Source organism: Dysidea avara, chromosome 11, assembly GCF_963678975.1.
Source record: "Dysidea avara chromosome 11, odDysAvar1.4, whole genome shotgun sequence".
Classification (NCBI taxonomy): Eukaryota; Metazoa; Porifera; class Demospongiae; order Dictyoceratida; family Dysideidae; genus Dysidea; species Dysidea avara.
Genome location: NC_089282.1, coordinates 20,041,360 through 20,111,297, shown reverse-complemented (window position 1 = coordinate 20,111,297; position 69,938 = coordinate 20,041,360). Strand labels below are relative to the sequence as shown.

At 37.9% G+C, this 69,938-nt stretch overlaps 4 protein-coding genes and 2 long non-coding RNA genes across 6 annotated transcripts; 4 read left to right on the top strand and 2 right to left on the bottom strand.

The window, feature by feature from the left end:
• Positions 1-13,472: 13,472 nt before the first annotated feature.
• LOC136239014 (uncharacterized) lies at positions 13,473-14,269 on the top strand. Its single transcript, XR_010693315.1, has 3 exons — positions 13,473-13,507; positions 13,563-13,727; positions 13,783-14,269. It is a non-coding gene; the product is annotated as an uncharacterized lncRNA (long non-coding RNA).
• A 5,250-nt stretch (positions 14,270-19,519) lies between these two features.
• Positions 19,520-36,485, bottom strand: LOC136237761 (multiple epidermal growth factor-like domains protein 6). Its single transcript, XM_066027977.1, has 21 exons — positions 36,380-36,485; positions 34,442-35,728; positions 33,951-34,136; positions 33,201-33,389; positions 32,068-32,253; positions 30,846-31,040; positions 30,443-30,628; positions 29,948-30,136; positions 29,641-29,826; positions 28,338-28,523; positions 26,228-26,413; positions 25,655-25,837; positions 24,339-24,527; positions 24,032-24,217; positions 23,457-23,639; positions 22,647-22,835; positions 22,345-22,527; positions 21,427-21,615; positions 20,541-20,723; positions 20,027-20,158; positions 19,520-19,921 (listed from the first exon to the last, which is right to left on the bottom strand). Exons 1-21 carry the CDS (start codon positions 36,483-36,485, stop codon positions 19,788-19,790), a joined length of 4,833 nt encoding a protein of 1,610 aa, XP_065884049.1. The 3' UTR covers positions 19,520-19,787.
• Positions 36,486-42,051: 5,566 nt separating this feature from the next.
• On the top strand, positions 42,052-44,011 carry LOC136238700 (N-acetylglucosamine-6-sulfatase-like). The gene has a single exon (XM_066029260.1). The coding sequence runs from the start codon at positions 42,108-42,110 to the stop codon at positions 43,860-43,862; it is 1,755 nt and encodes a 584-aa protein (XP_065885332.1). The 5' UTR covers positions 42,052-42,107; the 3' UTR covers positions 43,863-44,011.
• A 97-nt stretch (positions 44,012-44,108) lies between these two features.
• LOC136238699 (N-acetylglucosamine-6-sulfatase-like) lies at positions 44,109-46,034 on the bottom strand. The gene has a single exon (XM_066029259.1). It carries the CDS (start codon positions 46,004-46,006, stop codon positions 44,222-44,224), a length of 1,785 nt encoding a protein of 594 aa, XP_065885331.1. The 5' UTR covers positions 46,007-46,034; the 3' UTR covers positions 44,109-44,221.
• Positions 46,035-51,773: 5,739 nt separating this feature from the next.
• Positions 51,774-52,379, top strand: LOC136239181 (uncharacterized). The gene is made up of 3 exons (XM_066029912.1): positions 51,774-51,921; positions 51,967-52,218; positions 52,272-52,379. The coding sequence occupies exons 1-3, from the start codon at positions 51,774-51,776 to the stop codon at positions 52,334-52,336; spliced, it is 465 nt and encodes a 154-aa protein (XP_065885984.1). The 3' UTR covers positions 52,337-52,379.
• Positions 52,380-62,052: 9,673 nt separating this feature from the next.
• On the top strand, positions 62,053-62,666 carry LOC136238255 (uncharacterized). The gene is made up of 4 exons (XR_010692866.1): positions 62,053-62,157; positions 62,210-62,291; positions 62,412-62,473; positions 62,523-62,666. It is a non-coding gene; the product is annotated as an uncharacterized lncRNA (long non-coding RNA).
• Positions 62,667-69,938: the final 7,272 nt, after the last annotated feature.

Sequence of the window (69,938 nt, the reverse complement as noted above, 5' to 3'; positions counted from 1 at the left end):
ATAATATTATTACCCATAAAATAAAGTAACTGTAATAATATTATATATTATATTACTTTGTGTCCACAGCCTTAAGCTGTTACGTGTGAAACTACCACCTTATCACGTGACATGATTACATTGTTGGGCAATGTGCAAATCTTGGTTATAAGTAAGAAGCTGGTGAATAAGCTTCATTCAGTAGGCTTCATTGCTTCGTTGTGGCTAGGTGTTACTTAGTGGATTACTAACGAGATTAGTAACTTTGTTACTTGTAGTAATATTATTACATAATATTAGATTCGTTACAGTAACTATATTACTTAGGTAATGCGTTACATTTGTAAGTAAAGTAACTTGAGCTGTTTTTATAGCGTACTTCATTATAATTACTTAGTTACCATAAAAGTAATAATATTACTTAACGCGTTACATAAGTAACGCATTACTCCCAACACTGCTTACAAGGTCTGTTTTCTTACACTATTGATGTCACAGGCCATGTCAGGTGAAACCCTCACAGACTCTATATGACAAATTAGGGCAAAAGGTCTATGAAGTATGGTGGAACTGTGATTGGATGGTAAGTTTGATACTTTGCTAAGGATACATTTACAATAGATGGTAATGATGATACAAATTTAGAATGGATTCTTTCAAGTATACAAACAAATACACTGGGCACTAGAAGGAGACCAGACTATATCACAATAATCAAAAATTGGTAAAACAAATGCTTGGTATAATAATTTAAGCACCTTAGGAGAAACAGGCTTCAATCGATTAATTAAGTGCATAAAGTTATCTTCTAACACTTTTTTAGAAAGTAATTCACATGAGTATCCCAAGTAAGGTGCTGATCAAAGTAAACTCCCAAATATTTTGTAGTACAAACCTGTTTCAAAGCAGCACCATCCAAAACTAAGTTCAGACACTTTGCACTTATCCTCTGATGAAACCCAAACAGCATACACAATGATTTAACAATATTGAGCTTTAATTCGTTAAGCACTAGCCAAATGGAAACATTCCAAATATCACTTTGAAGGGTCTGCTCCACTGTTAAAAGGTTACTGTGACTAAAATGTAGTTCAGTGTCATCAGCAAACATATTGATAGCAGATAGCAATATAACATGAGGTAAGTCATTAACATAGATTGAAAATAACAAAAGTCCCAGGATAGAGCCCTGAGGCACTCCAACTTTGATATAGCCCCTTGATGACAACGAGCCATGAAAGGTTACTTGCTGAGTTTTATTACGCAAAAAAAGTTGCTAACCAGGAAAGAGCATTATCACAGCAAGGTAATTTTTGTAATAAAATGCCCTGATTAATGCAGTCAAAATTTTTAGCTAAGTCTAAAATACAGTACCAACATACGTACTTACCACTATATATCGATAAAGAATCTGTAGTATGTAAAAGAACATCCTAGGTGGAGTATCCATGATGAAAACCTGACTGTTTTTCAGAAAACAAATTGTACTTACAAAAATGAGCAACAATCTGATCAGACACAACTCATTCCAGAATCTTGGAAAAGACAGGTAACACTGATATTGGATGAAAGTTTGATAAGGAAGTGCTGTTCTGAGATTTCAAGACTGGAGTGGCAATAGCAGCTTTTCAACAATCAGGAAAACTAAAGGATAAAATCTCTTGTTAATAAGCTTTGTAAGAAGTAAAGCCATGCAATGAGGAGAGGTTCAAATAAACTTTGTAGAAATACCATCAACTCCCACTGCCTTTTTAGTATCTACGTAGCTTTGAAATATACTCAACCACATCTTGAACATCCATTTTAGACAATGACATTGATGGCATGTCATCATGCTGCTCAACATGATAAAGGAGATGTACTCAACAATGGCAAACTACTCACAGTCTTCTCAGCAATGGAAAGAAAATGATGATTAATATCTTCATAAGTCACACTCAAATCAGGTTGATGTTGGACCTTCTTATGAGAAAACAAATAACAGTGGGAGCAAACACACACACACACACACACACACACCTTTACTAGCTGAAGGAAAGCGCATTACCAAGTTTGGATGGACATAAGGTTATGATTTAAAAAGGAAAAATAATGTATTGCAAACATATGGGAATGCAAATTTAAGGCAACATGGTGCAGCAGTGGAAAAACTGCTGCTGTTGAATAGCATCAAAAGTTGTCAGCCATCTATTAATATATGATTTAGCATCAGAAAATCAGGAAAATATTGGTGTTGTCATCTGGCAATTTCAGTATTTTATAATATTGCATTCCTAATACAAATGTACTAGAAATGCAATATTATAAATACTAAAATTGCCAGGTGATAACACCAATATTTTCCTGCTTTTCTGATGCTAAATCATATATTAATAGATGGCTGACAACTTTTGATGCTATTCAACAGCAGCAGTCTTTTCACTGCTGCACCATGTTGGGTTAAATTTGCATTCCCATATGTCTGCAATACATTATTTTCCTTTCTTTATCATTACATCATGCATATCCCTTCTTCTACAGACAAAGTTGGTAATGATTATCTAGAAAAAGAGTATTATTTGGAGTAACAACACATGGCAGCAAGTAACATGCGGTCAGTCCATTGCCTACTCAAGAGTGTTACTCATACCTCTCCCACCACTTCACTAGCTAGGTAATATAACTGTAGAGGTGTAAGCACATAGCCATGAGCACACAATTTGTTTTAGCGGCCTATCGACTGCAGATTACCTCATATGGCAAATGTTCAATCGCATAGTATTAAAAATCACATACCCTTGTACATGTGTGTGAATATACTGAATATGAAAACAGTATGCAGGGAATTTTGACAACCAGACAACTTCTTGTCAATATGTATTAGTGTCCATACCACTACTGCTGGAGATAGAGCAGCCTGTATGTGTGCGTAACTACTGCACTGTACACATACAGGTCACACAGCTCAGCACAGCTCACTACACTATAGTTACTGTTATGCTGTACATGTGTTCGCTGCCGTGTGTTATTCTCTACAAATGCAGATGGTACTGTCAGACATCCAGTCCACAGACCACATAATTTAAATTGCTGGTCCACCAATATGACCAGATTACCACCACCACTGGCCAAAACACGTAACCCCCTTAAAGGGACATGAATGCTACCAGAAGTCAGCACACCGCAAAAGCCGGCAAATGCTATCCCTCTCACTGGGATACCGACATGTCACCTGCTTGATGGGCACATATTTGGAGTACAAACATACTGCCTGCTTTACTGGCACATGTTGGCTACAACAAGGCCAAAATAGGTGTATCTGCATTCTGGCACACTGTTGTCATTGCAGGCTTGTGTCTCTTTCTGTGCCATTCACAAACAGAGCAATACTAGCTCTGGCTACTATGCAGCACCTCCATTCCTGATAGAGGGTATGGGGTCTCACCTAGGATGGCTGCTGCATATCAGGCATACACAAGTTGTACCCAGAGTCATGCTTGAGTACGAAGAACTTGGTGGAGTGAAAACAATTCCCAACACTACGTTCTTCCTTATACTTAAGTATCTGTTGTCTCAAATTAAAGCCCATTTTTCACATTGACCTTGAGTATAGTTGGAGATTTATCCCAAAAGGCAGTCAAGACCCTGTACAGATACCAAACCACCCCCACAATCATTAGCTTGTGGGAGGAGAAGAGTACTCAGAGCAACAGAGACTGATAATCTAACAAGTGAGTGACCAACATTAACCAATTCATTATTATGCAAGTATAAGAAAAATAGGAATTTTATACTAGAGTAGGGATCAATAAAAAGTACTGAAGCAATCAGTATACTATGACAGCCAATTACCAAGAATTAAAACTCTATCATTAACTCTTGCAATTTCTGTAACACAAAAAAGAAGTGAATATCCCTACTATGCTGTGGAGTTCAATAATTGAAATGCACAGTAGGGATATTCAATTCTTTTTGTGTTAAAGTAATTTGCTGTCATAATATACTAACTCAAGCTTATTTCAGTACTTTTTATTGGTACGCTATAATAATAATATATTATTCTAGTTGATCCCTACTCTAGTTTAAAAATTCTAAGTTTTTCTTATACTTGTTTCTGTTCTTTTTATAAAACTGATGAATGATATTGCTACACATGTGTAGAATATGTAAATGAACCTATCAACTTTGCCCACCTGCATTGCTTGTTCATTTTTCTAGGGTTGTTTACAAATAACAATTTGTGTTAATGTTTTGAGCAGGAATTGTTTGCTAGTCAATCTTGAAACATGAGCAAAATAGCTGTTAAAAATTGAAGTATTAAATACTTCCATTTACGGTTAAACTCTTAGCTGTGTGTGTGCATGTGCATCCACCATCCTTCTTGTTCTTAACATTTAATATTATAGTAGTGACATGCATCCTCTAACCCAAGCTATAGGCATTCGAATAAGCAAAATTAAGTAGTTGTAGTTTATCTGTCGATCTTGCTTTTCCATATACAAGCTGTAAGTTGACAGGTCCACCTACATGTATAGTCTAAATTTAGTGCCGCTGTGGTAAAAATACTGTAGTTACCACCAGTTTCCTAAATACTTGCAATAAAATGAAAGAAACTTGTCCAGTCCATGGTCTATCCACTAGTCCAGTCCATGGCTTGTCCACTGGTCCAGTCCATGTGGTCTGTCTGCTGGTCCAGTCCATGATCCAGTCCAGTGATTGTATACACCCAATGCAACACTGAAGTGAAACCAATAATTCTCACTACCTAGGTGTTTCTGTCATTCCGAAATGTGTTTATATCTAGTTAATGTTTGATAATTAACTTCAAATCATCCCCCATAATCAAAGCCTTGGAGCATCAATGCCTTGCATGTATAGTTAGTTTTGTAGTAGTTGCTCTGCCTAGATACATAACACAAAACCCATAGTTTAGAACACACTGTGCATTGTTTTAGAAATGGAGCACTAAACTAATTATACAGTACTAAAAACAGAACTGTAATCTTAAAGGTTGTAGTTCTAGAACTAGAACTGGAAGTGTAATTCTAAAAATTATGGTTCCAGAACTAGAACTTGAACTATAATTCTAAAGGTTACGGTTCCAGAACTAGAACTTGAACTATAATTCTAAAGGTTATGGTTCCAGAACTGGGACTGGAACTGTAATTCTAACAGTTATAGTTCTAGACTGGAACTGGAACTGTAATTCCAAAGGTTTATGATTCTAGAACTGGAACTGAAATAACAAGCTGGTACTGGAACAACACTAAAGTGTACAGGAAATAAATAAGGGGCCTAGATGCAGTGGTACCAAGAAGCTTTAAAGCAGTTGGAGCCTTGGCAAGGCAAACACATGAACGAAAGAAACAAAACATTAATTGTCAGTGAAATTAACTAGTTTAACAGATGTGGCAGATCCCACAGTTCTGAGGAGTGAGCACTGAAAATAATTCTGTATGAGCGGATATTTCAATTCTGGCAGCTTGATCAAACAATGGCTTAATAGCTCTGGATGGTAACTTGCATGCACGAGATACATTGGTCAGTGTTGTAGGTGTAAGCAACCAATCTCAATTGTAATAAGCTGGGCATACAGGTTACAGGCCGGTACATCAGTGTTCATAGAGTGAAATGATACCTTAGTAAAAAGAGCTTATGCAGCAAAGCAGTGCCAACTAATCAACATGTCCCTGTTATACTTGGCTAAGAATGAGTTCTTATCCACCCGTTGTCTGGAACAGTCAGTTGAACTCAAACACACAAGAAACAAATGAACCGGCCAGCACAGAAAGTCAAGCAGTATGTACTAAATAAATTGTTAGTAGGAAGCCACTAATGCACTATTGCAAATAAATGAACACCTTTCATTGTCAGCAAAAAGAACTGGAGACAAAGGAAAGTCTGTGATGCGTGTATTGTACATACTGCGGTTGGCGAAAAGGCACATCTTGGGATAAAACGATGTTGAACAGTGAAAATATCAAGCCCGTAGCTATATCCATTGTTGAGTTATGTTTGGCTGAAGGCATCAGTTAGTCAGAATAAATTCTGTTAAATAGAAAATTTTAAAATTCCATAGAAATTTTTTGGAAGGGTTTAGGGTTGGTTTGAAGACATTTTTGGGCTTGGCTGTGCCTAAACAATACCGCCAAGTTGTCATGAAGGGAAATCGAGGCTGGTTTTAGGGTGATATTTTGGCTGAAAAACTCCAGTTCTGCATGATCCCTACTATACAGTACTGTATGATATGCAGTTCTTATTTTTAATTTTTGTCCCTTCAGCTTACTATTTTGTTAAATTACTTCCAGATCTAAATTATTTCTCTAAAATTGCTTCCAGATTCAATCTTGGCACACCTTTATGTTTCAAAATTTTCCTTGGGAGAGCATGCCCCAGACCGCAACTAGTTAGTCAGAAAATTTCCCTTTACTGGCACTTTGTCACACAAGCTCTCTCTTTACTTTAAATGTTTGGCAACATACAGCACAAAAAATACTTACATCAAACACTGTGCCCTACCCCAGCATACATTTGATTACAGCAATTACACAAAGAATGGGATTCATATTAGAGACTCATAGGAGGTGGAAGGGTTCTACAGTTGGGGGTGTCCAAAATTTATGGTGGTAGTATACCAAGCATGTGAAGCATGCTAATTCTAGGGGGGGTCTGGGGGCATGCCTCCCCCTTCCCCCCACCAGAAAAATTTTGAAAAGTTGGTGTCAGGAGATTGAATTTGGGGGCATTTTCGGTGGTTTTTCTGGAAGTTCACGTGACGACTATTGCACAATACAGCTTTGAATCCAGTAAAATAGTTGGGGGTGCTGGAGTACTCCCAGCACCCCCTCTTCCGCCGCCTATGGGACTAATTATTCACTGCCTATATATAAACAATTAATTCATGTCATGAATTAATGCTGTAATCATCTTTACTGGCCAATGTACTGCACAAGCAGATGGATGCAAACTTTTCAACATGGAATCAGATGCAAGATTTTCAATGTCATATAGTTGAATAACTATTTGCTGCTTAATTGTTATACATAACAATATGGGGCTTATTTGAATCAATTGGTGTTTTTGCAGATGCATTAAAAAGAAATGCACAGTGCAGTTCATAGTCTTGAAACAAGATGTTTGTGAAGGAAGTGTTTTTGGTACATTTATAACTTCTTCTATAACTACTGTAACAACAACTGTACTTGAAATTCATGCTGCCACCACATGTACAGATTCAAAAATGTTACTATATACAAACAAGCCAATATACTTACCTTGCATGGCTGTAGCAGGCATTACAACTCTTCACTCTTTGATGTACCTTAACCATTGCCATGCAGTTTTAAAGGTTGCTCAAATAATTGAAACCCATTCATGACTAAATAATTATTCTGATGGACTATACATGGGTCTTCCTCATAGGCGGCGGAAAGGGGGGGGCTAGGGGGCTAAAGCCCCCCCTCAGAATGATATCACACCGAAATTATCTTTCTTGGAGTGGGGCTGAAAACCGTGATAAAGATCGAGATACTCTAATAGAGCAGTCACTCTAATAAAGTAGTCAGTGTGTAGCGAGCTATGAAAGGATTTTTATGTAGTTTATCAGCTAGAAATGGTAGCTGGTGAGGTGGAAAGCTCTTGTCAGTTGGTTGCGACCTTTTTTTTTTTTTTTTTTGGTCTCACCTTACCAAACTATAGAAATAAGTCTGGGTCAGCCCAGCCCCCCCTCATATCAACTACTTCCTCCGCCGCTGGTCTTCCTACAGTCTTGCACAATACATTACTATTTAAGTATGTAATACGTAATAATGTCTTGAGTCTCATAAATGCATATTTTGGTGCATATATACTGCATAGTGAAACATAACACGGATGAAAAACAACTAGTACAGCTATAGCCAGATGGAATTGAAAATTGCTTAATAAAATAAATAAGAAAATGAAATTTGTCAACTACTTTGCAATTAAATTTGTTTGTGCTTGGGTTAGAACAACATCCTTCATGCACATGATAAACAGCTAACTATACGTTCTCCAGTTGAAGCCTATTAGAGATGAGTATCTTCACACAAGGAAACCATAGGAAAGTTTTTCTTAGTTTATATGCACCTATACGGTATCATATCTCCATCAGAGGGTTAAGATCAGACATGATATCAAGATACTCTAATAAAGCAGTCACTTTAATATGGATATCCATCACTTTAATATAGATATCCATCACTTTAGTATGGGTATCCATAAATTTGAATAGAACAACCATAAGTACATATGTATATGTGACCACATTTGCAAAAAGGTACCTTTTCCACACATTTTATATGTGAGTAAACAAAATGTTATAACAGTTGACTCCTTACACTGACTAAGCTGCTTTTTGTAACCCAAATACTGTAGCTTTATTCATGGAAGTTTTTAGACAGTTATATGCAATGATAAAAAGTTACAAAATCTCAAATTTCAAAAAATTGATTAAAATTTGTGTGTAAAAACCTTTTCGTAAATCCAGTCACATATTGTACGTAGCTATGACCAAACCTAAATAGCCAATTTCGTGGTTTTTTGGGGGTTACCAGCAATAATTTTATCCTTGAAAGATTTAGTGCTCCACGATAGTTTAATACATTTTGGGAATGTGGCAAATCTGCAAAAAAAAAAAAAAATTTTTTTAGCAATATTGCTCAACCTTGAAAAATTTGCCTCTCGAAATATTAATGCTATACAGTATTGTATTTATGAGGAATAAAGCGTAATATATTATAGTGAAACAAGAGACATGAAGGTACATATGGCAACATACATATAATGATTGTGTAGGAAATACATACGTGTTTTGGTATTGTATTAACTTACCTACTTTTTCCATGTTCTTATGTAAAAATTCTTAGGCTATACTTTGCTATGGAGTTCTTTAGTAACTATTATGCCAATTTAATCAAAACGCTTTATTGGTCCTGTTAATACACAGGTTCAATGACATCTTTTTTGCTTGTGTAACACTTACATGTCTTTGTACAAAGTAATGTTTATATTAATGAGATAGATTTTTCTTTCTAGAATATGGCTGCATAGCTAGACCATTCATACTGATATTGCACAGGCACAGTGACTTCATTGGCTAATCTTCACACTTGGCTGGAGATGGCTTTGTGTACTTACATTTGTGTAGTACATAATAGTGTTTGGCACAATACATATTGTGGTGTAAACAACCAGCTCCATATCAGGTCATACAACATATTAAATATTTTGATCTACTTACCTGGTACACAGGTTGTTTCTGTTCCACTCCAGGTCTGATTACCAAGACAAGTTCTAGTGTCACTACCAATTAGTTCAAAGCCATCATCACATCTGATGGTACAAACATCTCCCACAACAAACCCTGATCACGTACAAGCAATTGTTCCATTTTCAGGTTCTTTAAGTGGTGGACACATCAAGTCCTGACCTGATGTATAAAACAACACACAGTTATAGCTTTACCAACTTGAAAACTTTAGTGGAAGAGGAAACTTAGTTAATCAGCTCAATGGTTCTATATGGGCTAAACAAAATCCTATAGCTAGGTGGCTCCTGAATACAGCAATGGTAGTGAAGCTTGTTTCAGGTTATTTTCAACTTGTTTGTAGTCACATTGAGTAAATTTTTTTCATGATAAGTTCTGACTTGGCATACAAAATAACAACACTTAATTATTATGGCTGAGAGATTATATCGATTCTGGGATTTATTGGAATTGTTTCTGAGCATTGTGATGTTGAGATGTGTGTATTATAAAATTGTGATGTTGGACATCACATACAAAGTGTATTAAGTATGTGAATTCAAAATGTGTTGTGGAAGAACTCAATATGGAAAACAAACCTACACTTATGAGACAGTTCATTGTATGAATAAAGTTTACTAGTTAAAAAGATAGCCTGTTGGAAACCATTAAATTTATAAGGATACTGTATTATTCGTTATACTGTTTGACTGTAATTGTGTTGAACAGTTTCACCTTGTTTTGTTAAAATAAACAATTGCATGTAAAGTCATAATAACATCATGATAGTTGCATCATTTGATTCCAGTTGCCCTGGTGTCGGGCCACTCACACTAAAGAAAGAGTCCTAGTAAAATGTGAAGAAACACCGGTCATCACTATATTGCATGAAAAAGAAGCCCTCAAGCATACAGAGGTTGCTACATGCTCCTCTCTCACTCAAACCTGTTTTCTGAAAGTCATCACCCTGTACCTAAGTGACATGCTTAATGTATCATCACCATGTAATCACCACAAGTCAAGAATCAGATAGAAGCAACAATGGTGGGCAGTAGGTGAGTATAGCTACCTAGAGGATAAGACTCAACTAAATGTGCCACTGCAACAGCAAACGACCTGATGATTGAAATTCAAGACAAGATATGCCAAGTCACTGAGACAACAGACTACAAGAAATAACAGTGCATGGCTGAAAACTGCTACTCCCTGGAATCATGAAAAAAAGGTGTTCAGTAATTTAAACTAATCAGAAAATGGCCTGAAAATAAAATTAATTAGCTAACCAGAAACAATAAATTATGGAAGGACTCTGATTTCAACACCCTTACCCACTCGAAATATATAAAATAGCATTGAATTTATGAATTATATACTGGCAGGATGAAATGATTGCAGAATACTAATGAAGGAGGTCATGCACATTACCAAACCATTGCAGAAGCTTGTATACAACTGCATGGATGATCAATGAATGAATCTTGAACCTGATGACATAATCATGCTTTCCATATCAATATGCAAATCAAATACTTTGATTCCTATAGGATAGACAGAAAAATATACTATCGACTAGAGAAATACATACACTGCACCTTTGTGCACGACTCATGTGGAAATTGTGCACTGACAAAGCTCATACTTCTGATTTCTGGTCCACTGACATGTACAACTATTATAGATAGTTTGAAATCTACGTATTCTAACAAAATGCATGTCCATGGGGAGTTAGTTTCAAGAGTTGAGGAATTTTACATTATACTATGGCACTATGAATGGCTTTTTTTCTGATGCCATAATTAGCTTACTCTTGCATGTTAGTGACAAAGTACTCATTTTACCTCCAGAAAGTTGATCTTTGTACATACTAAGCATTTCTTAAAAGCTACAGATTTGAAACTAATGTTTGTAAGAAACAAAACTCTTCTGCAAAATGTGTGCATATAAACAACAAAAAATAGGAATGATTTCTTACTATTGCATACACTTACACAAGGTAGCTAGCCTTTACCAAGCTCAGCAGAGTGTAGTCTTGTGTGCCAGATGGTTTGTGTGGGGGCGGCAAATAAGTCTAGCAAGCAATACTAAGCAAAGTGGTAGAATCCTATACAAGTCTGCCATTGAAGTGGACTCTTTGCAAGCTGCTTGTTGCTGTATATATAGCGGTGTATGCTTCAATGGCGGATCCAGGATGGGGCATTTGGGGCAAATCCCCCCCCCCCCCCCTTCAAGAAATTGCATACAAGATCGAGATACTCTAATAGAGCAGTCAGTTACTCTAATAAAGCAGTCACAATGTTCATGAGGCAGTGTAGCTTACCTATGAAGCTATAAATAGGATTTTATTTTACATAACAGACGTGATATATTTGGTAAAGGATCACTAGCTATTATTGTTGTGACCTTTTTTTTTTTTTTTTTTTTTTTGTCTTCAACTGTTTTTCAGCAAGGTGCCCCCCCCCCCTCTTTCCAAACTCTGGATCCGCCCCTGTGCTTTACTTGACTTTGCATTCCTTTGTGCTATTGCTTGAATATGATCTTCATGCATGCATGCACTCATATTCATGGAACACTCCATGGTGAATGTACAGCTACTCTGGTATATCATGTGTGCACATAGTGCATGCATCTACTGGCTGAGACTTCTATGACTTTCACACCCCAATCATTGACTATCTGGACAATCAGTCTGCTTGACCTCACTTTTACCTCAACCATCTCTCAATGAATAGTTGAACTGGACAACCTTAACCAATTTTATTTGCTCACCTCCTTATCGCAGCAGTGGTGGATCCAGGGGGCACATAGGGCACGTGCGACCCCCCCTCCCCCTTTTCTTTAAAAAAAATTGCATACAAGATCGAGATACTCTAATAGAGCACTCAGTCACTCTAATAAAGCAGTCACAGTGTTCATATAGCAGTGTAGCTTAACTATGAAGCTATGAATAAGGAACTGAATAAGGAATGTACATTTGGTAAAGGACAGCCATTATCGCTGAGATTTTTTTTTTTTAACTCTTCAACTTTTTCAGCAAAGTCCCCCCCCCCCCCCCCATTTCCAAACTCTGGGATGCCCCCTGTACAGACTACTGATAACTAATTGTATAATTATCTGTGTTTTTATACTCATCCCGTGAGTTTTACACAGTAGTGATACATATATCTAGTAGAACAAATAATGCAATGAAACCAATTGCTGTTTATACTTTGATAAGTGCTGTGCAAAGCAACCACATGGCATGCAGCTATGCAGATTTATTTAATTTTGCTAACAGCTCACATTGGTTGCATGCCAAGGACCATAATCAATCAATCAATCAATCAATCAATCATCATCATTATTATTATTATTATTGTTAATTAGCAAAGCCCACTAGGGGCAACACGCTAATGAGCATTACAATCACATATTATATTACTTACAGCGTTCTTAAATGTTTCAAGATCTATTGTGTCGATGTTAGGAATTTGAAGCCATTGAATAATTGTTCGAGGGAGGAAGGAGTATTTGTACACATCAACTCTTGTTTGCAATTGAGTTAGCTTGAGAGGATGTTGAGCACAGGTGGAGGACACTGGAGTTGGTGACGGTAAGCAATGATCAGGTATTGCTAGTAAGTTCCTGACAATCTTGAATAGGAAGGTGAGTCTAGCAATTGTTCTTCTGTTTTGAAGTGTAGGCCATTCAAGACTGGTTAACATGTCTGTGACAGGGGCGGATCCAGGAGCTGGCAAGGGGAGGGGCACAAACAGGCTAAGTTGGTAGGTGGTTGGGGAGGACAGATCTCGGGACAGATTCTCTTGTTAGTTGCTGCATTTTTGAGCAGCAAATATTCACCTCTTAGTAGTGTCTCACTGTTGATTTTTGCCATTTTGGTCGTTGTGAAGTCTTAAAAGCTCCTTAAAATGCTTTGAATGTCTTAAATAACAGCAACACTATAATTATTTTTAGAGGCGCTTAGTACGCACGAAGGTGCTGGTTGACAATTCCACAGTTAGTTTGACTTTGGTTCGCTTTGGTTTCAGGTGAATTTGTATAATACTAGTAAAATATGCATATTTTCATGAGTTCATAAACTGATCTTGACCTTAGTATTCCTGGAACTATGGCTGGCTCCTCCACAAGGTCGGGGGGGGGGCATTTGCCCCAAATGCCCCATCCTGGATCCGCCATTGTGTGATGCTATCATGGTTTTGGTTAGATCTGTGCCAGGGTTTGTTCAAAACGAAACGAGCAGCGCGGTGTTGGGGTCCCAGATGGTTGAGCAGTATTCTAATGATGGTAAGAGCAATAGTTTGTAGATGTGTTCTTTAATTTCTGATGGTGCATTGTGAAGATTTCTTTTTAAGAATCCAAGGAGTCGATTTGCCTTGTTACAGATGTAATTGATGTGAGGATCCCATGATAATTTGTGGTGGAGACGGATTCCAAGGTAATTGTGTTCTAATACTGTAGCCAGTGGAATGTCGGACATTTTGTATGTGAAAGTACTCTTGTTATGGTGTGTTGTTATCTGTAAAATTTTACATTTGGAGGTGTTGAATTCCATCATCCAGTCAGTTGCCCATCTTGTCAGTGAGTTTAAATCATCTTGAAGTATTTTATGGTCTTGTGGTGTTTTAATGGTTTTGTAAATAAGGATATCATCTGCAAAAAGACGGATCTCACTTTGGATGTTGGCAATGATGTCATTGATATAAATCAAGAATAGAACTGGTCCAAGAACAGACCCTTGGGGAACACCAGATGTTACATCACAAGTGGATGATTTAGAACCTTCTACTATAACTTGCTGTGTGCGACCATGAAGAAAGGATTCAAGCCAGTGTAATATATTCCCTCTTATTCCATAGTGCCTTAGTTTGTAGAGGAGTCTTGAGTGAGATACTTTATCAAAAGCTTTAGAAAAATCTAGTATTGCAGCATCAACTTGTAAATTTGTGTCTATTTGTTTGGCAATGTCGTTGATGGTGATAAATAATTGTGACTCACAAGAGTGCTTAGACCTAAATCCGAACTGTCTGTCAGAAAGAATATTTTGATCTTCCAGTTGCTTCATTATTTGACTTACTATAATGTGTTCCATTGATTTGCATATTACTGATGTTAATGAGATGGGGCGATAGTTTTTTGGGTCAGATTTTTGGCCTTTCAGTTTCTTGAATATTGGACTGACATAGGCATGTTTCCATTGGGATGGTACAGTTCCAGTTTTTAGCGATTGTTTAAATATGTTAGTAAGCATAGGAGAAATTTCAGCTGCTGTTGTCTTTAGTACAAGTGGATGTATGGAGTCTGGACCAGGAGATTTTGATGGATCACAGTTGGTTAGAATGTTGTAAACTCCTTGTTCAGTGATTTCAAATGCTGGTAGAGATGGATGTAATGAAGTACCTTTGTCAGGAATGGTACTGCTGTCGTCATCAGTTGTGAATACAGATTTGAAATGATAATTTAAAACAGTTGCCTTTTCAAATGGGTGTATTAAAGCATTGCCATTTTCGGGATGTATCAATGTACCAATGCCATTGTTATCTTGCTTACGGGTTTTCAGGTAGTGCCAAAGAGATTTTCTGTTGTGTGATGATGATACAAGATTTGTCACATATGTTTTGTGCTGGTGTTTAAGTTTAAAGTTTACCTCTTTCTGCAGCAATTTGTATTCGGACCGGCAGTGTCACGATGATAGCGCCTGCCGGGCTCGATTATTCATCAGCAGCAGCCTCGCGCGTACAACCGGGCTCTTGCCTAGCGCATGCATCCACACACACACACAAGAATCTGTGATCCCAGGCGCGTGTGCATAATAAAAGCTATATGCTTGACATTTGTGCATGTATAAACCAAAGCCAACATGTGGGCTGGCTGCCGAGCGTATGCGCACGCTACATAGCTTTATTTACAATCACAATTTCATCTAGCTAGTAAGCATGCAGTGTGTTAATAGGATCGTATGCATTATTAGCTACAGTGCAGTATACGTAATAGAGTACCATGACATAGATCGCGAGTCACGTGACTCCGTATAGCTACATATATACATGTGCGCAAATGCAAAACTCACTAAATCACACACATGCAAGCTAGCTATATAGCTATGCGTCGTTTGTTAGCAATACTGATCATAATGGGGAGCCTCGTGGCCGTCAGTAGTCAAGAAAACAATGATGATCAGCAAGGAAGCACCGAAGATCTCATGATGCAAGAAATTGAAGAGATAAATCAAGCAATGTCATCCGAGATGTCATCGTCTGGAGAAGCGTCAGTACATGAATTCTACAGCAAATGCGTACTTTTCCCGGTTATAAACACGTTTACTTTAAAAGATCCTGCCAATAAGACTTGCACAGTAGACATTCCGATGTTTTCCTGCTATGGATATTGTGACACTTCAGCTGAACACTCTGACAATCTTGAATTTAAGATGGAAACATACACACTGAAAATAGATGCAAACTGTAAGTGCTGTAAACCAGTGAAACTGTTCAGTGTATACCCAAGGAGTCCAGTGATTTGTGAAGAAGGACATCTGTGGACCGGCAAACGTATCACATTTGATATGCCCTTAGAGTGTAGGTGTCAGTCCTGCAAACCCCAACCTGGGTTGCAGCAGAGATCAACTGGCTATCATGTCACACAACCTGTATAATGTATAAGGCTTCTGTTACTGCATGCAACTGTGACATCGTTGATTAACTAACATGCTAAGTAGCTATAGTAAAGACCTTTAATGTATGTCCCCAATTATATACACTGCCATCATGCATCAGTTACGTATACGTTTTAAACATTTATTAAGAATTTTACATTTGAGTAAGGTCCATAGAAATAATTAAAAGCAGTGAAACAAGGGAGGTTGGCATCTACATCTGCAGCTATACCACTACTATTGCACATTATTTTAGTTCCCACTTCAGTTATATACACTTCATGTAGTTTGTGATATAGGAATTAAATGACTGTATATAGCCATAGATTATAAGTACCTCTGCAATCAATTCAGTCACTATGAAAATTGCAACCCCGACTATGATTTACTGGAAAGCGATGTGGCTATTCTGCTTCATTTTCATCTGGTATGTTCTACTTGTTTAACTGTGTTTCAATGTATAAGAAATACCACTGCAATCAATCTATTGTCACTACATACGGTTCTACTGAAGCCATCTTACTGTGAACATATGCGTGGTAGCTATAGTGAAGAAAGAAATGGGGCACAAGGGAGGACAAAGTTAACTGTAGTACAGTCTTATCCACTGTGGAGTTATGCTTGGTTGGAATCAGTCAGGCTAGCAGGCAGACAGTCAGTCACTTATTTCTCTCAGTCTCTCTATATGAATTCAATGAATATATTGTTGTCTGCTTAACCGTTGCTGGCAGTGTTGATTGCTCACTCAAACAGCGTGTTCATGAAATTGACGTGTTGGCTACAACAGTAAACCTCTGTCACTACCTAGATGATCATATTGCTGTTCAGAATCTTTCTTGGCTTATGCATGTAAGACAGTCTTGTGTACTGCTCACTGTTATCATCAGAATAGGGGTTAAGGCATTGCTTCAAAATAGTCACTAATTACATTTTTTCTGCATATATATGAGCAATGATTAAATTATATATATATTTATATATATATACTAACGTGTTTTCACTTTCAGCTATTGTTTTGCAAGTTACACTGGCAGCCTGAATTATGGAGAACAGAGAATGTGCTTGCAATCAACTACTAAATTTGCAATTGGCTTTAGCTTGAATAATTCAAAATTCAGTCTATTCTGGCTTTTTATACAACATCTCTACTAGTTACCTGGTATCCATTATAACAAATTGCTGTTGTAAATTGGCTACTTATGTGTACTTTCAGACAATCGTAACTAGTTACAAATTACTGGTTACAGGGGATGAGCTGCTTGAAAGTGACAGGTGCAAGGAAATTAGTATTTATATGGGATCAGTACAACTTACAGAAATGCCTTTCCTTGTTTAAGCACATTTTGTTGTAGTGATCGTTTCTAGCTTGTAACATTTTTAATTTTCCTTACACTTGTTTTGCTAGCTCTATTTAGTGAACTTCTTTGCACAGCATCATAAGTCTGTCTTCAATAATCATCATTGTGTCTGTATAGAAAAGAAGAACTGTGAGTAAAAACAAACCTTAAAGTCAGCCATAGGCTGGTTTTGGGGCCTTATAAAGTACAAAAAGAAGTGAAATCTGCACAAAAACAACCAAGTTGTGAAAAATGGTGCAGCCTTAAAAATCCTGGGTGTAAAATGTGAAGTCAAAGGTGGCAGGCAGCCAAGAAATGGCTGCAATGATGTTGATGCTAATAAATTTTAATAATGCATGGCTGTGTGCACTTACTTACAGGAGTCTGCCAGGCAGTCAGGATGTTTTCTCACTGTCAATTTCATGTAGTTATTTGTATCCAGAGAGTGAATTGAGGGTTTATTAGCCACTGTCAATCTCAACAGCATACAAGTTACAATTCACAGTACAATCATGAAAGGCTAAAACACAACCGCCTTGAAGAAGTACAATAACATGACAACATGTGATGCACCAGCTACGTAAGGAATTACAAGCATACAATTACAACCACAACTATAGATTACATACATACAGACATGCATATTATGCTACAGTTCCTCCCTATTAAGTTTCTTCTAAGTTACGAGGTGACCAAAGCTGTTGGCTATAGATATTATCCAGAAACAGGACCCTGGATATTTGAGGTATATCATAGCTATAGTACGCACACTTGTTGCAGTCAGCATACAGTATCTGTATTGTGCATGTTGTGCCCTAACTTACCAGACTACATATGTATGCAGCATTTTATACAGGTGGATTATTTCTCCAAGTACTAACTGCGGGAAAACACATCAGATAATGATCTTAACTGCCAGTATGATGACATGATGGGTGTTAATGTGTAGCTTTTTTGATAATGAAACATTATGCACATTCACTATAATCAGTTGGTCTTAACAAAGAGGTGGCTGCTAAGAGATGTTTCACTGTGCATACATTCAAAGGTGCTTTTGATGAATTATGATGATAAAATTTATCTTATGAAGCTCTTACAAGCAGACCAGTACATGAGGTAAAACCTTTGGTATGCCCACCTCATTATAGTGAGTAGGGACCATGTCAAGTTGAACTATAGGCAGTAGCTACTAATTCCTCACCTCATCACAATGGCGGATCCAGGATGGGGCATTTGGGGCAAATGCCTCCCCCCCCCTCACCTTGTGGAGGAGCCATACTTCTGAAAATACTAAACTTTATGTCAGGCCAAGATCAGCTTATAAAACTCATGAAAATATGCACATTTTACTAGCATTTATTACAGATTCACCTGAAATCAAAGCAAACCAAAGTCAATTTAGCTATGAAAAACACTTTCGTGCGTACTAAGCGCCTCTAAAAATAATTATCATTTTGCTATCGTTATAGACATTCAGAGCCTTTCAAACTTCACAACCATCTGCAAAGGCCAAAAAATCAACAGTGAGATACTACTAAAAGGTGTATTATTTGCTGCTTCAAAAGTGCGGCAACTACAGTATGTTCACGTTGAGCTGAATCCTGAAAAAACAGCTAAAAATTAAAAGTGGATTTTATCTCAGCAGAGTTAACATTTCAGCCAACCAGATGATTATTGGTAACAGCAAAGGTGTCAACAACAGACACGTACAGTTTGGCTCCATTACAAGTTCGGGAAAGGGCTGTAATGGACACTGCACTTATATGGCTATGTATTGTGAAAATTTTGATTGGCCGTAAATATTATGTCAGACATTTGAACAAAAAATATTTTTAGCGGGTCAAGCAGTACTACAAATGAGCCAAATCACTCAAAATCGTGTATGATTGCATCCATGAGTTATTAAATGTTTTTGAGGATTCAGCTCAACGTGAACATACTATAACAAGAGAATCTGGCTCTCCCCAACCACCTACAACTTGGCCTGTTTGTGCCCCTCCCCTTGCCAGCTCCTGGATCCGCCCCTGCATCAATAAGACCATATTTTTGGTCCAATTCTTGAGATTTCATGATACATGTTCATTTGAGAGACAATCTAAAGTACTTAATAAACATTACACTTCACAGAAGATGTATGTAAAATGGGAAAATATGAAGTTTGATGGACTTACATGTATGTGCTGCACAATTAATTGCATGCATGCACAAATAAGACATGCATTAAATTTAGCTCTAGCTACTAAATCACAAACTAAAAATGTAGCATTTATTGATGAGTATTTTCTTACTACATAGTTACCAAACTCCTAACAAGTGCTAAATATTATTGATACAGTTCTTCAGTAAACAAAAATGCAGTTTTTTTTACAAAATATGTGTGAAAACAATTGTATTTAGCTTCAGTCAATACACACTGTTGTGGTGTAACTGATATGCAAAAATTGTATGGTATATGTTGAGTTATGTGCAAGTGTGAAACGTACGATTATAACAAATTGTGAATAATTACTCATTCTTGTGTGTCTATTACCAGCCTAAACAAATGGTAAAATTTCAGTTTTAGAAAATTGATAATTTAGTTTCTTCTTTGGCGGCGAATTCTGAAGTTGACCTCCTCCCTTCCTTTGTTGGACTCATCAGGACAAGCAGCTTTCACAGTAACACGATGATGTCCTACTGACAAGTTCCTGTAAATCATTGGGCTTGTACCTGTGACAGATAGATGAAATGTGTGGATACACCATTTAATAAATTATATTGAAGTAATGTATATAATTGTGGTATACTGTGAAGTATATAATGACTGGAACTCACAATCCTCAAAGTTGCCATCATCCAATCTGCAACTGTATGCTACCTCAGGATGACCTGGATCAGCTGAGAACGTAACTGTTGCAGTTTTTCTCTCCACTTCAACATCCGCAATGACAGCATCTATAGTGCAAACTAAAACAGAACAAGAATTGCTTTAAAGGTGGTGATATCTATGGTGCTAGTGTAAGATGTACATGTTATCAGGAAAAAATGTTGCTGTAGGATGAAGTATCATACACACATAGCAACACGTCCACGAGGACTTCATATTAGTTTCATTATATACTTTACTGCAAATATTGGAGCTAGGAGCTTGGATATCAAGCCAGAATTTTGAGTAGATATTTTCTTCCTTATCTGTGAATGCCTTCTTACCATGCTTCCTTTACCTATACTATTACCGTCTTACTACGATTGTGTGATGATAGAATAAAATGTATCAGTAAAATAAGAAGAGTGTATATTGGTCATGTATTTATACTACAGTCCAGTACACTAACATCTTTACACAAACCTTTGCATTCACTTGGAGCAATGCATTTATTTTCATCCTCATCTATAACAGTTCCAGTTGGACACTCACATCCATTTATTATACATATTTGTGGACAGGCTCCACCACCAAGTTTGTCACAAGTACGATGACATGAAGGATGTGAAGCGCATTCTTTTCTTTCTTGTCCCATAACCGGACATTCTAAATATGTGAAAAAATCCAAATCTTGTGACAAATATAAAATTAACTGTATGCACAAAAGCATAACATAATTATGTTGACACTAATGCAAGTGGCTAACATGATATTAAAAAATACTTATAGTTAAGCCATGATAAAATTGCTGACAGCTATATAGCTAATTACTTATACTGAAGATCCTTTCAAGAACTTAATTAATTCCCATTAGTTAGCTCTCACGTCTCTTTTAAATGCAAGCAGCTCCTGCTTTTTAGCCTTGAAGTTCAGAATGCCTGTTCTATAGGACACTCAATCATTCAGTCACGTGATCATGAATAGACTATTTTTAACTTTAGTGGTAGTGAAGCTGCAACATTAATTACTCGGTAAATTGGTTTATCGATTATATACATTTCAGCAATATCGGTATTGGTAATTATTAGCAGATAAATTAGCTGATTAATTTTACTCACCATGATGACATTGTTTTCATAAAAATAAAGTTTAAAATGGTAATTTTGCAAAACACATGTGAACTTTTGGTAATTTTCAACATAAGATCAGTTATTGGTATCAACCATTATGTGAATTTCAGTACTGATTAATTGGAAAACCTCCAAAATCTCTTATTGGTGCATCACTAGTGTATACTTATGAAATGACAGTGAATATAAAAGTTGCAAACATGTACAGACTATGATCTTACATATTACAGCACACCCACCTGGTACACAGGCTGCCTCTGTTCCACTCCAGGTCTGATTACCAAGACAAGCTCTAGTGTCACTACCAATCAGGTCAAAGCCATCATCACATCTGATGACACAAACATCTCCTACAACAAACCCTGATCGTGTACAAGCAATTGTTCCATTGTCAGGTTCTTCAAGTGGTGGACACGTTAAGTCCTGACCTGATGTACAAAGATAAACTGTGCACTGACACTATTCAATGAATGAAGAGCTAAACCAAAACAACCAACTAGTTATGGATTAATATTTCCTAAGATGTGAAATCCTATAGCTAGTGCAGCACACACAATGGTTAATTAATCTACACAAGACTTAAGATACGGTATTCTAGTTCTCTTAATCAGGAACACCTAGCCTTTTGGTGCCACCCCTTCCTATTTGGATGAAATAGATAATAAATAAATAAATAAACACTATTTTGTTGCAAAGGTGAAATAATATACATTACCATGGTCAGCCATATATTTGGGTTTTGTATGGAATGCATGGCAGCTGTTCTTATTGCAGTTAGTTATTTGTGTATTCACAAAATTTACAAAAACTTCATGAGTGTGTACGTATAATAATATCGGAAATGTTTGTGGTGAAATAGGAAGAAAATTAGGATTGCAGCTGCTAGGTACATATGGCTTAATAATTTGCCAGTTTGCCATATGTCTGAGGTCATCATTGAGTCATATGCTGCATGGTGCATTATAATGCTAGCATTGGCGAAATGTAGCTAATATTTAATTTGTTATGCATCCTATTTCACTGGGCTTGCAGTGTATAAATACAACCGATATTATATCCCAGTGAAGCCATACTTCAAAGAATTTACTGGAAATGTACGGCAGTTATTGCGTGGTACCTAGCTGTAAATAACAGCATAATTTGTGGTGATAACATACCTTCACATTCACTTGGAGCAACACACTCTCCTTTTTCCTCATCTATGACAGTTCCAGCTGGACACTCACATCCATTTATTATACATATTTGTGGACAGGCTCCACCACCAAGTTTGTCACAAGTACGATGACATGAAGGATGTGAAGCACACTCTTTCCTTATTTGTCCCTTGATTGGACATGCTAGATAACAAATATTAAGGTTAGTGAATAGGTATCAAACAATAATGTATATATAGCTTTGAATTGGTGTAAACACCAGTTCAATCTAGTCATACATCAAAACATTTGACAAAACATACCTGGTACACAGGTTGCCTCTGTTCCACTCCAGGTCTGATTACCAAGACAAGTTCTAGTGTCACTACCAATCAGGTCAAAGCCATCATCACATCTGATGACACAAACATCTCCCACAACCAGCCCTGATCGTGTACAAGCAATTGTTCCATTCTCAGGTTCTTCAAGTGGTGGACATGTCAAGTCTTGATCTAGTGTATAAAATAACACACTATTACAGCTAATTATGAAATCCTATAGGTGGCTTCTGAATACAGAAACAGTATGGTGAATAGGATGAAAGTTGTTTTGTCTTGTTTGTAGTCGTATTGTCATGTTTTATTGCTGTGGGTTATGGAATATAGCTAGTTAGATCTCTGTAAAACAGACACAAAAAGGAATGAGCTCTGTAATATAAAAGCAGTAAACCTGCACACTGAACTTAATTATGGTTTATTTATTTATTTAGCAAAAAACCCTTGGGGTATCACGCTAATGTAACTATATAATTACTAAGTAAGTATTACTTAAATGTCTCTATCAATCTCACATGTAAATCAGAATAGGGTAGAGAATTCCATTCAGGGATAATAGTCTTGGGGGAAAAGGAGTGGAGATTTATTTTGTTCAGGCTTGATAGTGAAAATAAGCAATGTAGCACATATAAGGTTTAAAATTGCAATTCAAACAGGAATGTGAAAGTTGTTACCAGCAAACTATTTCTCAATACAATAAAATGGCTAAATTTTATATAACATATATATATATTAGCATGCTTATTATGCATGTTATAGACGTAGTGTGTCATACACATGATTGTGTAGTTTGCATACCTTCACAGTCACTCGGAGCAATACACTCTCTGTTAACCACATCTATGACTGTTCCAGTTGGACACTCACATCCATTGTCTATACAAACTGCAGGACAAGGTCTACTACCATCGTCGTTACAGGTACGATGACACAAGGGGTGTGAAGCACATTCTTTCCTTATTTGTCCCTTGATTGGACATGCTGTAGAGATAAGTGATAAAAATAGTGAAATTGCATATAAACATCAAATAACAGCATTAGTGTGTACACAATATGACAAGAAAATAAAAAGTTTATGATGAATGACTACTCTATTACAGTATCTCAATGTTTAGCAAAATTCACAGGTGTAAAAAATCATATAATTTTTGCATATGAATTTTACAACAAAAGAATATGTGTACACATTTACTGTGGCACGCTATGTTTTTGAAGCAACTACAGCATTGCTTATAGGGTATTAACCTGAAAGCATGCTTTAACTAAAATTTCCACTTACTTCCTTTTTAAATTATCAACTTTAAACAGTGAACTAATGATATCTCTGTTAGTCTGTTAGTTCACTTTTCTTTAACACAACACAATATACACACCTGGACATTCACTTGGCACAACACATTCTTGTTTATCCACATCAATGACTGTTCCAGTTGGACACTCACATCCATCGATAACACATACTAGTGGACAGGGTATGCTTTCATTAAGATTGTCACAAGTACGATGACATGAAGGAAGGGAGGCACACTCTTTCCTTATTTGTCCCTTGATTGGACATGCTAGACAAGCAAAATATTATAGATATCAAACAACAATGTACTTATAATTTTTAGCATATTGAAGTGGTGTAAACGCCAACTCCATCAAATCATATACAACAAAACATTAGATGAAACTTACCTGGTACACAAGTTGCCTCTGTTCCACTCCAAGTCTGATTACCAAGACAAGTTCTAGTGTCACTACCAATCAGGTCAAAGCCATCATCACATCTGATGACACAAACATCTCCCACAACCAGCCCTGATCGTGTACAAGCAATGGTTCCATTCTCAGGTTCTTCAAGTGGTGGACATGTCAAGTCCTGATCTGATGTATAAAATAACACACTGTTACAGCTAAATATGAAATCCTATAGGTGGCTTCAGAATACAGAAACAGTATGGTGAATAGGATGAAAGTTATTTTGTCTTGTTTGTAGTCATATTGTCATGTTTTATTGCTGTGGGTTATGGAGTATAGCTAGTTAGATCTTTGTAAAACAGACACAAAAAGGAATGAGCTCTGTAACACACCATAATAGCAGTAAACTTACTTACTGAACTTAATTTTGATTATTTAGCAAAATTCCCTTGGGAGTATCATGCTAATGTACTACTAAGTTTGTATGACTTAAATGTTTCTCATGTAAATCAGAATAGGGTAGAGAATTTATACGTGCGGCACAATGCCCTTCCTCCTTGTTGGAGTGATACAAAACAGCTACAACAAGAAGCTAAACATCCTGCATATACAAACACAAAGCAAAACAATAGCAAACATTACACCACACACACACACACACACACACACACACACACACACACACACACGCACGCACACGCACACACACACACACGCAACATTGAAGAATTACATAGATGACAAGAAATGGCTATTCGCATAGTCTAGAAAGTCTCTAATAGAGTGAAGTTCTTTAATGTCAGCATGCAAGAAATTCTACAAATGAGTGGCTTTGTACCAAAAAAAAAAACCCTTGAGTAAATTTTAAATGACATTTGACCGGGTTGGCAGAATATAGTGCAGTCCTAGTGTTGTAGTTAGTCTTATTGCCAAATTGAATTGGAGGGAGAAGTGGAATCCCTCTTGTGGAGTGGTACTGATGAAACACAGTACAAATAGAGCTAAAGTTGATAAGGTGAGAGAACTTCAACCAATTTAAATGATTACAATACTCTGTAATGTGGTCGTATTTGTGTAGATGATAGATTAAATGAATGGCACGATTTTGTAAATACTAAATTTGAGTCACATGGCATTGAAGCAATGGAGCATATTATAAGGTTTAAAATTGCAATTAAAACAGGAATGTGTAAGTTGTTATCAGCAAAATATTTCTCATTATAATAAAATGGCTAAATTTTATATAACATGTATGCTTATTATGCATGTTATATACGTAGCATGTCACACACATAATTGTGTAGTTTGCATACCTTCACAGTCACTTGGACCAACACACTCTTTGTTAACCACATCTATGACTGTTCCAGTTGGACACTCACATCCATTGTCTATACAAATTGCAGGACAAGGTCTACTACCATCATCATTACAGGTACGATGACACAAGGGATGTGAAGCACATTCTTTCCTTATTTGTCCCTTGATTGGACATGCTGTAGAGATAAGTGATAAAAATAGTGAAATTGCATATAAACATCAAATAACAACATTAGTGCGTACACAATATGACAAAAAGGTTTTCTGCTCTATTAGAGTATCTCAATCTTTTGCAAAAATGTGCAGGTGTAATAAAATTCATAATCATATAATTTTTGCATATGAATTTTGTAACAAGAAAATAATTGTATACACTTTTACCGTGGCTTACAATGTTTTTGAAACAACTGAAACAGCACTACTTATAGGGTGTTTATCTGAAAGCATGCTTTAACTAAAATATCAACATACTTCCTTTATAAATTATCAACTTTAAGCAGCAAACTAATGATATCTCTGTTAGTCTGTTAGTTCACTTTTCTTTAACACAACACAATATACTGTACCTTCACATTCACTTGGCACAACACATTCTTGTTTATCCACATCCAAGACTGTTCCAGTAGGACACTCACATCCATTGATAACACATACTAGTGGACAGGGTATGCTTTCATTAAGATTGTCACAAGTACGATGACATGAAGGATGTGAAGCACACTCTTTCCGTATTTGTCCCTTGATTGGACATTCTAGATAAGTGATAAAAATAGTGAAATTGCATAGTAGCATTAGGCCCCTATTTGGTGATTATTAGTTTCTCATCCAGCCTTTCTAATTATTATGATGCGGGCGGGAGGGTATTACCATTATGCCATTATTTTATAATATTAACATAGTGATGTACAGACCTTGTCCAAATTGTCTTTCTTTCTTACTACAAACATTTCCTTCACCAGCTGATTCTACTTTTCGTGATCGCCAACTGTTTTTCAATAGCCAACTGAAAGCCTGTTTTGATGAAGTCGATAGAACACGATTGCAACTGGTACTGCAGCAATTTGCTAAGGAAAACAACAGTTCTCCTGGCGATATATAGTGCATTGTAGTGTTCATCAACAAAAAAATATATCAGTTTGGTATCACGTGTTCTTCTGAGCATGCACAGCAAGGGCGTAGGCAGGGGGGTTCGGATAGTTCGGATGAACCCCCCTTTCAGAAGCAGAATTTTTTAAAATTAAAAATCACACTAAATCTTACAGCCCTGGAGCTCTCCGGTAGCTACTTTCCAACTGGCGCTCCTCTGTACTACTCTTGAGGGTCACATCACATTAATGCTGAACCCTGCAAATCATACCTATTGCACCCCGTGATCAATTGTGCACATGATGAATGGCGCGGGTGAAACGGCGAAGGACTGTTCAGTGGTTGGTTGGTTGAGACATATTACAAGCTTAAGGCAGCAGTTGCTAAACTTGAGTGGTCGTGTTATACATGTGTCAGGTTAGTACGAACTGTGAATTGTTGATGTATATTCCTGATGAATTGTTTGTTTATTAATTTTATTACATACATGTTGTGGTCACGTGATGTCTCGAACATATTGGAGTACAAGCCAAGTCTGAAGTTATTGACCATCAACAGGAGGGACCGGCCGAGAATAATGTATATAGCTGGAAAGAAGTATTGCCAACTAAGGAACTCGAATGTGGAGGGCTTCCGTGTGCTAGGAAATAGAATTGAAGTTGGCTGTCAGTATGCTGTCGGGAAGTGAAGATTAGTTAGTTTTACAATAGGTTTATAGTTTCTATAAGCTGCATAAACAGCAGTGTGTAGGTTTTAGCTAGTTAGATGCACAAACACCTTTTAATGTTACTGCTTAAGGGCACATTTTGTGTATGCATCATTTTCGTTCAAACATGGTCTAGGGGAAGCACCCAGGCCTTCCCCTTAAGACATTCCGGCCACTTTAAATCCGAACCCCCTTCAAAATAATCCTGGCTATGCCCCTACACAAAGTAAATAATGGCTTACCATGCAGTAGCTTAAGAAGGATGCAGGCGGTGGATGAGAAACTAATAATCACCAAATAGGGGCCTTATGTAAAAAAGTTTATAAACATCAATTTTAACAAAAGTTAGTATGATTATTGTTTTGCATTGCACCTAAGTTCAGAATATTGCTAATGTGTGTTGCATGCAAAAACCATGCACATAACTTTAGGAATGTATATATAATCATAAAATTAATGCTGTGTGGCAGTTAGGATTGTAGCTTTCATCAGTATTGCTACTTTAATTTTTGCCAAATGTCTGGAAGTATTATTGAATTACACACCAGTGTATCACAAGATGCCATAATTCACATTTTTTGCACACAAAATTCATGATAAAAATGCAAAAATATTGTATAATTTACATGAATGACTGCTCTATTAGAGTATATCAATCTTTGCAAAAACTTGTGTGTGTAAGAAATTCCATATTTACGAATTTTACAATGAAAGAATAATTGTGTACACTTTTACTGTGGCTCACAATGTTTTTAAGCAACTGAAACAGCACTGCTTATAGGGTATTTTCCTGAGAGCATAAATTATTAACTATAAACAGCAAAGTATAATAATATCTCTGCTAGTTTAATTTCCTTTAACACAAAACACACAATACACTGTACCTTCACATTCACTTGGCACAACACATTCTTGTTTATCCACATCTATGACTGTTCCAGTTGGACACTCACATCCATTGATAACACATATTAGTGGACAGGGTATACTTTCATTAAGACTGTCACAAGTACGATGACATGAAGGAAGGGAGGCACACTCTTTCCTTATTTGTCCCTTGATTGGACATGCTGTAGAGAGAAGTGATAAAAATAGTGAAATTGCATATAAACATCAAATAACAGCATTAGTGTGTACCAGCGTTGAAACCGGGTCGGGTCATCCGGGTCAACCGGGTCACATTTTCTCCGGGTCATCCGGGTCTGACCCGGATTGGATCACGTGAGAAACGAAAATTGTTCGTTTGACGACGTGGAAACTTATAAACGCTATCGCGTAGCTCTTTCGTGAGCCACACCCACTTATCGCGTTACAAACATACACTCAGCTACGCCCATTTATTAGTAAGTGCAGTATGTAGCACGAAATTAAGGGTATCTATGGTGAGGGGTAGCTATTGTTAGAAGATGATGACCATTTTTTTTTTTTTTTGGTCTTCAACCTACACCTACGCTGAAGTTGCAATTCTAGAAGTCTGGATCCGCCCCTGTTTACTCAACACGAATCGAACGCTCGAAAAGGTAGTCTCGCTCGCTCGAGACTAGCCGAAACATAGCTCTATCGCACGCCTCGGCTTTAATTAATCCGGGTCAGTGGGTCATCCGGGTCAGCAGTGGTGACCCAGTTTCAACGCTGGTGTGTACACAATACGACAAAAAGGTTTACTGCTCTATTAGAGTATCTCAATCTTTTGCAAAAAAAATTGCATGTGTAATAAAATTCATAATTATTATTATTATTATTATTATCAATTTTTCCAAAGATGGGTAACACAAAAGGCAATACTGCCTGTACAAGGTGATCCCCAACACAGAACATACATTCACATGTACAATTACACACAAACAAATACAAAAGGAACATGAACTACTTAATAATTACAAAATCAATAAACCTAATTACAAAAAAAGATAATGTTTTAACCTAGTCTTAAAACTGCCAGCATAATTATATAATTTTTGCATATGAATTTTACAACAAGAAAATAATTGCAATAATTGTGTACACTTTTACTATGGCTTACAATGTTTTTGAAGCAACTGAAACAAGGGTATTTACCTGAAAGCATGCTTTAACTAAAATATCAACATACTTCCTTTATAAATTATCAACTTTAAGCAGCAAACTAATGATATCTCTGTTAGTCTATTAGTTCACTTTTCTTTTACACAACACAATATACTGTACCTTCACATTCACTTGGCACAACACATTCTTGTTTATCCACATCTATGACTGTTCCAGTTGGACACTCACATCCATTGATAACACATACTCGTGGACAGGGTATACTTTCATTAAGACTGTCACAAGTATGATGACATGAAGGAAGGGAGGCACACTCTTTCCGTATTTGTCCCTTGATTGGACATACTAGACAAGCAAAATATTATAGGTATCAAACAACAATATACTTATAATTTTTAGCATATTGAAGTGGCGTAAACACCGACTCCATCAAATCATATACAACAAAACATTAGATGAAACTTACCTGGTATACAAGTTGCCTCTATTCCACTCCAAGTCTGATTACCAAGGCAAGTCCTAGTGTTGCTGCCAATTAGCTCAAAACCATCATTACATCCAATGACACAAACATCTCCCACAACAAACCCTGATCGTGTACAAGCAATTGTTCCATTTTCAGGTTCTTCAAGTGGTGGACATGTTAGCAACTGGTCTAGTAATAATACAATGACAATTGCTAGACCAGCAGTTAAGTGAAGGAGAAGTTGTAAGTGTGCTATTTATAAAGATTGCAAAGACAACAATGGTCAAATATTGTATGTTTTATCCTTCCTCACTCCCTCCCACCCTCCAGTGGAGAATTAATGAAAATCAACACTGGTCAAAATATATACATGGTTAACTTTAAGCCATTTTTTTGAAAGGTCAAATTTGCTTGTAAGTTTGAATTTATCTGCATGTAGTATGAATGTACATATTAATAGCTCTGTGTTAAATAAGCTTGTATGACATAACTTACCTGGACATTTGCTTGGCGCAACGCACTCTCTCTTATCCACATCTATGACTGTTCCAGTTGGACACTCACATCCATTGATAACACATACTAGTGGACAGGGTCTGCTTTCATTAAGGTTGTCACAAGTATGATGACACAAGGGGTGTGAAGCACACTCTTTCCGTATTTGTCCCTTGATTGGACATTCTAGATAAGTGATAAATAAAGAGCTTTTGAGCAACATGTAACCATATAGACCAAACACAATTGCATTATAAATATGCAGAAACTAAAAAAAAAATTCATCAGCATTGATTTGTATCAGGCATCAAGATGTGTATCTGTCCACTTGAATAATATGGACAACAGTTCAATTTTGGTTTTGTGCTGTATACGTGTGTACAAAAAAAATCAAAACACTCACCTGGTGATTCTACACATATTGCCTCTGTTCCACTCCAGGTCTGATTACCAAGACAAGTTCTAGTGTTACTACCCATCAGTTCATAGCCATCATCACATCCGATAACACAAACATCTCCCACAACAAACCCTGATCGTGTACATACAATTGCTCCATTTTCAGGTTCTTCAAGTGGTGGACATGTTAGAAACTGGTCTAGTGATAAATTGTAATAGTATTATAATGGCTGTAAACACATCAGTGGTTGTGATATGTATTTGTCGGTTTTTGTCTTTTGGAATTTTGCTTGAATGACATGAAAGTTCTCTGTAAAATTTGCTTGCCAGCTTGAGTTTATGTAATAGTTATACCACGGCTGTAAGGGATTTTGCTGATATATACACCCAAAGCCTGAGGGCCGCAGGCCCGAGGGCTGCGGGTGTATATGTCAGCAAAATCCCAAGCAGCCATGGTACAAGTGATATATATCACTTGGGGCGCACTCACCTAATAGGTGAAAGAACTAATGAGAACTCATCCCATTTGTTTTATACAGTAGCATCTGAAGATCGATTGTGGTTTTAATAGCGTGGGCTAATAGCCATCAAAACGTTGCCCATACGTTAAAACGTCATTAATACGTTACTATGCTTCAACATGCAATGTTAGAAAACTTGCGATTGTGGGATGGAGTTTATATTGTTATCATTTTTGTAGTAAGTTAAGCCAACTAACTTCGCTATTGGGACAGTAAGTAAGTTATTATATTAAGTTAAGTACTTAGAACTGTAAGTTACTAACCTGTTTCGTAGTAGCTTTGCTGTTCCGTGGTCTGTTCAAAGGCTGATACGCGGTGGGTAGAAATACGCATCCACAATCGCCCAAACAATTATTTTGTGCCTTCATTATCAACCAACTACTCTATCTTAGCCTATGTACTAAGCTTAGCAACCTCTACAAAAACGAATCCCACAATACAAAGCTCTATGTCGCTCAATATAACGAGTCAAAGCGCATCGATTCTTTGAACTGGCTGGGTATCAAAGTCATTCGCAAACTACTTTCCCATGATATTGCCCGGGCAATACGCGAGTTAAACACTGAGCGGCGCCTTTTAATGCCCACGCTAAAGTGGTATATATACATACACTACTGTATGAAATGTACAAATTAATAGCCTAAGCTTAAAAGTGTAAGAATTTATATAAGGAACATTTTAAATTAAACTTGTAACATAACATACCTGGGCATTCACTTGGTACAACACATTCTTCTTTATCCACATCTATAACTGTTCCAGTTGGACACTCACATCCATTGATAACACATACTAGTGGACAGGGTATGCTGTCATTAAGGTTGTCACAAGTATAATGACACAAGGGGTGTGAAGCACATTCTTTCCGTATTTGTCCCTTGATTGGACATTCTAGATAAGTGATAAAATAGTGAAATAGCATATTAACAAATAACAGCATTAGTATGCAAATATTACGACAAGAAAATCAATTACAATAGCGTAAAAAAAAATTTGTGAACATCTATATTTTACCAGTCAGTAAGATCATTGTTTTGCACTGAAACTCTATATTGTATGTTGAGCTCAGTTGTATACATAAGACCAAACAAAGGTTTGATATATGCAAAGCCAAATTTGAAACCCAGCAACACTTAATTGACAGGGAGTGCAGAAGGCCTTCCTGTATTTTTGTTGAGATGCTACGTACTACGATATATGAACAGTCAAATATCATCAGCATTATAATGGAGCATTCAAGAGGATTTCGTGTATGCGCAAAAGTCTATGCAAATACTAATGTTTTCTGATAAAATTATCGTAGATGGTTTTACTGAATAAACAATGTCATATCCCATTTATGTGGTCTTGTACGTAGCTGCAAAGTTTGATACTTAGGTTTGAACGGAATGTGCTATGCCTACAGATCACTTGTGGGAAAATTAGGAGTCTCCTCTCATAAATACAGTATTTCCTTATGCAGTGATACACAATTAACTATTTCTAAAATGTAAGTGAGCAACAGTCACATTGTTACTTTGCACTATTAGGTATGCAACCCTATAGCATTTTGAGTGTTGGATCACTGAGCACTTGTGCTTGTACAAAACTATACATGTACACTATTACACTGTATGAGTTATGTAGGTTTCCTGGAATGGCTGCATGGAACATTATAGCATACTATTTGTACAGGTATACCGTGGCAAAGGTTTGGTTAGTGTTCACAGTTGGTGTAGGGTTCAATTTGTTCCTACTTATCTTGTGCACTTAAGTGTCATAGTTTATAGCATAACATTGCATTTTAAATTGATATAAATGCAGGTCATTGTGGGCCTATCATGATACCATATAATTACCTGGTACACAAGTTGCTTCTGTTCCACTCCAGGTCTGATTACCAAGACAAGTTCTAGTGTCACTACCAATTAGTTCAAAGCCATCATCACATCTGATGGTGCAAACATCTCCCACAACAAACCCTGATCGTGTACATGCAATTACTCCATTTTCAGGTTCTTCAAGTCGTGGACATGTCAAGTCCTGACCTGATGTGTAAAATAACACACACTTTAATAGCTGAAATAAATATACTAACAAATAAAAAGAATATCTACATTAGCTCTTAAAACTCATGATCAGTCCTATAAAGAATATACAAGAAAAACTGGGTCATGTCTAAACTATATAAATTATATTGATGCGTGATTCAGTCTAAAATCTTTGGTTTGTTGACCTTTATTTTATCAACGCAGATTACAGTATGCTGGTTCTCTTATACTGTGACAGTAATTACAGAATACAGTAGTATACGTACATGGTTGAATAAGCTACATATGCCTATGCCAATTAAGGTTAATACCATTATATAAACTACGTATTCTTGCTTCCTACTGTTTCACAAAACCACATTAAGTTGAGAGGAGTGCATATACAAGGGGATATCCCTGTACTTATATCATATAAATGGTTATGGCAAAATAGGGCAGTTAGGCGGACTGTAGCTACATGCATTTCACTACTTTTTTCCAAATGCTTGAAATTGTTATTGAATTACACACCAGTGTATCACAAGATGTTTACAATACTCACATAATCATTATACATACCTTCACATTCACTTGGCATAACACATTCTTGTTTATCCACATCTATAACTGTTCCAGTTGGACACTCACATCCATTGATAACACATACTAGTGGACAGGGTATGCTTTCAATAAGATTGTCACAAGTACGATGACACAAGGGGTGTGAAGCACACTCTTTCCTTATTTGTCCCTTGATTGGACATTCTGGATCAACAAACAAAAATGATATGTAGTAAAATAATATAATTAACTGTACAGTTTAAGTTAGGCAATTCATGGGTTTAAACACATTACATTGTTTGCAGTTGTCCAAAAGGTTCTCTAAATTACAGGTAGTCCTTGTGATGGTTAAACAAGGCTTGCTACAGCCATAAGAGTATGCGTTTTGTCAAATTGCTGTGCTTAAAATCCTGGATGAGTGTATGATACAACAAAAATAGTTAGCTGCAGAACTATATGCTTATATAATCAAGGCCTAACACATGTGCCTAATCTTCAATATGACATACCATCAGATGTCTGCAGATTATATCCAGCAGAATGGCCATAACCTGAATTCTCATTAAACCCATACACTGATGCCGTCATTTTAGCAGCTGGGTTGGTGTGAACTATAACCACCGGTCTGTAGTTACCGATAGGATATTGCAAACCATATGCTACAGTGACGTTGTTGACTATAATAGGGACCCAATCATCATTATTTAGTTGCTGGATAAAACCTGATGTTAACAACCAGATTCTTTCAGGCTGATAATACTCTTTCAGCACTACCAGATTAAAATAATGATCCTGGAAATTGGAAATAGGATTTGTAGTAAACTCAAGCCTGTTTGAGTAATAAGACGTGCCTGGGATCTGTATCATTAGTGTGCCACCAGAATTGCTAAAGACTGAGTGATGTCCAAATTGAGCTACCAGAATTTTTTTATTTGAATAAATAGCACAGTACAATGGAGGAATAGTTGTGTAAACAGAATGTGATTCATCAATGGTATAAGACACTAGTGTGTCATTACAATAAATATCGATGTCTGTAGAATCCTCAGCTGCCACTATTCTGACAGTGTGAATAAAGTCATTAGCTAATGGAGCAAAGTAATGTACTGTGTCCCACAGTGCAGTTGGTGGGACTTGTTCTACCATGTGATCAAGATCTGAACCACTAAATCCCCTAGCAGCTTCGTGACCACTAAACACAGATACAGGCTTATTTGTAACAATCTTGCTTCCAGTCAAATCATCAATTGATGCAATGTAAACAGTTTGTAGCTTGTCAATTTCAAATGAATACTGTGTATTAGGAACAAGAGTAGTAGCATTGCCATCCACATTGACCTCTACTGGTTGTGTCACTGTTAACTCCATTGCTGTGCTGTCCTCAGTACCAACTATCAGAATACTGTGCTTAAACAGACCGCCAGGTTGAGTGCCGCCGATTGAAATTGCATAGTATGTGTATTTGTCCACATTTAGTTTCGTAACTGGCAATACTCTAAATGAATCAACACTTTCAGACTGGACATTAAAGCCTGCAACATTTACATTGTCACTGCTTGTTTTCAGGTAAATTCCATGATCACGGTCATCAATAGATGAAACTACCACATCTCGAGGAAATGTAATTGGTAACCAGTTCTGAACCGTACCATTATCTGAGTAACCCAAACCAGGGATTTCAACATTATAGAATACTGGTTCAGACTCCGTGGTTGTCACAACAATATCATATGTTAGTGGTGGTGTCTCTCCAAAATTGCGAAAGTATCCAAAATAAAATTCATTCAGTGTTCCACCTACATTAATGGATGAAGCAACCATAAATGTTACATAGTATGGGTAACTTTTTAGAATTAATGTATACTTCATAAGCAACTGGTATTATAAGAAGGTTAAGGGATCATTGTCAAGTGATGTCAATACTGCAAATGAAGTCATTGAAGACGGAGGTACGTATAATTGTATATACTTGCATTGCTGCACAAACACATGACTTCAACCTAGAGGTCACATAATAAGATAACAGGCTATGGGTTTAAAATGCAACTGGTAGCTGCAATTCATTTTTTCATAATGCTTTGCTAAAATAGCTGTGATGAGAACTATAGAGTTCCATTATTCTTGTAGGAAAATCATTTTAGGTATATATAGTAAAGTATATATCTTGATAAATACTGATGCAAAGACAGGTTGGTTGTAAAATCTGTTACTAATGCCTGTGATGACCTCATTATACATCACTTCCACTATACAACCCACCAAATCTCTAATAGCTAACCAAATGACCACATACCAAATATGCCAGCACACATTCAATAAAGTCCAAATAACAAGAATAATAATAATAATTCATAACTACATGTACATCCTAAATGAATACATATGCATGGCATCAATTCATCACATCTAGTAAATGGATAGAAGTACACACAGATGCAGGCTTTCACCATTTTGATGGAGTCCTGCATCAGGTTCTTCTGACTCGGAGATTGGAGCACCCAACGTGCTGCTCAAAAAACACAATAAGAGAAGAGCTATCACTTTGATCATCATATTTGAATTGTTAAAAGGTTTGGTGGACAGCTCCTTTTATAAGGAAAACTCCAGCTAGTTCTTAATGTCCCATCTGGAGTTCCTGTGATTGTTTTCTGTGATGCAAGAGCTTTAAGTGATTTTGTGGTTAATGATGCTTAGCTAGGTCATTGCAGTGGCCATAATTGTAAGCTTTTTAGATCTGTTAAAAACAATTTTTCATTTCTATACTTGTACACATTTTCAATTCTATGGACAATTGCTGTAACAATTATGGAGCTGTGCCTCATGCCGTCATATAACTCATGTCCAATTACTCACCGACTAGTACAACACATGTAGTGGTTATATGTGTGTTGTAATAGTTGTAAATATTGGATGTACAGTAATTTTATCATGTTGCCATTACATAGACTTACTCTGTAACAAACTGCCCTGTAAACTTATTTACTAAATACATATTACAAGTACAGTATATACGTAGCTTTGCTTTCCAGATATGAAGTGCTACAGTACAACTCAGTCAGCAATAAAAACAAGAGGGTCAATCATTTTTAGAAGATTGCATTTTTTTATAGATTAATAATGTTTCCCATTGAAAATGTAAAAAAAAAAGTTTTCCATTGAAAAATGATAATGTATACCAACAGTAAATTTGACTGACCCTTAGTTGGCTATATGCTGAATCTGGTTATGAATGACCAGTTATTTTAGTACTGGTACGCCACTGTATAATAAGGTCACCTGTCTAAACTGGCTGTTATATGTACCAGAGATGTGGCATTTGTTTACAAAGTGGTCTGCCTCAGTAATGCAGCAGGAAATTTTTGCAACTAGGTATGTAACTAGAACAGACATGTTTACTTTTACTTTTCAATAAAGTTACTTCTAGGTCCCACTTTTACTGTTATCATGAGGTCCAAGGTGCTGGTCAACTTCGTTCACAGATAATGCTATAGGTTTGAAGAAAGGCCTGTGTATACAAATATCAGCTACTACATACATGGTGTTAAAATGATGTTGCTGCAATTTATTAAACTAAATTTAATTATACTTACTTAGTAACTAAGTGCTTAGAGCATATGCCATGACACCTGTGATCCATTAACATCAGCCACATAGCAAACATCCTGCCAGCCAATTAGCCCGAGTGGTGCATGATATCATAGTAATGTACAATGTTTGTAAATCACATGTAACACTTTATGATGTGTCATAAACTGTGTAACACTGTTGGGGATGATCTATTATTTGTAAAATGTTGTCCGATTGATATACTATACATAAACTTTATGCTTGTGAAAAATTTTCAAAACAACATTCTAAGAACTATCTAATCATGCATACTATGCACAGGTATGCTAGTAAATAGCGGCCAAGATATCTAACTGCAGGTGGTTGTAGAGCTTCCTATTGTATCATGGAGTTTAAAGCTCTTGGTACAAGCTTGGTCTGCTTATGCTAGTGGTGTTTGCTTCACCCTCACATGTTATCAGCCATGCAGCACTTAAAATTTTATAACCATAAATATTATAATGGATTATAGTGGTCTATGCATGTGTATCGTAAGGTATATAAATTTGGTGGGTTTATTCATAGAATATAATATTCCCTACCATTTAATGATACATACTTCAGTGCATGGGCCATGTTCATTGGCTCAATTGACGTGCTGTGTTCTATGACCATAATAACAGGAAACTGAATTCATTGCAATTATTGCATGCGTAATATGACATACATACTACATATGTGCAAACTAGCACCTGTCCATTAAAAATATATTTTGCACTGTATACATTTGTGGCTACTACGTATGTTGGCTAGTCTGTCTGTGTGTATAATGTATGGTTGATGACGTGGTTTATTACAATTGTTAAACACAACTAGCACACCATTTGCATCAATAAAATTTTAAGTCAGTCAACTTTATAGCATTGAGTAACTGTGGTAGTCCTTTATGGTACGCATTTTCAAATGAATTGGTTACCTACAGTTTAAAAAATCCAACATGATTTATAAGTTCAGAAGCTCTCCATCTGCAAACTAACCTGTGGTTTTACAAATGTTATCTTTCCATTCAGTTGACAGTCAGTAGCTAATATCTTAAGAATTTCTATATAATCATACTCATTTGGTGATGTATGTGAATACCACGCAAATTACATGCTTGAATACATGTAAATCACCATAATTTGTGCTGGGCAGTGTAAAATTACATAGATTCTATATGTTCTTAAAAAGACTGGTTTGCGTTCTGTATGTGTTCAGGTACTAGTCACCTCACCTTTTACCAACTATACGCTTTAAAGCATATGACATGCTCCATTGTAGTCCTAGAGCAAGTTAATATTATTATGTTGGCTTGTTGATTCTTCTTTTCTTTGTTTTTTTTCAGTGATCTTTATCATACAGTGGAACCTCTCTATTACGGACCCAGAACTTTTGGCCACTTTTTGCTGTAATATTGAGGTTTTCCTCTTTCAGGGGTAAAAAAATATATTAACCAGACCTGTAGGGACCAAAACGTTTTGTCCTTATTATGAAGGCTTTTTCTATTGTGTCCTTAATTCAGGGAGAGGTTCTACTCTATACCCATATTTTATTTAAATTATTTTTACATGGCTAGCTCATGTAGTTTTAATAATTTCATTTATGAGTAACATGATAATGATGTGAAACAAAAGGTACTGGTGGTATAATATGATATTTCACAGTACTAAATGCACAGTACTTTATGAGCCAATCATCAGTTGCATTAACCGTATAATTATATTCAGTACAAACCAAAGTTAACAATACCAGTGTAGCTGTATTGTTTCCTTGCAGTTGAGCGTATTTTGTACTATACAGCTTTGGTCTATCTGACAATAGGCAGTACATAGCATGCTGTGTTCAGCAATGTGTATGTGTATGACTTATTTCACTTATGAATGTAAAATAACATAGATGAGTTGTCCTGACCAGTGATGACATGTTGTTTTTACACATTAGATGACATCATCAATATAGCTAACAGGAAATCATGCATACTAATGTAGCCAACTTAAGGTCAAAAATGGCATATATTTTACAGTACTGCTATAAGAGTATGACAATGAGGAAGTATAATGGCTAATGGGGTTATAGCACTGCAGATCCACTAACTTCCAACAGTGCGTATAAATTTTAAGTAAAATAATTACAGTACTGGAGGGTGGGATAAAGACTGTACAAGGATTGCGAGACTAAAAAACATAGATTTCATATGTGAAGAATTTATTAATTCTAATTCATAGTGCCAGATAAAGATAATAGGTGAAACCACAGCATGTAGCTTAATTAATTCATTAAGTTGGAGTCAGTGATGTTATTGGGGGTACTTAACGTTTGATATGCTGGCTGCTATCTGCACAATCAATTATTGTAGTAAGGTCAACTTACAGTGGAGCCTAGTCAGCTTACACTTCAAGTTCTCATTCACAGAATGTGGCTTTTGGTTTAAAAAGTGGTTAATGGTCTTTGGTTATATAGCTTTTACACATGCTATCGGCTATTAAATTTTATTTGTCTGATAATGGATTGTGGTGGCTATGTGAGTAACCACATCCACTGTGGGACAGCTGTTGGTATGCATGCAAAAGAGTTTAATAAAGATGTAGACACATGACATCCTACCAAGGAGCAAGATGATGTTAAAGTGAAGTGGCTAGTATGTACCTGAATTCATGATCACAGAGAACACAAATCTTAGTACACATATGTACGTGGACCAGCACAAATTAAGGCATTATTCAAGCAAATAAGATATGTATTTTAATTCACATACATCATCACGAAAATGAGGGTGGCTATACTATAGTGGACATTCTCTGTCATCTGAATGGGAAGAACATTTGTATGGGTTCAAGCTACCATTGGACAAGTCAACCTACGGATGGTGAGCTTATGAAGTGTAAAATCATGGTGGATTTTGATACTGGAGTATCGGAATAACCTTCATTATTCTCAATGTCCTGTGCTGCCTACTACTTTGGACTTTCTATTGATGTTTGACTTCACTGTATGGCCAAAAATTAAATTCTACTGGTGCTCTAGGACCATTTTGCTATGCATATATAAAAACAGGAAACTAAATCCATTACAATTATTACATAATATGATATACACACACAAACTACATTTAGCACCTGTGCATTAAAATATATATTCTGTACTGTACACACATTTGTGGTTACTATGTCATCTAGTCTGTCTGTCTTTATAATGTATAGTTGATGACGTGGCATATTGTACTACAGTTTTTAAGCAAAATTAGCACACCATTTGTATCTACAAGATTTTAAGTTAGTCAGCTATGACACTGAGTATATACCATATAGAGGGAAATGGGAAACTTTGGCAAGGGAAAATTTGGCAAATTTAGTGATTTGTTACAAATTCACCAAAGTTAAACCTGCCAATTACTCATAGCACCTGAGATTAATATCTTTATAGCTAAAGACTGATTGAGCTTGAATTCACCAAAATTATTTCTCTAAATGCAATTTAGCTGGCTATTTGCCAATGTTTTCCCCTGCCCTTTATATGGTATGGTAGTCCTTTACAGTATGGATACCTAAAATACTCCAAACAAATCAAAGTTTCAACAGTGTCATAAGCATTCACAATTTCACAGAGTATAGCTCCATGATTATGTGTTATTAGTAGCACAAAGTTGAGCATAAAGCCACTGCATATATATCATGGCAAAATATTTGGTATAGATATTATCAAGGCATGCAAGTTATGAGCTATCAAACTTGGTACCTGGAAAAGCTGTAAGACTGGTTTGTCAAGCTGAGTCACAAATTAAGGTCCATTTAGTTAACTTCAATAACCACAACAATTTTGTGCTGATCCCAAGGTGTCCTTATTAGGTTGCAGGTTTCGCATTATTAATTGTCATAAGTACCAATAGTGGTGATTTCATTAATGATGTCATTGATGACAGCTGCCAGTGTGTATGTATGCTGCATAATGCTTGTTGTTCTTTTAAAAATAACCTCAGTTAATGTATTTTTATTTCTCTATCTAGAAAAACCTGTTGAGCTTATTCAAACTTACTGCCATGTGGACTCAATATGGCAGTGTATCAGCAACACGTGCACTATTGCAATTGGAGACTTGAACAGGAAAGCCCTACAATTTGTGATAGAGTAGGCTGTAGGGAAACAGAGTAGAAGGAAGAGTCCTTCAATTGATACATTGTCAGCATACAATTTATACTATCTAACATGGGTGATGTTTCACCAACCAGCAGAACTGAGCCAGCAGATAATGAGCTAGAACACAGACATAAGATACTCCACCTTTAGAGCGGGTAGTATGGCAGAACAATGCAAAAATTGTGTACTTTTTAAAAAGCCATAAAACTTTCCATATTATAAATATCACTCTAGACTTGGTGACATGCATTTTTAGGTATAGTGCCATTGCAGATTTGACCTTTGGTGACCTTTATGGGGCCAGGGAATTTTTGTATAGAAATTTGATCATTTCTACCTTTAAATCCCTGTGACATTAATAAAGTATGTGCAGTATGCAGTTCAACAAGAGTCACGTGATCACGAGACCGCGTGACCAAGCTCGTGACTAACAAGCAGTGTTCAACGCCTTTCTATAATGTATTTTTCCGCATTGCTACTTTTGTACCTTCTGTCCAGTATCCAAGCAAAACCCAATATTATTTTTATTCTAACGGATGATCAAGATGTGACAGCTAACTCGCTCGACTACATGCCACACCTCAACAAGATTTTTCGTGAGGGCGGCACCGAATTTACTGAATTCTATGTTCCCACTGGTCTTTGTTGCCCCAGTAGGGCGACCATCCTACGTGGACAATACTGCCATAACACAGAGATATGGGACAATGGGGACCTCAACAACAATACCTTTCTCAGTGGAGGATTTAAGAAGCTGGTCACGCTAGACTTGGAAAAATCTACAGTTGCTACATTGTTCAAAGCTGGAGGGTATGAGACTATGCTGTGTGGAAAATACATAAATGGTTATAGTGACTCTCATGCTTCTCACGTGCCAGAGGGATGGGACCACTGGCAGGGAATGACTGCTTTGAATTTCTTTGGTCCACATGTATCTGTTAATGGTAAATTAGTCAAGACATCAGGAAAAACCTACCAAACTGACTATATTAGAGATCAAGCACTAGAGTTTCTCACTGAAAAGAGGGATAAAAGCAAACCATTCTTCTTATACCTCTCGCCACATGCTCCTCATGCACCATCAACACCAGCACCACGTCATGCTCATCTATTTAACAACATGACAGCTCCTAAGAATCCATCATATAACCCAGATGATGATGTTCAACAGCAGAAACCATCATGGCTGAAAATACTTCCAAAACTGAATCAAAACCAGCTTAACAACATTGATCAGTTCTACAGAAACAGGTTACGAGCCATGCTTGCAGTTGATGAAATGTTACAGAATATAACGGACACTCTTGACAAGGAAGGAATCCTTGACAACACGTACATTTTTTATACCAGTGACAATGGACAACATTTAGGTGACTATCGTTTGACGGCTGGAAAGAGACAGGCATATGACACTGATGTGAAGGTTCCATTTCTTGTTCGAGGACCAGGTGTGGCTGCAGGAGTGAAGAACAACCAACTTGTACAAAGTGTTGACTTTCTCCCTACCTGGGTAGAGCTGGCTGGGATAAATGGACCCAACAATGCTAAACAGCAGGATGGAAAAAGTATAGTGCCTCTGATGAATGCTACAAATGCAGCTGAAATGTTTAGAGCTGCTGCTATTATTGAGATGTATGGTGGGTCTTCTGGCATGAGTGCTACGTACTATAGCAAATTCAAAGACTATAAACATGGTAAATTCTGGAATAACACTTATGTTGCTATTCGTGTAACTGGCAGCATCCCTCAGATCTTCAGTGGTAGCAACTATCTATTTGCATTTTGGTGTACTGGTGAGATGGAGCTATATAATATTACCACAGATCCTTATGAGATAACAAACACAGCTGGTAAGCTCACTACACAAGAAGTTATGGGCTTACAAGAACTTGTTGTTACACTGTCTAAGTGTGCTGGTTCAGAATGTTATGACATGAAGCAGATTCTTAATAAGGTGATGATCAACTTGGAATATCGTATGAAAATTGGACCATCAAGCAGTGCCCAAATACCATGCCATAATCCCCATGGTCTACCCTCTGATGACTCCAATGATGATATGCTACGATATATCGATGATTCCAGATATTGTTATGAAAATATCGAGAAGTGTGAAAAAGAATTGTTTAGATTTGGGTTGCCTTTTTCTGATGAAGATATTATCCCTGAGCATATAATGGCTGCTTGGAAAGCTTACGAGCAGAAACACTGACTGCCTTGTACCTCGGACCTTACAGTATGTATTTTGATTGTGGACCTGAAAAACTGAACTCAGATGTCTTCTTGTGACTAACAGTTTTGTATTGTAAACATTTTAGTTATTTTCCAACAAATTTTTGTGCTCTTGTGCTACATACCTCATGCAAATTCTTGGCGCAATGTATGATCACCTGTGTTATAATTACGCAGTCGGTCGTGTGAGCTACTGTATACATGTGCATGCAGCTAGTCTTATAGAGAGTATATATACAGAACAACCCATGCCAATAATTGTTCTTAAGAAAATAATATAATAGCAAAAATACACAACGTATACAAAGCATGCTGTGCTTGAAACAACAGCTCATTACATTATTGTCTTCTGTTTTCATGGGATTTCCAAGCAACTAAAACATGTTCAGGAATAATATCTTCATCAGCAAATGGCAATCCATATCTAAACAATTCTTTCTCACACTTTTCAATATCTTCATAACAATACCTGGCATCATCAATATAACGTAGTAAATTGTCCATGGAATAATCAGGAGGAAAGTCACTAGGGTTATGGCAAGGAATCTGAGCACTACTTGATGATCCAATATTCATACGATATTCCAAGTTGATTATCACATTATTAAGAATCTGCTTCATGTCATAACATTCTGAACCAACACACTTAGACAGTGTAACAACAAGTTCCTGTAAGCCCATAACCTCTTGTGTGGTAAGCTGACCAACAGTGTTCTTGAGTTCATAAGGATCTGTGGTAACATTATATAGCTCCATCTCACCAGTACACCATAATGCAAAAAGATAGTTGCTACCACTGTACAGTTGAGGAATGCTACCAGTTACACGAATAGCAACATAAGTGTTATTCCAGAATCTGCTACCTTCGAAATCTTTGAATTTACCATACATTTGAGCATTCATGCCTGAAGAGCCACCATACATCTCAATTATAGCAGCTGTCCTAAATTCTTCGTCTGAGTTATCACCAGTTAACAATGGTACCATACTCTTTCCATCTTGCTGTTTAACATCCTCAGGCCCTTTTATCCCAGCTAGTTCCACCCAGGTAGGGAGAAAATCAACATTTTGTAACAACTGATTGTTCTTCACTCCTGCCATTACACCTGGTCCTCGTACAAGAAACGGAACCCTCACATCAGTGTCGTATGCTTGTCTTTTTCCAGCTGACAAACGGTAATCACCTAAATGTTGTCCATTATCACTGGCATAAAAGATATAGGTGTTATCAAGGATTTCCTCTTTCTCAAGAGTGTCTGTTATGTTCTGTAACATTTCATCTACTGCAAGCATGGCTCGTAACCTGTTTCTGTAGAATTCATCAAGCCGATCCATCTGGTTTTGATCAAGCTTTGGAAGTATCTTCAGCCAAGATGGTTTCTGCTGTTGAACATCATCATCTGGGTTATATGATGGATTCTTAGGAGCTGTCATATTGTTGAACAGATTTGCATGACGTGGTGCTGGCAAGGATGGGGCATGAGGAGCATGTGGCGACAGATACAAAAAGAATGGCTTGTTTTTATTTCTCTTCTTAGTAAGAAACTCAAGTGCTTGATCTCTGATATAGTCTGTTTGGTATGTACTATTTGAAGTGTTGACAAGGTTACCATCAACCGATACATGTGGACCGAAGTATGACAGATCGGTCATTCCTTGCCAGTGGTCCCATCCTTTAGGTACATGATGAGCATGGTTATCTTTATAACCATTAATGTATTTTCCACACAACATAGTCTCATAGCCTCCATTTTGAAATAGTGTGGCAACTGTGGAGTTCTCCAGTTTAAGTTTTCTGAACTTCTCAAATCCTCCACTGAGAAATGTGTCATTGTTCATACCGCCATTGTCCCATATTTCTGTGTTATGGCAGTATTGTCCACGTAGGATAGTAGCCCTACTTGGACAACATAGTCCAGTGGAGACGTAGAATTGCGTGAACTCGGTGCCACCCTCGCGCATGATCTTGTTGAGGCGTGGCATGTAGTCGAGAGAGTTAGCCGTTGCATCTTGATCGTCCGTTAGGATAAAAATAATGTTGGGCTTTATAGCGTTGATGCTGGAAAGAAGACACAACAGCAATAATGCTGAGACATACACCAATCGACCCTCTCGTACTTCCATAGTTATTTCGGGGGCTCAACCTCGGACCCAGCTCACTTCTGCCTTCCAATTACGTAATCACACAATGTAATTATTAGAGGCGCGCGGTAGCTAGCTAATTGAGTAGTTTTCAGTCGTAAGCATCAGATTGATAATTATTAGCAGAGAAAAATGATACAGATATTTGCTACAAGCACAAAGGTTAGCTTACCAAGAATAGCTATGAAAGTAGTGAGTGGTGCAGTAGCTAGTTCAATTTTCACAGTGAATTACTTCATCGTAAAACCCAGGAAACTCTATACCGGCATTGAAACTAGGTAGCTAGCTTGAATTGCTCCTAGAAATTTTGACATTTAATGGTTTATCAAGAAGGAAATTCTGTTTTTTGGGTGGGAGTGCATGAGCTACACTGCTCAAAGTTTCTTAGCTTACTAGGTATATCCCCAGTATATGGAACAATTAATTGTTTGTTTTTTAGTAGTTTTTCAGTAACCCACATTCATTGATGTTTTACTGAGAGTTTAAAACTTAGTAAAACAATTATGTTCCATATATACTTAAAGTTACTGACATTTTACTATCAGTATAAAGTATAACTGGGTACAGTAAAGCAGCTTAACAGTTAGTAAACTAAGAACTTTCAAGCAGTGCTAGTAAATGCAAAGAGATCCATGTATCTCCATGCACCATCAGTGGCTATATTGTTCCAAGTTTCTATATACCAATTAAATATGAATGAGCTATAGCCTATGCCAGCATACAACAAAAAAATATTATGTAACTCAAAATCACAAAACACTAGTTGTATCTAGCATTCCTCTTATTCTCATAGAGTTCCCAAGCAACTAAAATATGTTTGGGAATTGCATCATTATCAGCAAAAGGCAATCCAAATCTGAATAATTCTTTTCCGCACATTTCAACATCTTTATAACAATATTCTTCATCATCAACATATTGTAATACTTTGTTAATAGAATAACCAGGAGATAGGTCACTAGGGTTATGGCAAGGTATCTGGACACTGCTGGATGGCCCAACTTTCATACGATATTCCAAGTTGATCATCACATTATTAAGAATCTGCTTCATGTCATAACATTCTGAACCAACATACTTAGACAGTGTAACAACAAGTTCCTGTAAGCCCATAACCTCTTGTGTGGTAAGCTGACCAACAGTGTTCTTGAGTTCATAAGGATCTGTAGTAATATTATATAGCTCCATCTCACCAGTACACCATAGTATGGATAGGTAGTTACTACCACTGTAGATCTGAGGAATACTATTAGTGACACGAATGGCAACGTACGTGTTATTCCAGAATCTACTCCTTTCAAAGTAAGGGTAGTTTCTATAGTTAGAACCCATAGTTGATGAACCACCGTACATCTCAATTATAGCAGCACTCCTAAACATTTCACCAGTGCTTTAACCTTGCAGTACATTTACCATGCGCTTTCCATCCTGCTGTTTGGAGTTACTTGGACCATTTGCACCAGCCAACTCAGGAAGAAAATCAACACTTTGCATCAACTGGTTGTTTTTCGCACCAGCCGTGACACCTGGTCCTCGAACAAGAAATGGAATCCTCACATCAGTGTCGTATGCCTGTCTCTTTCCAGCTGGTAACCGATAGTCACCTATAAATGTTGTCCATTATCACTGGCATAAAAGATGTATGTGTTATCAAGAATTTCTCTTTCAAGAGTGTCTGTTATGTTCTGTAACATTTCATCAACTGCAAGCATGGCTCGTAACCTGTTTCTGTAGAACTCATCTATGGAATTTGTTTGATTTCGATCAAGCTTTGGAAGTATCTTTAACCATGATGGTTTCTGCTGTTGAACATCATCATCTGGGTTATATGATGGATTCCTAGGAGCTGTCATGTTGTTGAACAGATTTGCATGACGCGGTGCTGGCAACGATGGCACATGAGGAGCATATGGTGAGAGGTGCACAAAAAATGGGTTGTGTTTGTTCCGCTTTTCAGTAAGAAATTCAAATGTTAGATCTCTAATATAGTCAGTTTGGTGTGTGGTCTTTGATGCCTTTAGAAGGGTTCCATTGACAGAGAAGTGTGGACGAAAGAAACTTGTGCGGGTCATTCCCAGCCAGTGGTCCCAACCTGGAGGTACATGAGCAACATGATCATCACTGTAACGATTCATATATTTTCCACAAAACATAGTCTCATAGCCTCCAGCCTTTAACAATGTGGCAATTGTGGATTTCTCCAAGTCCAGTTGCCGCACCCATTTGTCAAATCTACCACTGAGGAAGGTGTCATTGTTGAGGTCCCCATTGTCCCATATCTCTGTGTTATGACAATACTGTCCACGTATGATAGTCGCCCTACTGGGACAACATAGTCCAGTGGAGACGTAAACTCGGTGCCCTCGCGAAAAATCTTATTGAGGCTGGCATGTAGTCAAGCGAGTTAGCCGTTACATCTTGATCATCTGTTAGGATAAAAATTATGTTGGGCTTAGCGTTGATGCTGGAAGAAACAACAATGCCAACAAACACTTCATGGTAGGATCAATTCTTAGCTGTGACGTCACTGAGCCGCCAAACGTTGGCGCTTACCGATTAAATAATTTAAGCGTCCCATTATTATTATTAGTTTTTCAAAAGAAGACAGGGTGTCACCAAAACAGACATGCCAACTCTCACGCATTAGGCGCGAGTCTCACTCTTTGTCGGCTAGTAATCTCACGCTCTCACGCCTAACCCTCTGTTTCTCACTCTTTCAGTCAGTTAGTTCTCACGCCTGCTGCTTCATAATTAGCCCTGTGCTTAAATTTGGACAGGGGCAGCCCTGTGCATATTTTTGTACTTTAAACATGCAGCGGCCTTTTACTACCAAAAATCCTGGAGTTGCACTTGAGTCTGTCCACAGTTTGAGGTCTTACTCCTAAAATTGTTCAGAGGTTGGCATCGCCAAAGCCTGTAGCTACAAGGCTGCTTCCCTTAAAAAACCAGAAATCAAATACAATGGCAGACCACAACAACAAAAACAATACTAATGGAAGCTAATGTAACTGGCTGTAGGACCAGGTGTCCTACAGACCTTCAGCACTCGTGCTGTAAAGCCTCAATTACTAAAAATAAATGAAATAAAAATCACAGGCTAGGATGGTTTCCAAGGGGTTCAGGAAACCTCTTTGGAATTTACAGCACATACCACTGAAACACTGAGAAACTGAAACTTCAGGTTTCCAGATCTATCATGAGGACACTTAATTATCTTAGTTAAGTAATAGTTTCTCACTGGCATGATAACAACACTTGTAACATCAACAATGTTGGTGAAAAGAGCAAGATACTCCAAATACTTTAATACAACAGTCATCGTCACTTAGCTGTAGTGGAAATCCCATTTCAAAATTCCTTCATATGCTCCTGAGGGCTGGATGAAATTTGAGCAGACTGAGGGTAGCTAGTGTATAATGCAACGTTCCACAAAAAAATAGTGTTCCCAAAAAATGATTTTTTGTTGGAATTGATAGTAGATTGTAGTAGTTCAAGTGACAGAGGATGAGCTCAAATACAAGATGAATTGTTATAAAAGCTAGGGAATCATACTTATCATGTAATATATTATGTTAATATATAGAAAATAGGTGATTTCTTCAAGATAAAAGGGTAGGCCAATGTAACTCTTGCAGATAGACATCTGAAGATTAGTTCCTACACCTATATGCAGAGGTGACCAACGACTTCCACAGGCCCACAGTGCATTCCAGTGTAGAATTGTCAGTGACAGTATGAGGACTCCACACAGTGCACACATACTCCAGAGGCAGAGACTTGTATTGTAAGTCATGGATTTAGCTTCAGTTGTAGCATCCCATCAAGTAGGAAGTTCAAAGACTTTCTGGCTTTGGCTGACACAGTGATCAGACCATGACAAATTTGCAGACTCCCAAAATATTTGACCTCCAAGATAGAGGAGAGTGGTTGATGAGGTAGTCATATGATATTGTCTTACACTTATTTGAGATAAGAAAAGTCTTGCACTTGGATGCATTCAATCTAAGTTGCCACTTGTTTGCTCAACTGCAAATGCCATTAAGATCCTCTTGTAACAACTGAAAGTCAGTTTCACTTGTATAAGGTGACATCGTCTGCATATAGTTTCAATTTTGAGTGCTTGACAACACTGTCCCCCTCAACTGTTTAACCACAGGGTGCCAGTTAAAACAGTATGTTGGCTGCAGTCACATGTTTTCTTTTACCTTTAACACCTCATGTCATTTTTATAATGTTCAATCATGAACAATGCCTCAAATCACTCCATTGTCAGTTGGTGAAAGCTCTCTAGCTACTTATATACTTAACATGAAGTTCCTGTCTCAAAGCACTAATTCTGAACTATAAAAATAATCCCCTCATCATTATAATGTATGTGCACATGGTTGATAACTAACAGAAATAGTGAAATTTGAGAAAATGAGGTGAAAGTGATGTGGGAGGGGATCATGTGAGAGACAATTACTTTACTTATGAGTACTCAGTCACACAGAGTACAGTCACGAGTATAAAAATTACAGTATATATACATGGGACTGTAGTTAGCTACTGGAGCTAACAGCTAAAGACAAGAACTGCCAGTAGTTGGATATTATACTTTACAGCTAATTTACTAACTACATAGTGTCTGTACTGTAAAAGAATAAACATATAGTGAGATCTGTGGATTTCTTAGTGACGGCCACTAAAATTTGTAGTGATGCATATGTTAACTATATATCTTGCCACACATTTTGCTACATAGCTATTAATTTTGCTCCTGTATATATGTAGCGCATGCATGGGCAGTATAGTAGTGGTTGGTATGTATACATGTATTGTAGTTGTCAAAGCGGTTTGTGATTATTCCAGTTTGTTTGACCACATATGTACAGCCGCCAGGGCCCACTTCAAATGAGGATTTAGTTTTCCACCCCCTCCCCACATCATGTTGGAGCACCCACATTATGTGAACTTGAAAACATACCGTTTCCTGTATGTCAGTGCATGTATTCTGCCTGGGTCATTCAAGCTGATACCGATACTACAAACAACACTCAACAATATAGCACTGGTTTGTTTTGTCTTAAAGGTCGATCTGGGTGAAAATCATTATAATAATATTATGCAGAAACAACTAGATGAACTGTCTTCCTTTTTTGAGTGGAAATTCTATCTAAGCCTACCATCAGGCATTTATGTAGAAAATCAAAGCAAGCAATATGTGGCATTTTGAAGTAGTCATAGCCAACTATTTATTTTTACAAGGTTATAGGTTCATCTGCAATGTATATGTGCATGCACACTTTGATTAAAAATACTAGTATAAATAGAACATGCAAGTCATTATCCCAGGACAATAAAATGGACAAGTTAAGTGACCTACTTCAAGAGTTATAGCTAGTATCTGTTTGATTGCCTGCTACACTGACCTTCTTCGCAAGTCCCTAGTGGGATAGTGACTAATAAAATGTTTAGCTAGTGACGCCTATTGACTTAAGCGCCCCATCGGAACTCATTAACATGTGCACACGTGCGCGAAGTTACCGTGACAACCTATAGCTATCATGGACACGAATCCATACCCTCTGAGCGACAGAAACTGCATGAGGTAACTAAGTGTCATTTAAAATAAATAGTGCTGCAATTGCCAGTGGAAGGGGGCGTGGCTATTATACTATTATTATTATCGTGCATAGGCATCATAGTCGTCTAATCGACATGTATGCATGTATACAGCTTCAATCAGTGGTCACGTCATGAGCCAATCATGTTCACAAAGACTGATCACTGGTCTAAGCAACGTGCAAAGGTGAGGAATACAATAGTGACAAACAATGATCATAAAAGCAATTTACAGGCTTACCAGCTAACACGCCCGCCAATTGGACCAGGAGTGCTATTTCACACACCAGAAGGTATGGCTAGTTATCACTAGTATTTGATAATTGTTTGCTATTTAGAAGTAAAATCAGCAAGATATCTGGGATTTCCTGACTGTATTGGAGTGACTAGAGTTGGCACGTTGGCTCCTGTTGGTGAAAAAGATTTCAACCAATACCTGTGTGGAGAGCTTCACTCTGGACTGGTCAGACCATATGCACCTAGTGACTCACGTGGGTACAGAAAGCGGCTAAAGGAGCCATCAGAGTATTATAAAAGAGCAAAACTGGGATTTATCTACTGGTGTAGAGATCCTGTCATGGTCACATATGGTGAGTATTGAGTAGCTGCATGTGAAATAAAATAATGTCATTTGGTTGAACAGGGAGGAAGAAAACGTTTGGAGCATACAAGACAGTGTTTGGTATAGGAGATGCTCCTCGCAAGTAGCAGTAGCAAGAACTATAGTTAACTAATGTACATGATACTCTATAACTAGTTCAGTTTTTCACACAGATGATGCCATGGCCAGCTGTATGTATGTATACTGTACTGACACTTCATTTGCATCATAGACTCTATGTAGACATATAGCTATTGTTGGCTTGCAGTTGTTTGGTTTATTGGGAATTACTTATAGCTTATTATGAATGTTTCTCATTGAAGGAGGTGCATTCTGCCATTTAACGCTGTATTTGTCCCTGTATTTATTTGTGGCTAATTAATATGTAGTGACTGTTCACATAATTTTGTTTGGCTATTGTGTTTGCAAGTGTTTGGGTGTGTACTCATGAAATAGTGTTGAGAAAGAATGGATTATGCAGATTACTAAGATAGTTAAGTGCGGACATCAAACAAATCAGTTATTTAGACATTGTGGGTGTGCCACCTTCCAGCAAGTTTTCCATTCCTATATTAATTTTTGTTCTATATGCAATCATATAGATTCAAATCTAATTATGTAATGTAGATTGTTTGCTATGCTTATTTTTTTTAAATGTGCACAAGGCTGGTGTAGATGTGCTTGTGTCTGCCTATCAAATGCATGCTGCACAGGAGCGGTTCTAGAATTTCTGAAAGGAGATTTGAGGGCATCAGCCATCATCATACAGTATTTAGGTTACAGTAAACCAGTACACTCCATTAATACACACTTATACAGTACTTGCCATTTTGAAACCAAGATGGTAAGTAAATAATAAAAAAACAAGGGTCCCAAATATTCCTTTGGGGGACTCTAGATAGGACCAGCAAGGCAGTAGATAATGACTGGTTAACATGAAGATGCTGGCTAAACCATTTCCACAATTTGCCTTGGATACTAAAGTAAAGCTTGTTAAGTAACGAATTCTGTCAAAATTAATGCTTTCTACGTAAATCACATCAACTTGCTTGTCAGAGTTGTCATAAACATAGTACAATGTTGGAGGGTTGATCTGCCTATGTGAGTGCACCAAATTACACTAAAGAAATAGACTTAGAAACAAAGTTGATTATTCTACTATATAATATACACAAGTTTTGCAAGGACGTTTGGTGTATTGCATAAGAGTGATATGGGCCTGTATAGTTGTTCACTAAGTTCTTTTCTCCACATTTAAACACAGGAATGATAATATGGGCTATCTATTCAGATGGTATTTTGCAAAGCACTTTGTAAACAGTTGATGGCGAGGATTGGATTGTAATAGAACATAATTTTTAACTATTCTTGGCACTATTCCATCAATTCCCACTGCTTTTGAGGCATCTATGTAGACTGGCAAGATGTTGTATAGACATCATACTGAGTGAAATCCAGTTCTGTAAGAGGACTTAGCACATTTGAGGTAAGGTTGTCAACATCAATTGGGTCAGTATATAAGAACTTCGAGTAATATTGAATATGAGAATTTGTTTAAAAAGTTTGTATTCTGTGCATCACTACTCCCACACTGGGTGTTAAAATACATCAATTCTGGTATGGATCTTGTCTTAGTGGTGTTGCAAATGTACTGATATAACATAATAGTTTTGTGTTTACAGAATTCACTTATCGGTTTCTTTTCAAAGCTAACTCTAGCTGCAATGATTTCTGAAGTCTGTCTTCGACATCATGTAAATGCTGTAACTTATCCAAGTTAAACTGCGATTTAGGTTTCCTTCTCAGTCTTCTCAAACATTTAATTAGATATCTTATATCATTGTTAAACCATACTGGTTGACTGTTATTATGCGTTACTGTTTTGGTTTTAGGAACAAATAGTTCAATGGCATCCATAATGGTGCATGTGCTCTTAATTGCAACCCATGAAGGTAAGTTTTGAATAAATATGAGCACACCCCAATGTAGTCTCCTTTGGCAAAGTTATATGTATGCTGCAAGCCTGCTTTAAAATTACTTTCCCTTGTCAGTGAAAAGATAGACGCTTCAAACTTGATGGTGCAATGGTAACTTTGTATTGGTTATGATTTTGAAGTGTCAACTGAAAGGAAATGTACTAGATGTTCAGCATTAGTTAGTACCAGGTCTAGAATATTTCTCTGTCCTGTGTTGGTTGATCAATTAACTGATTCAGATTCAAGTCAAAACATGTTCACAAAACTGGCTGGATGCAGTAGTACCTCCTGATAATGTTTCCCAGTTGATGTCTGGGAGGTATGATTTTGATTTGAAATAAATTTAATAGTTTTGTGTTTTTGATGAAAAATCAAATCTGCTGTCATGGGTGATATGACGGTTTTCCCAAACCCAGTCACAATTATAATCTGGCCTTGAAGTATTTACAGGGTGCGTGCGGCTCCAGGGGGATTTCTGAACTGGTCAGGAAGATTGAGTTACCCTAATAGAGTAGTCATCCTAATACAACAGTCAAGTATTTACTAACATACAATAGTATGCCAAAAGGGATTCATGGAGGGGGCATGCTTCCCTAGGAAAAATTAGAAGTTAGATCCTCTGATGTAGATATTTCAGCAGTTTATCGCACATGCTAGTGTGCTCTCACACAACAGTACAGATGTGGTCTTTCTTTCAATTATATTGCAATGTAGCTAAGCCCTTGAATCACAATTGCAAGATATTTGGATTGGGAACCAGTCATAAAAATTCCTGGAGCTGATCATAATTTATCATTACCACATTATTATACAGAAAATTGTTGTTCTTTGCTTGCAACAGCTACAAGTTGATTGCACACTGCTGCATACTTTACTAGGGATATGGCAATTATGCCAGCAGAATTTTGGAAAAATAATAATAGGTGTGTGAGAGGATGCTGGCATTTTAAGGTGACTACATATGTGACTGGGCCTGCAAAAACAGGGCACGTGGGCACAAAGTACACTTCATCACATAACAGATGATCATGTATCACAATATCAGATATCTGCATTCTGTAATTGTATTTTAAGCCAATTAAGTATTTAATAACTGCTTAAAATTGCATGGCCATAGCATATTGGAAAATAAAATTTTGAAAAAGTAGTCAAACTTCATGTGCACATGCCCTATTTCACAGGTCCAGTCACATAAATTATGTTGGAAAAGATCAAGATACTCTAATAGGACAGTCACGTTAATTATGCTACTCTAATAAAACAGTCAGACAGAATGGTAAGTTACAAACATTCTCTAATATAGCAACCAACTAAAATGAAGAAGCCTTTTGAAGCGAAACATTAGTCTAAATGGTCTAAAACTGACATTATTGGCTAAAAATGGTGGCATAGTTTTGGAAATAATGGGGATTTCTCAAAAGCGTAATACCCTTTTTGAACACTGCTCAAAAGCATAATACTCAACTTGACAATAACCTAATGCCTATATACTTTACTTAATTTTATGTACTAGAGATGCAACAACATATTGATATATTACGTATCGCATCGTTTTAAGACAATATTACGTATCGCATCGTTTTAAGTCAATATCACTGTATCGATACAAAGTCAAACTGTATCGATATATTGCGTATCACAATATATCGTGGCTTGTTAACATGGCTTACAATCAAACTATGGTTAAACTGAATAGTATGTGATGCTTCTCAAAGAAAAAATATCTCACTTATTTCCCTTTAAAAATGACATAGACCATTGTTTAGACTCTACTTTGTATTGTGCAATATGTTGCTGTATCATGACACACCAGAGGCAATATTATATTGATACATCTACACAATGCATTGTTGCAACTCTATTATGTACATAACATTGGATTTAATATGCATGAAATCTTAAAATACTATAATAATATTTTTTTATGAAAATAATCTATTGAACAAACAATTACTTACAGTGCAATTGTTCACTAAATGTTGGACTGAATAACAAATTCACTACTTGTTTGGTTCAAGTTAAGTAGCAAGATTTTCTGGTGCAACACCCAATGTATCAAATAAAAATGAAAAGAATTGTCTCTAACACAAAAGTTCCAAGGGAAGAGTGATTGTAGACATTATGATGAAGTATAGAATGCAGATACTCATTGGCCAGAAACGGCACATTTTACCCGTGAGTTTGTTACTGTGGTGCGAAATAATGGCCATGGGCTGCTTCCTTTGGCTTCTACTTTATAACCTTGTGACTGTAGTCAGGGAGGATGGCTGGCAGGCAGGAAGCAGACAGTATAGATAACTCAACTAATAGAAAAGCTTTGTAGCTATTAGTGTTTTGGATTACACTGAAGGGCACTTTTGGGCTTGATTTTACCTAACAAATACTGCCCAAGCCCCACAAAGGTACATGTATTGTGAAGCTGCATGGTGTTTTAAGTCAATGTATTTTGTGGCCCCAGGAATGTGTAAACTCTACTACTGTAACCATACGATTTGATATACAATGATACATCAATTAGCATATAAACAAGGCTATTAGTTATCTACGATACAACTGCATTAAATAATATAAATGCTACACAAATATAACAAATATAAGTCAGTTCACCAACAAACAGTGTATCACTACAAATATATTCACCTTTTCTCCATTGACCAAATGATAACATTGCACTAGTACCAGCAAAAAACCCTGATAGAACAGAAAATAGGCACAAATGTGAAGTGCAATCCACCAGACATCCAGGTTCACGATCTTTATAGCATGCACTGACAACTATGTATAACACAAGCATCACTACAACAGTTATACTAATGCTTCCATGTACAACAACTGAACTCCTTGTTATACTGTTAATGTCACTAGGACAGTCATATAGCGTTCCTGTTATAATCATATGATTATAAGTGTATTTATAAACACTTTGAAATGCTTACCTGCTACAATCAAATATACATTCATCATCAACCATAATAATTATAATGATTGAAAAAGCTACAATAAGAAAATACCAACCATATAAGTACACAACTCCATGACAATTGCTGTGTAGCGCTTTGATACCCATGATGGTCATGCTCTGACCATCCACCTGGTTGTGATAAGTGGGCACAAGTTGTTGTTTAGTGTTAATTACATGCAGCTGCACTCACTGTCCTTTCATAGCCATAGTACAATATTACAGCATACAGCAAACAATACATACACCTTCGGCTCGGAAATACATGAATAAACTCTTAAGTATGGCTAATAAATTAGATGGTTAGAAGTCTCCCTGTTCAACTACAACAAGTCACCCTGTAAAGAGTTCAGCTACAAATAAGTCATCCTGTAGATAACTCAGCTTCAACAAGTCATCTTGTAGTAGTAGTTCAGCTACATTATAACTCATTATAAGTCACCCTGTAGGGAGTTTAGTTACAAACAAGTTACCCTGCAGAGAGTTCAAACACACCAACTTGCAGTACAGAGTTCATGTGATAATTTTATATGGTATTAATGCATAATTATAGAATTCCATCAGCAAAACTTCAGTTCTTGATCTCTTAAAGAAGCTCCAAAGCTGGCCATAAGTTGGCTTTGGAGTATACAAATACAAAAAGAAGTGATACCTAAACCAAAATTAAAACAGCCAAGCTGTAAAAAAAGGTGTGGCCCCCAAAAAGCTAAAGTGAAAAAAGATGTGAAATCCAAGATGGCGGCCAAGAAATAGCTGTGATAGTAGATTAATGGCAAATTTTTAATAACGACAATTCAGGTGAATATTGTGCAGAGTCCTAGTAAAACTTGGAGGCAACACAAATTCACCTGAATTGTTGTTGTTGTTGTTACTTTTTTTACCATTAACCTACCATCACAGCCATTTCTTGGCCGCCACCTTGGATTTCAAATCAGTTTTCACCATAGCCTTTCTGAGGGCCACACACTTTTTTTACTGCTTGGCTGTTTTGGATTAGATTTCATTTCTTTTTGTATTTGTATACCCCAAAGCCGGCCTATGGCCAGCTTTGGGACTTTTTAAACCTATGTTTTTTTTCTTTACTACAGGAAGAAGAAAAGATGAAGTAGATGTACTTTAAATATTTTATCAGTAAATGTACAAATTATATATATAATACATATGTGACCGGATTTGCGAAAAGGGGCCTTCCACACACATCCAATTTGCCAACTTTGACAATTGATAACTTCAGATTGGAAAGAGCTATTGCCTTGAAATTTGGGCAGTGGTGATTTCTTTGTAGCTGAACTCTTTACATGATGGTTTCTTTGTAGCTGAACTCTCTACAAGGTAATTTCTTCTAGCTGATCTCTCTACAGGGAGATTTGTTTGTAGCTGAACTATCTACAAGATAACTTCTTCTAGCTGATCTCTCTACAGGGTGATTTGTTCGTAGGTTAATTCTGTACAGGTGATTTGTTTGCAGCTGAGCTCTTTACAAAATGGTTTCTTTGTAGCTGAACTCTCTACAAAGTAACTTCTTCTAACTGATCTTTCTACAGGGTGATTTGTTTGTAGCTGAACTATCTACAAGGTAATTTCTTCTAGCTGATCTCTCTACAGGGTGATTTGTTTGTAGCTGAATTCTGTACAGGTGATTTGTTTGTAGCTGAGCTCTTTACAGAATAGTTTCTTTGTAGCAAGGTAAATTTTCTAGCTGATGTCTCTACAAGGTGGCTAGTTTGTAGCTGAACTCTCTACATGGTGGTTTCTTTGTAACTGAACTTTCTACAAGGTGACTTCTTCTAGCTGATCTTTCAGTAGGGTGATTTGTTTGTAGCTTCACTCTCTACAAGGTAACGTCTTCTAGCTGATCTCTCTACAGGGAGATTTGTTTGTAGCTGAACTCTCTACAGGTCATTTGTTTGAAGCTGAACTTTCTAAATGATGGTTTCTTTGTAGCAGAACTCTCTACAAGTTAACTTCTTCTAGCTGATCTCTCTACAGGGTGATTTGTTCGTAGCTGAATTCTGTACAGGTGATTTGTTTGCAGCTGAGCTCTTTACAAAATGGTTTCTTTGTAGCTGAATTCTCTACAAGGTAACTTCTTCTAACTGATCTTTCTACAGGGCAATTTGTTTGTGGCAGCATTTTATACAGGGTGATTTCTTTGCAGTTGAACTCTCTACATGGTGGTTTCTTTGTAGCTGAACTCTCTACAAGGTAACTTCTTCTAGCTGATCTCCCTACAGGGTGATTTGTTTGTAGCTGAATTCTGTACAGGTGATTTGTTTGTAGCTGAGCTCTTTACAAAATGGTTTCTTTGTAGCTGAACTCTCTAAAAGGTAACTTCTTCTAACTGATCTTTCTACAGGGCAATTTGTTTGTGGCTGAATTTTCTACAGGGTGATTTCTTTGCAGCTGAACTCTCTACTTGGTGGTTTCTTTGTAGCTGAACTATGTACAAGGTAATTTCTTCTAGCTGATCTCTCTACAGGGTGATTTGTTTGTAGCTGAATTCTGTACAGGTGATTTGTTTGCAGCTGAGCTCTAAACAGAATGGTTTTTTTGTAGCTGAACTCTCTACAAGGCAACGTTTCTAGCTGATGTCTCTACAAGGTGACTAGTTTGTAGCTGAACTCTCTACATGGTGGTTTCTTTGTAACTGAACTTTCTACAAGGTGACTTCTTCTAGCTGATCTTTCTACAGGGTGACTTGCTTGTAGCTGAACTATCTACAAGATAACTTCTTCTAGCTGATCTCTCTACAAGGTGATTTGTTTGTAGCTGAATTCTGTATAGGTGATTTGTTTACAGCTGAGCTCTTTAAATAATGGTTTCTTTGTAGCTGAACTCTCTCAAGGTAACTTCTTCCAGCTGATGTCTTTACAGGGTCACTAGTTTGTAGCTGAATTCTCTACATGGTGGTTTCTTTGTAACTGAACTCTCTACAAGGTAACTTTTTCTAGCTCATCTTTCTACAGGGTGATTTATTTGTATAGCTGAATTCTGTACAGGTAATTTGTTTGCAGCTGAGCTCTTTAAAGAATGGTGTCTTTGTAGCTGAACTCTCTACAAGGTAACTTCTTCTAGCTGATGTCTCTACAAGGTCACTAGTTTGTAGCTAAGCTCTCTACATGGTGGTTTCTTTGTAACTGAACTCTCTACAAGGTGACCTCTTCTAGCTGATCTTTCTACAGGGTGATTTGTTTCAAGCTGAACTCTCTACAAGGTAACTTCTTCTAGCTGATCTCTCTACAGGGGAATTCTCTACATGATGGTTTCTTTGTAGCTGAACTCTCTACAAGGTAACTTCTTCTAGCTAATCTCTCTACAGGGAGATTTGTTTGTAGCTGAACTCTCTACATGATGGTTTCTTTGTAGCTGAACTCTCTACAAGGTAACTTCTTCTATTGATCTCTCCACAGGGCGATTTGTTTGTAGCTGAACTCTCTACACGGTGGTTTCTTTGTAGCTGAACTCTACAAGGTGATTTTTTCTAGCTGAACTATCTCTTTCCATAGTTGCATGAACTCCCTACAAGGTAACTTCTTCTAGCTGATCTCTCTACAGGGTGACTTGTGTGTAGCTGATCTCTATACAGGTTTCTTATTTCTAGCTGATCTCTTGAATTCTCTTCAGGGTGACTGCTCTATTGGGATGACTGCTCTATTAGAGTATCTCGATCTCGCACTTGCTGCACCAAGTTGGATTTCGTGTTATAACTCCGTGGCTTTAAGTCTGATTCTTCTATACCATTGATGAGCCTTTCTAAGATGATTACTCCATCTGTACAACGATTTTCAAAGCATTACCCTAAGCGTTTTATCTGGTAGGCGTGGCAAGCAGTGGTTTTTTATTAGCTAATCTCGATTGCGTAATTGTTACACACTGTTGGTTTTTTCGTTGTATCTTCCTGTTTTTCAGCTCGATTTCTTTCAAACCACAAAAGGTTTGAGGATCAATAGTTAACCTATTCACCCACCGATGTTCAGCTTCTTCCCATACGCGGTTTACCCTGTAGGCGTGACAACATATTGGTGTTATTTTTCGTGAATAATCGCTCATAACTCTTTGCCTGTTTATCGTATTCCAGCCAACGTTGGTACCTAGATGCGCCTTTATATCCCCCTGCTGTGTGCCAAATTTCAAGGCAATCGGATATGGCGTTCGAGTTTTATAGCAGTTTTTGTAAGTGTGCGACAAGAAAAAGAAAAATAAGAAAAAAAAAACGAAGAAACTGAGCCAATTTTTGAAGTCGCATATCTCGGGAACGCGAGAAGCAATTTCGCTAAAATTTGGAATGTGGAGTGCTGTAGTTGGAGGGTATGTCCACAGCAAAAATCGTCTTGTTTCATCAAGGAAGCACAGAGCTACGGAGGTGCAAAAATTGCGTTTTCTTTTTTTCTTCCTGTCAATATACTCACGGGTGTTACGCACCGGCTTCTTGGGCCGCACGACGCACTACCGTGTGTCTTGATACTGAATAAACATGCTTCGTCACGTGTTCCATTGTTGCAAGTAAAGATTACAGTCATTTATAAACAGTCTCACCATAACTTTAACTATCATCATTTTGTGCCTGCTGTATGCTATGACATAACTTACTGCAAGGGGCCTAAATAGATGCTGTATTCAAAGTCACTTACTTAAAAGAAATGTCTGACTCCTACACTGTAGCTATTACACACAAAGCTATGGATTCTGCTAAATATTTTGACATGATGATTTAAAACTAAAACTTTTCTCTAAAACTATACACTTACCTGCAAAACATACAGCACAAAAGCCATGTTAGCAATATGTTTGGGAACTATTACAGAAACTGTATTAATATACAGTTTCTGTAAAGATTAGTTCCAGTGGAGTACCTCAGTGCTCTGTACTGCCCTTACCTGTGCCAGAGCACTCTCAAGTGATTTGTTCAGTAGTCAATAATTCTAGCCAGTACTGGGGTAGTGGTAAGGGCAGTCCATCAGTCTGAAGAAAAGAAATCATTGCTCTGGCACAGGTAAAATTTGATCTAGGTCATGTCTCAGTTGTAATAAAGTTCAGTTTCACAGGGTCATTCTTCTGTCACATGTTATTGTGCTTCGTTTCTTCTATGTTCTCTGTCAGCAACTGCACACTGGTCCATTTCCTAATGTAAGTATAGTAGTACAATACAACAATAATGGACAAAACAGTATGCATAAAGTTAATGCACTTTAACTATTTTGTACTATTCAACATATGCTACATAATTATTATTTTTATTGCATACAGGTGAAGTTGTACTATGCTATCAGCAACAAAAAAATTGTTTGTGTGGTGCTCAATTCAGTCAGGTAATATAAAAGATCAATGTGTTGCTTAACTGCTCTTAAACCATTGCAGGCAATGAGCAAGAGATACTTACAGTTTATAGCTGAACAAGCCGACACATGTAGCTAGCTACTTTCACTGTCACGGGACAGCAGCATGCAGCCACCTTCGCGAGTCCGCGATAATAGAAAGATTGAACTAACTTAACGATTTTAATTGTGCAAAATTTATTATGGAGTGAGAGGAAGTTTGCTGGAATGGTTTGAATCATTTCTACACAACAGAACACAGCAAGTAGTAATAGAAGGCCGTTATTCCATATCTTGTGACATAACATCTGGTGTCCCCCAAGGCTCAGTTCTTGGACCTGCCCTTTTCCTAATATATATCAACGACATAACTACAAACATACATAGCGAGTTGCGACTGTTTGCAGATGACATTTTAATTTATAGGCCTATACACTCACCAAGTAATCAGAAGATTCTGCAGGATGACTTAACTACTCTTATAAAATGGGCAAATGAATGGCAGATGGACTTTAATGTATCTAAATGCAACATCTTACAAGTTACCACACACCATACCACCAAAACATTTACATATCTAATGAATGGAGTGCCCTTGAAATCAGTAGAAAAGATTAAATATCTTGGAGTTTACTTGAACAATAAACTTTCATGGCACGATCACATTGACTACATATGCAACAAAGCAAATCAATTACTTGGTTTCCTAAAGCGAAATTTACATTCCTGTCATAAACACTTCAAAGAATATGCCTACAAACAATTTCTGCTACCATCTATCGAATATTGTTGTGCCATCTGGGACCCACACCACCAAAATGACATTTCTAAACTTGAAATGATTCAACATCGAGCTGCTCGTTTCGTCTTAAATAAACCTTGGAACAGACACCACAGTGACAGTATCACAGACATGTTAAATTAACTAAATTGGCCATCTTTACAAGAACGCAGAAAGCAAGCATGCCTCATCCTATTGTACAAGATAGTTAATCATTTATTATTGGTCCCAAATCGCTGTCTGCCATCATTAAATCAAACTGCTACCAGAGCCCATCATGATCAGAAATTTAATCGTATACAATCTTCAGTAAACACGTATCTCTATTCATTCCTACCCAGAACTATTCCCCATTGGAACGATCTATGTATCCCAAATCTATCTACCTGTAGCGGGGTATGACAATATAGCCGACGTACCTGTCACAGCACCAAAAATGTGTTGGTAGAATTGTAGTACGCCGAGGTTCCACTAACGATTGGCGGAATAGGGGAGGATTCAAGACTGGTCGTGAAGCCAAGCACCTCGTGCTAATGCCACAATCGAACCTGATTCTTATCACGTGAACCGCATACGTGCAACATACTAATAGTGTTACATAATAGGTGTATGTAAAGGTTCTACAGTTCCTCCTCCACGACATCCTCCGGGGGGGGGGGGGGCAGAAAGAAGTCTGACCCATTCCTTCACTTGATCTGTGGCCTTCCTTGCAGAAGCTCGCTGTGGGCGACTGTGCTCACTCCCAGAGTTGTCTGGATCAGGAGTAATGTTATCTGAATTGGTAGTAGCAGTAAGACTCTTCTCCACCCCTAGTTCCTTCTCTTCTGTTGCATTCAGTTCTAATGGGTACAGCTTAGTTATTGGTCTGGTCGTGTTCCCATTAGCAGTGCGTATTACAGCAGCTCGTATCAGCCCATCTCTTCCAGCAATCAAATCCGTCACTACAGCCATTCTCCAAGTTGCTCGAGGGGTGTCATCATGAACAACGACTACATCACCTTCTCTTATACTCTATTTGTTGTTCCCAGATGCCCTGTGGTACTCCCTTAATGCTGTTAAGTCCTCATGACACCACCTCTTGCAAAAATCTCTCAGTATGGCTGCCTGGACCTTGGCTTTCTTCTGAAGTTGACTAGTCTCTCTGTAGCTTGGGTCTATAAGTTCATCCATCTCCACCAACTGATGTGGTAGGCAAGTGATTCTGCGGCCGTGTAGAAGGTGAGCAGGCGTCAAGGGTTCTGGATCACCTAATTCAGAAGAGACAAACGTGAGTGGCCTGTCATTGAGTGTAGCCTCTACTTCTACAGTAATAGTCTCTAAGGTTAGCAGTGAGACATGCCTCCTTCCTAGAACCTTCTTTATTGCAGACTTGGATAGGCCAATCAATCGTTCCCAGAACCCCCCAAACCAGGGGGCCCTCTTCGGTATGAATCGCCATGAAACACTTCTTCTACCAAGTTCCTCCTTGACTGTTGGTGACTCCATTAGGGAACGTAGCTCTGATGCCGCTGATAGGTAGGTTGAACTATTGTCTGACATCATGATTGTTGGTAGTGATCTTCTTCCTGCAAACTTACGAAAAGCCATCAAGAACGTATCAGCTGTCAAGTCCTGGACTATCTCCAGGTGGACGGCACGTGTAGTGGCACAAGTGAAGAGACACAGATATACCTTGACCTCCTCCTTGCCTTGTTGTACATACAGGGCCCCAGTGAAATCCACTCCTGTAAATGTGAATGGGTGGACGTCCTGTGTTCTCAGTTGAGGCAAAGGAGGAGGGTCAGGTGCAGCATATGGTCTTCCATTCACCTTGTGGCATGTGACACAGTGATGTAGGATGGACTTGACATACTGGCGTGCAGCAGGAATCCAGAAGGATTGACGTAAACCAGTTAGGGTTGCATTGGTGCCTGAGTGACATAGCTTGATGTGTATGTCTAGGATGATCAGCCTTGACAATGGATGTTTCGGGGGTAACAGGAAAGGAAACTTGGCAGTCTCACTAACGGGAGCATTGTGGATGCGTCCACCACAGCGTAGCAGTTCATCTGAGTCTAGGAACAGCCGTAGTTGTCGAACAAGTGACAGTCTAGCTGTTTTAGGCTGCTTTGTTGTCATTTGGAGGTTGTTGATCTCCTTCCAGTAGATGGACTGTTGTGCATCCTTAATCCACCTGAGGCTCACCCGTTGAAGTTCCTCTGCATTGACTGGTCCACTCAACCTCTGCTGCGGTTGTGTTCTGAGATTATCTATAAAACGGTAGACATACGCAGTGACTGACAGTAACTTGGTAAGAGAACTATGGCGATCAATAGAGATGGCACAGTGTAGCCCAAGATCTGGTGGTGCCTGCTTCATGGGCACAAATTCTGTTGCCACTGCTGCTGCCAAAACCATTGGTGGCAAATGTGGTGGTTGAAGAGATGGCCAATAGTCTGGTGTTGTGAGCCACTTGTTGGGGCCATGTTGCCATAGGTGTGATGACATAAGCAGTTTGGTAGTGGTACCCCTTGAGAGAAGATCAGCCGGGTTATCGGCAGTAGGGCAGTAATTCCAATTGGCACTTGGTAATAAGGAATTAATTTCTGTGACACGGTTCCGTATGAACACCGGAAGAGGCTTCTGGCTCTTGATCCAGTGGAGCACAATCTGACTATCGGACCACATAAAAATTAATGAATTAGAGACAGGAATTGCCTCAATCACAAAGTGTGTCAGACGAGTGCCAACCAGAGCTGCCATGAGCTCTAAGCGTGGGATGGTGAGTGTCTTCAAGGGTGCCACACGGGTCTTTGCTGCTACAAATGACACTTCATTGCCCTGGGTGAGGAATACTACTGCACCATATGCATGTTTGCTTGCATCAACAAAACAGTGCACAACTGGACATGTCATGCGTGCAATAAAGTAACATCTACTTACTGAGAAAGCTGTTGCAGTCTTAAGATCACCAGCAATGTCCTTCCATTGGGCTTGGATGTTCTCTTGTAGTGGTTCATCCCATGTGACCTTAAGTTGCCACAGTGTCTGCATCAGCATCTTGGCACGAATTACTACTGGTGCCACAAATCCCAAGGGGATCGAATACTTTAGAGAGATCTTGTAAAACTTCCCGCTTGGTCACAAGGTGGTCATTAGTTAGAATGGATGGTTTAGCAGCCAGGTGGAGCTTGTCTGACCCAGGGATCCAACGAAGTCCCAAGATATTAACTGATACGGCTTTCTCAGCAGTGTTATCCTTGGTGGCTATTGTGGTCAGTGCAACACTATTGGAGGACCAGCTGCGGAGATTCAGTCTGGCATCACACATGATGGCTCTTGCTTCTCGGTAATAGTTCACCACATCTTGCTCAACATCACAGCCAGTAATGATGTTGTCGACGTAAAGGTTGGAGCACATATCAAGTGATACAGGTGTGCTGTACTGTCTGAGGTGATACTGAAGCACTGCATTGAGCATGAATGGCGAGCTGGTGGCTCCAAAGGGCACTACCTTGAAACGGTACACACAAAGTTGACTTGAGGGATCTGTTGGATCAGATAACCAAAAAAAGCGGGTATAGTTCCTATCATCAGGATGTAGCCGTATGTGAAGGAAGGCCTTCTCAATATCAGTAGATATTCCGAAACAATGTGATCTAAAACAAATCAGAATTGCACATAAATCATTATCACATGTTGAACCTATTATCAGACAATCATTAAGACAGGGGCTGTTGGCAGATTCATGGCAACTGCAGTCAAAGACAATTCGTATCGGCGTTGTTGTAGAATCCTTTTCTACAGCATGGTGTGGGATGTAGTGTACTCCAGAGTGTGATGTGGAGTGGTTGTCCACACGTTCAATGAAGCCCCTAGTCTCCTGCTCACTTATGATTTGGTGATACGTCGTCAGTAGATCAGGATTTTTGGATAGACGCTTGACTAGTTGGCGGGTTCTCTGCTTGGCTACAGTTACATTGGTTGGAAGTGCAGGGTGGTCTGGTTTCCAGGGTAATCTGGCAACATATGCTCCGCCCTGATCTCGTTGAACACACGAAGTTAAATAGTGGTTCAGCACATTGTCTCCTAGACTGTCATCAGTGGGGATTACTCCCACAGATTCTAGATCCCAAAACCGCTCCAAGTTGAACTCACTTGGGGGGGTGGTCAACATCATGACGCTGTTGATACTGGTGAAATTGTCCGGTTGTTAATGGAGCCGGTCCAGATAGCAGGTAACCCAGCTTTGATTCAACTGCAGTTGGTCCATCACCTCTTATAACACGGTCTCCGACAATGTCCCAGTAGTGGTCAGCCCCTACTAAAATAGAGATGTCAAATTCCTTGTCAGTGGTCAGTGGGTGGGCCAGAGGGAGATTTCGGAGGTGTGGAAGTCGAGTAACACTGGAGGACACTGTGTTCTGTATAGGTGTTGCAATACGAGGTACTACAAGTACAGTGAGTGGTATGGCTTGGCCGGACATGGTAAGCAAACTGATAACAGCAACATTCACCTCACGATTCACCTGACACTGTGCGCCGAACGACGAAACTGTGAGGTCTTCCTTACAGAATGGTTGTAGAGCAAGGGTCTTAGCTAGCTCTTGAGTGATGAATGACCGCTGAGAACCTTCATCAAACAGCAGGTTAGCCTTGGTCAGGTTGCTTCCATTTGTGACAGTTGCCACAGCTGTTTTCAGAAGGCATACACTGTTTTGTGGTGATGGGATGGTCATTGACAGTGAGGCAGTGTCCGTTGAGTGTGTAATGGTAGCAACGGCAGACTGACTAGGTAGGGTGGTGTTCTGCTGTGCGGTGCTTGTAGAGTGGCCAGATTGGTCTGCAGGGTTGTCTTGCCTAGAAGTACATAGGCTGGTATGATGTTTACGTTGGCAGTTGTGGCAGCGATGTCTAGAGTTACACTGAGACACCCTATGGTGTCCTAGGGAATTAAAACAAAGTTTGTTCTGTCGTACTATATCACAGCGTTGCTTTGGATCCTTGAATGACTCACAAAGTGAAGGAATGTGTGACCCTGCACAGAATGGGCACAGCAGTTTGCCTTTAGTAGTTGTGGTGGACTTCTTAGTACCTGCAAGAAATGAAGCAATAGGTGGGGGTGGGGAACTGCGTGGTTCTGCTGATCCCATCTCAAGAATGTACAGTTCGTTTAGAATACCTGCTTGCAATTCTGTAATGGACCACTCCTTCCTGCCATGTGATCTGATTAAATTCTTCTTGGTTTGGGAGGGCAGTTTTCCTAAGAGAATGGGTATGAGTAAAGTGCCATACGAGTCCTCTGGTTTCCCAAGTGTTGCCAGGCTACGGATGTGTGCCTCAGTAGAATCATAGAATTCTCGCAAGCTGGAGATTGTGTTGCTTGGGGCAGGAGTGTCAATCAAGGCTTGCATGTGGGCATCAACTTGTGTGTAGGTCTGACCAAACCGTTCCTTCAACAAGGTAACTGAATTAGTGTAGCTATCGTTTGTCAACTGGAAGCCAGCGATGACACGGGCAGCATCTCCACAGAGCTGTGCGCGAAGATAACTAAGTTTCTGCACCCCGGTCAAGGAAGTGTTGTGGATTGCCGCCTCGAAGCAGTCCCAGAAGGAGTGCCAATGAAGGGGGTTGCCAGCAAACTGTGGTAGCTCTAATTTGGGTAATCGAGTTACTTGTGGTACCGCAGCAGGAGGAGGTGATGTATGGTAAGGGGATGTGTGCCCTTCTGTAGTTGTGGATACTGACCTAAGGCGTTCAGTGATTTTCACCTTAGCTGAGGATATGGAGGAGTTTACTTCTTCAGTCTGTAGCACTTCTGCTTCTATCTCCTCATCGTTTGTGGTGGCTTCTAGTATCTTGGCGTCTAGCCCTGAAATCAATTCTTGTTTCCGCTGGAGTTGTTCGTGGAGATCCTTCAAACTGGCGATGTTATCCTCAGTGAGCGGTTGTGACGCATTAGTTAGAATCTCAGTCAAACTCTGTAGCAACTTCGTAAGATGCGCTCGGAATCCTCGTCTAGACGAGATCAGTCTCTTTAATGCCATTGGTTACCACAGCACCATAAATGTAGCGGGGTATGACAATATAGCCGACGTACCTGTCACAGCACCATAAATGTAGCGGGGTATGACAATATAGCCGACGTACCTGTCACAGCACCAAAAATGTGTTGGTAGAATTGTAGTACGCCGAGGTTCCACTAACGATTGGCGGAATAGGGGAGGATTCAAGACTGGTCGTGAAGCCAAGCACCTCGTGTTAATGCCACAATCGAACCTGATTCTTATCACGTGAACCGCATACGTGCAACATACTAATAGTGTTACATAATAGGTGTATGTAAAGGTTCTACAGTTCCTCCTCCACGACACTACCATTGATCTTGAAACATTTAAACAATCAACTACTCCTACTTTATAACTGTAACTTAGCACTTATTGTTATTATTATTATTATTAGTTAATTAGCAAAGCCCACTAAGGGCAACACGCTAATGAGCATTACAATCACACATTATATTATATTACTTACAGCGTTCTTAAATGTTTCAAGATCTACTGTGTCGATGTTAGGAATTTGAAGGGAGATTGTATTTATTGTAACTTAGCACTCACTGTAATTTAGTACTCATTGTAATTCTAGCACTTATTGTAACTTACCACTTACTGTAATTTAGCACTAGTTGTAACCTAGCAC

What these genes read in the sequence shown, in the direction of transcription:
- LOC136237761 (XM_066027977.1), bottom strand. Translation starts at nt 36,485, where the DNA reads ATGATGATCAAAGTGATAGCTCTTCTCTTATTGTGTTTTTTGAGCAGC. An exon ending in TGCGCCAAGCAAATGTCCAG is followed by an intron (nt 30,137 to 30,442) that starts GTAAGTTATGTC and finishes TATTATTACTAG; the next exon opens with ACCAGTTGCTAACATGTCCA. An exon ending in AGAGGCAACCTGTGTACCAG is followed by an intron (nt 22,528 to 22,646) that starts GTATGTTTTGTC and finishes TTTGTTATCTAG; the next exon opens with CATGTCCAATCAAGGGACAA.
- LOC136238700 (XM_066029260.1), top strand. Translation starts at nt 42,108, where the DNA reads ATGTATTTTTCCGCATTGCTACTTTTGTACCTTCTGTCCAGTATCCAA.
- LOC136238699 (XM_066029259.1), bottom strand. Translation starts at nt 46,006, where the DNA reads ATGGAAGTACGAGAGGGTCGATTGGTGTATGTCTCAGCATTATTGCTG.
- LOC136239181 (XM_066029912.1), top strand. Translation starts at nt 51,774, where the DNA reads ATGTTCACAAAGACTGATCACTGGTCTAAGCAACGTGCAAAGGTGAGG. An exon ending in GCTATTTCACACACCAGAAG is followed by an intron (nt 51,922 to 51,966) that starts GTATGGCTAGTT and finishes TTTGCTATTTAG; the next exon opens with AAGTAAAATCAGCAAGATAT. An exon ending in TCCTGTCATGGTCACATATG is followed by an intron (nt 52,219 to 52,271) that starts GTGAGTATTGAG and finishes TTGGTTGAACAG; the next exon opens with GGAGGAAGAAAACGTTTGGA.